The sequence below is a fragment of the Anopheles bellator genome, chromosome 1 (genome assembly GCF_943735745.2).
Source record: "Anopheles bellator chromosome 1, idAnoBellAS_SP24_06.2, whole genome shotgun sequence".
Taxonomy (NCBI): Eukaryota; Metazoa; Arthropoda; class Insecta; order Diptera; family Culicidae; genus Anopheles; species Anopheles bellator.
In genome coordinates, this window is record NC_071285.1 from 12883403 (window position 1) to 12951328 (window position 67926).

General features: G+C 51.9%; 9 protein-coding genes across 10 annotated transcripts in view; 3 read left to right on the top strand and 6 right to left on the bottom strand.

Moving 5' to 3' along the window:
- Positions 1 to 2283, bottom strand: part of LOC131206151 (hemicentin-1) — an 18737-nt gene extending 16454 nt beyond the window's left edge. The window contains exon 1 of the mRNA XM_058198582.1: positions 2268 to 2283. The gene's annotated coding sequence lies outside the window, so the exon portion shown is untranslated. The remainder of the gene's footprint in view (positions 1 to 2267) is intronic.
- Positions 2284 to 3907: 1624 nt separating this feature from the next.
- Positions 3908 to 5527, bottom strand: LOC131215430 (enhancer of split mbeta protein-like). Its single transcript, XM_058209822.1, has one exon. The coding sequence runs from the start codon at positions 5285 to 5287 to the stop codon at positions 4463 to 4465; it is 825 nt and encodes a 274-aa protein (XP_058065805.1). The 5' UTR covers positions 5288 to 5527; the 3' UTR covers positions 3908 to 4462.
- Positions 5528 to 12994: 7467 nt separating this feature from the next.
- On the bottom strand, positions 12995 to 13546 carry LOC131205226 (enhancer of split malpha protein-like). The gene has a single exon (XM_058197240.1). It carries the CDS (start codon positions 13544 to 13546, stop codon positions 12995 to 12997), a length of 552 nt encoding a protein of 183 aa, XP_058053223.1.
- Positions 13547 to 28882: 15336 nt separating this feature from the next.
- Positions 28883 to 34337, bottom strand: LOC131215051 (RING finger protein 17). Its single transcript, XM_058209427.1, has 3 exons — positions 33616 to 34337; positions 31726 to 33060; positions 28883 to 31663 (listed from the first exon to the last, which is right to left on the bottom strand). The coding sequence occupies exons 1-3, from the start codon at positions 34335 to 34337 to the stop codon at positions 28972 to 28974; spliced, it is 4749 nt and encodes a 1582-aa protein (XP_058065410.1). The 3' UTR covers positions 28883 to 28971.
- Positions 34338 to 34808: 471 nt separating this feature from the next.
- Positions 34809 to 36811, top strand: LOC131208754 (mitochondrial import receptor subunit TOM20 homolog). Its single transcript, XM_058201621.1, has 4 exons — positions 34809 to 35039; positions 35296 to 35377; positions 35724 to 35844; positions 35908 to 36811. The coding sequence occupies exons 1-4, from the start codon at positions 34916 to 34918 to the stop codon at positions 36031 to 36033; spliced, it is 453 nt and encodes a 150-aa protein (XP_058057604.1). The 5' UTR covers positions 34809 to 34915; the 3' UTR covers positions 36034 to 36811.
- Positions 36812 to 38295: 1484 nt separating this feature from the next.
- Positions 38296 to 40552, top strand: LOC131215052 (uncharacterized). The gene is made up of 5 exons (XM_058209428.1): positions 38296 to 38665; positions 38734 to 38973; positions 39039 to 39213; positions 39278 to 40071; positions 40199 to 40552. Exons 1-5 carry the CDS (start codon positions 38296 to 38298, stop codon positions 40360 to 40362), a joined length of 1743 nt encoding a protein of 580 aa, XP_058065411.1. The 3' UTR covers positions 40363 to 40552.
- On the bottom strand, positions 40463 to 43114 carry LOC131205704 (N-acetylglucosamine-1-phosphotransferase subunits alpha/beta). 2 transcript variants are annotated; one of them, XM_058197931.1, is made up of 5 exons: positions 42835 to 43114; positions 41460 to 42757; positions 41192 to 41393; positions 41056 to 41127; positions 40463 to 40974 (listed from the first exon to the last, which is right to left on the bottom strand). In XM_058197931.1, exons 1-5 carry the CDS (start codon positions 42991 to 42993, stop codon positions 40603 to 40605), a joined length of 2103 nt encoding a protein of 700 aa, XP_058053914.1. In that variant the 5' UTR covers positions 42994 to 43114; the 3' UTR covers positions 40463 to 40602. The 2 variants fall into 2 exon arrangements, with proteins under 2 accessions (XP_058053914.1, XP_058053905.1); XM_058197922.1 differs by having other exon boundaries at positions 40463 to 41127.
- A 1630-nt stretch (positions 43115 to 44744) lies between these two features.
- On the top strand, positions 44745 to 52084 carry LOC131215053 (mediator of RNA polymerase II transcription subunit 1). Its single transcript, XM_058209429.1, has 5 exons — positions 44745 to 45050; positions 45136 to 45269; positions 45333 to 47238; positions 47299 to 49360; positions 49432 to 52084. Exons 1-5 carry the CDS (start codon positions 44745 to 44747, stop codon positions 51336 to 51338), a joined length of 6315 nt encoding a protein of 2104 aa, XP_058065412.1. The 3' UTR covers positions 51339 to 52084.
- Positions 52085 to 52347: 263 nt separating this feature from the next.
- On the bottom strand, positions 52348 to 59129 carry LOC131216102 (uncharacterized). The gene is made up of 3 exons (XM_058210513.1): positions 58778 to 59129; positions 53048 to 53380; positions 52348 to 52982 (listed from the first exon to the last, which is right to left on the bottom strand). The coding sequence occupies exons 1-3, from the start codon at positions 58911 to 58913 to the stop codon at positions 52768 to 52770; spliced, it is 684 nt and encodes a 227-aa protein (XP_058066496.1). The 5' UTR covers positions 58914 to 59129; the 3' UTR covers positions 52348 to 52767.
- Between the last annotated feature and the right edge of the window lie 8797 nt (positions 59130 to 67926).

Genomic DNA, 67926 nt, shown 5'->3' on the forward strand with positions numbered 1-67926 from the left:
ACAACCGCGCTCCTCGCATTCCAATTCCAATCTGTCTCTCGCTCACTCACTCACGCACAGACGAGAGAGAGGGAGACCGACCGAGGGGTCCTCAGCAGGACATCGGATAGCACTCGCCGAAAAATTAGCCCTCACTCTCTCGCTCTCGTTAAAGCTGGGTCTCTCCCGTTCCGTAGGACACCGTCTTCCCGCAGGATGGCTACGCAGACTACGCGAACTGACTGGGTGCGCTTACGCAAAGCCACGCAAAGAATGCTGCTCAGCACGTGGCCGAGGTCCCCCCCCCCCCCCACGCCATTATTTGTTTTTTTTTTCGGCTCAACCTTTTTGACATCTTGCCCATCATCAACGTCGCTGCCGTGCGTTTGACATACTAACGCGACACGCACCTCTCTCTCTCTCTCTCTCTCTGTGGTGTCCGTGTTCGGTGCACACGAAAATGTCATCGTCACGCACGACCCAACGGCGGCGGGGATGGCCAACCACAAAAAAACAAGGGAAAAAAGCGAAAGAAACCAGCACCATCCAAGGCAAAAATATAGTCCTCCCGTCACGCACTTCACGCGAAGATGGAACCGTGGAGCTAAATTTGTCAAACATTTTTCCCGACAAATGAAGCGACAAATCTGTCTCGAGGTGGAAGAAAAAGGCACCCGAAAGGTGGTGGGCCGTTCAGGCGTGACTTGGGAAGGTGACCCGGTTCCGATCGGTCCCTTCCGGGACCGATAATCCCTGCGACCCAGAGGATACCGGATCCAGAGTCTGTGGGCGGGGGGGGTTCGAGAAAGCGGGAAGAAAATCGGATCGCGGTCTAAATATAAAAAAACACGCATCCACCAACCGCGGCCCAATCCATCTCGCTCACTCGCTGCGTGTGCGCTCTCTCTCTCTCTCTCGGACCACGGGGGAGGCCAGCGGATCTCACCGGCGACGGTGGCGGCGACGTCGGGGTCGGTTGCGCGAAAAACCGAAATTCTATTTTTAAGGTATGTCGCCACGGCCTTCGCCGCCCGCCGGTCCTTCCCCTTTCGCCGTCAGCCCTCCCGCGGATCGTGAGGGGCCCGATCGGTTGATGAGGTTGCGATTCGGTATTTGTTGAATCGCTGCTGCTGTCCTCCCCCTTCGCATTGTGTTGTTGATCGGCCATTTTCCGCACGGCAGAGGCCTTTCCACGGTCCGCAGAGGGTCCCAGAGCAGCTCTCGTTCTCGCGCTGGCGTTTGGCGCAAGAGTTCCTTCGAGTTGCTTCGACTTCCTAATTACTCCCTCGTGTCCATCTCTCGCGCAATCTCTCACCGCCAAACGCGGAGTTGCTCTTCCCAACGGCCAAGAAGTAATCCGCCGCTGCCACCACCACCGCCGACCCCACCAGAAACACACAAAGGGCACTTCAATTTCCGAAACATCCGCCCCGGCTCGGTTCCGTTTCCACATCGAATTTCCATTCCACTTTCGACACACACACACATACACACATCCGGACCCCGGGCTCCCGGGCTTTCCGATTTCCGCAGCCCAACGACACGTTACCCAACGCGGGGCGGGGAGCGGGGCGGAGGCACTGGAGATGGCCGCGCGGTGAGAGAAAATTTGCGTCGACTTTTCCCCCAAAGCCCCAGACAGGGACAGGCCGGAGTTTCTCTCGCGCTCTCTCTCTCTCTCTCTCTCTCTCGCACTTGGAACACGCTTTTCTCACGCTCTCGCTCTCTGGCTCGCTCCGAGGACCGAGTCCTTGCCGCTGGGCGTGGGGGCTGGCCAGGCGGGCGCTGGTCCTGCGAGCTGGCTGCGAGATAAAATCAATTTTCCACTCGCGCTATCTCCAGATCTCCGTGCTCGGTATTGATTTTACGAGCATCAAAAATTCACATCCACCGCAACCGCAGGTCCTCGGCCGACGGACCGACCGCTCCGCACATTTTCCGACCCGTCCCCAGCCCGGGGTTTGGCGTAACTATTTTCCTGCGGGGAGCTGGGGAGCTAATGAATAATCCAATTTTCACGGGCTGGAACAGGGGAACGGGTTGTGGGTTGTGGTTGTGCGCCATTCTCTGGCACCGATTCCCGGCACGGGCACGGCACACAGGATTTTGTCACACACGAAGGCACGCATGCTTTGGACATGCATTTTCGTTCGATTTTCACTCGGAAAAGGCACCCGGACCACGCACGATGGGTCGGCAACTCAGCAACGGAGTAGAAGCGATGGGAGGACAACAGGACAGGGGTAAGAGCCAGCAAAAGCAAAGGGGAACGGAAGGTGCATTATTACTTTCGACTGTTTCGACTGTTGAAAATAAACTGAAAACTGAAAACGCAGCAAACAGCAAACGACCCCATCGAGTTCAGGCCCCACACGCCGAGAGCGGCGATCAGAACGCGAGAGCGAGGGAGAGCGAGAGAGCGAGAGCGAACGAGAAAGAGTGGTGAGCGTGAGAAAATGACCGAGCGCGTCACGGTTCGGTGAGAAAAGTGAGCGAGTTCGCGGCCTGCGTGCCTGTGTTTGTGTGCGTATTTACAGGTGTCCGCAGACAGCTGGTCGCGCGCAGCGATCCCCCCCACGGTCCTTACGGGGTGTCCTGGCAGAGCGCGAGGCCATAACCGTCAGGCGTCTCGTCCTTTCTAATGGTCGACGGTGTCTGGAGTCGGTCAGGAGTTCAATGGTCCACAGGACACACACTGCCCTCGACCTGCGCCCGGTCAGTAACGGTGGGCGGGCGATTCGTCCTGGATTGCGGGCCATTGACACGGCCCTCAGCAGCGTTCGGAGTTGTTCGGAGTAAACAGAAATCTCGCTCATTAAAACGAGACAATTCCCGGAGCGCCTGCTGTTACTCATCTATTTTCCGAAATTATTTGACCAAGAAAAGAACGAAAGGGAACGCAACACACGAACGGCGTTTATTATCGCGTGGGAAGATTCGGATCGCGCGGACCGGATCCTGCCAACCGGAACCGTGACACTCGGGTGGGCAGTGGAACTCCCCCTTCGGTGTAATTCAAAGGCGCCGCGACAAGCGAACGACCAAAAACAAAACGGAAAACGACAAAACAATGGAAGCGCGCGCCTTTTTTCCTAGCCCCGAGGTGAGTTTGGTGAGTTTGGTGAGTTGGAGCAGTGAGAAGCTTTCCGAAAGCTTCACGAAGCAAAAGCTTTGACAGGCGGCGAGCGAAAAGCTTCATGCATTTCAAACGAGGCAGCTTTCGCCCGGCAATGACCGTTGGTTCGCTTTTCGCTCTCTTCTCGCAGGACTTTCTCCTTTTGCGCAGCTGGAACGGCTTTTTTTTGCTGTCTAGACGCGAAGAATGCGACCGTTGCGATTGGGTGCAAAGGATCGCCGGGTACCGTGGGAACGGTGATGATTCATCCTGAATCATCCGGGGCGAGTGAGACAGCGTGATGGGATCGCACTCACACCGCACCCTGGTGTTAAGTATCATCATTTGACCGTTAATCGCGGCTTTTTTGCCCTTTTCTTCCATTTGTGTTCGGGCTCGGGCTGATGAAGATGCTCAAAACGGAAAACCGGAAAACCGGAAGCCGGTTAACCGGCGCGAAAAGACGCAATGCCGTGGCATGTGGGCTGACGGTGGAACCACGGCACAGAGGAAGGAGAAGAGATATCAATTTGCTCGCGGTTGGCGCAATTTTGATGTTTGTTTTTGCGAAAGGACGTTTGACTGTAACTGTCAACCGAATCGGTCGACTTGCGAGTTTATCTAAAGACGCGCAATCAAATCATGATCGGATTTGGATAGGACAGTTCTAGTAACAACCTGCCATCAGTCCTTGGCAACCTTGAGGTTCCCATCTCTTTTTATCCCAAACCCCCCCCAAAAGCGAATAATTCAAACAACGAAATATGTAAGTTTTGTAATAGCGATTTTGAGCTATATTTTTTCATCGTTTTCCACTCCATTGCTTCTCTCTTTCTTTTGATTTATGTGTCTGTTGTGTACTGAACAATATGAAATCACAAGGAGTGCCACCTCCTCTATTACTAACAACAACACCTCCTCCTCGGAAGTTCGCAACTAAAATGCACTGGCTTTGAACTGAATATTTGGGCTTCTCCCGCTCGTCTGCTTCTGAGAACTGTTTCTAAATGCAGATTTCTTAACAACTCTTCGCTCGCGCTCCGGTCCTACTTTAACTACTTAGTATATCACAATGATCCTCTCCACCTTCAAAACAAAACAGTCTCAACACCGCCCGGCAAGTCTTGTACTCGAGAACTCCTAGAGCAACTAGTCACTGGGCAAAAACGTTAACTCGTCGGTGGCGGCGGGGCACCTTAAGGACTAACACGAAACTAACACTATTAAAGCTGCAAACCTTTCTCTCCCTGTCTCTGTCTCAAAAAATCCTGCACCTCGCTCTCTCTCTCTCTCGCTGTCTGTCTTTCGTAAAATGAGATCTATTGGATTTGGAAGAATTTGGTGTCCTTTTGATGGGGCCGCGGCTGCCTACCACGGTCGCCACACGGACTCGACGGCGGATTGCTGGAGCTTTAGCAGTCCTGCCTCGGCCGAGCCGGTGGCCGAGACGCCGGTCATCGGATGGTCCTCGCATTCGCTCGGATTCGGCGAAGGACTCGTCGACGGGGCCATCAGGAGCGTGGTGGATTCTTCGCTGCGGTACGACTGTGGGGTCAGTGGCATCGGATAGCCGACCATCGGTGATGAGCGGCCGGTCGAGTAGCACGGTGAGCAGGGGGGAGAACTGGCTCCACTCGACGACGAGGACGATGGGGCTGATGGGGCCCCCGAGGAGTTTTGGAGGCCACCGCTGCCAACACCGGAGTCCGAGGAGTCGGCGCCGCCAGTGCCAATGTGGACCGTCAGTGGGGACACTTTGTCGAGATCGTTGAGCCGGTGGCCGAGGTGCGTCATCAGCTTCGTGCCGAGCTTGATGTCGACGCCGGGCGTCGAGGCCAGACAGCGGGACACCTCGTTGGCGGCGTGCGTGAACCCGGCCCGGAAGCGGTCGGCGTCGATGACGGGGTTCGCGGCGAGCCGCTGCTGGCGGCGCAACTTGTGCAGGTGGCGCACCGTCAGCTCCAGGATGTCGGCCTTCTCCAGCTTGGCCACGTTCTCGCCCTCCGACTGGAGCGCCGACACCATCAGCTCCTTCAGCTCGTCCAGGCACCGGTTGATCCGGGCCCGGCGCTTCCGCTCCAGCATCGGCTTCATCACCTTCCGGTACTGGTAGGTGCGGGACACGGGCTCCAGCGCCGACAGCTTGCTGCCAATGCCCGCCGACTCGTGGGCCACCAGATTTGCGTAATCCATTCTGTTTGTGTGCTTTTGTTTATGCTCCGATTTTCGCCGTTCACTTGCACTCGGCGCCGCCAGAGTTGCACCCGAGTTTTGCGTCACAAACCAACACACACACTTGCGTAAGGATGCACCGAACACCGAATAATATGTTGCGCGCACACCGCACCGGGCACCGTTTGTGGTCGAGAGAAATGCGGCGGAAAATATATGTTGCGCTGCGTGGTGAGGCGAGTTGATCCTCACCGCTCGATGGTGCTTCGTCGAATGATACCGTCATTTCCCACCGCCGGTCGCTTATATAGGGGTGGCCAGGGCCCGACCCGTCCCAGTCCGACCCGCCGCCGCCGGCTGCAACCCGGCCGCCGGTGGTGAGAAGAGTGCGCTCGGCCGTGCGAGCGAGATGGGCGGCCCCGGGACCCGAGACCCGGGTTTCGGATCCGTGGGAAACTCGCTCCGACCATCGTTCCCACACAGCGGACGCACCACCTGCAAATGTGTATATATGATCGTAACCATCTGTCGCTTTTATGTTTTGCTCCCTCTCCCATTCTACGCTCGTTCGTTCGCACGGGTCTCACTCAGGGAACCCGAGGGGGTGGTGCCGAGGGGTGCCGAGGGGTTGGGCCCGTGCTGCCCGTCAGCCGGGCCGGGCGGAAGGGTCCGAACCGGGCGGGCAGCGCGAGCAGTCTCACTCACGCTCACTCACGCCACGCTCGGCTCCTGCTCACTCCTGCGGGCCGGAGGCCGCGCACGGGCCCCGGATTCCGGCTACCGCGCGCGTGTTTGTGTTGTGGCCATCGCCGCCGCCGCCATCGTCTTCGTCTTCTTCTTCTTTCGCCGGCCGCCGGTGGCCGACCGTGGGAGCGCGAAAAAGGCTTCGATCCCGGGGCCCCGGAATAATAATGGCGCATGCGCGGCCCAAAGTGATGCTCGTGCGCCGCGCGCGCGTTACCCCGCTTCCCCTCCCCACCCCTCCCCACGGTTCGGTTACGATCTTCCGGCGCGCCGCAGTATCGTCGATTCCGCTTATCCGTCCATCCGTCCGATTGGGACGGGGAAACGGATTCCGTGGCACGGGATCAGGTCCACGAGTTTGCCACGAGCTCACGGCCGGGTTCCGTGGGCCGTGGTTTATCCGCTCCGCCGCCGGAAGCCCCGGAAGCGTGAAGGTGAGCGTCAGAGGTCACCACACCAAACCAGGGGGTGGTTTATGGTCCTCGGTGGCGGCTGACCGGCGGCCACCCGGGGTCTCTCTCGCTCTCTCGCTATCGATCCCGTGCCAGTGTGACTCATGCCGGGTGCGCACGAGATCGTCACGATCGTCGGGGGGGTGGCACGCGTTTCACGCACGCCCCACGCACCAAACCGCCCTCTGGGTGGTGTGGGAGTTGGCTTTCGGGCTTCGAATGTTTTTTTTTCGGGTCGCTCGGTATGCAACGGTCGCGCACGTGCCACGTGGATAAGCGGCCTGCGTTCGATCGAGGACCTCCACGCGGGCTTTGCGCAGATCGGAGAGTCTGTGGTGCAATGTTTCGCTTTCGAAGCGCGATTTTGTGCCACGTCGGGCGGGTGAGGCCACGTGCCAGTAGCCCAGTCGGTGGTGTACCGGGGACCAACGGCTTTTTTTTCGAGTGAAGGATTTTAGGTTCCGATGCACCTTTCTCGCTGTCGGGATATTGGAACGTTGCTATCGGCGTATTGCGATACGCTTCTGGATGCACTTTCTACTTCAATTCTCATCGATTGAGGACATTCCTTTACACCATTATCAACTCATACCTTCTAGACATTTGAGGAGTAATTTTGTCTTTCCAAGCGGATAAGAACTTTGATGATTTCTCGACGTAAATCTTTATAGTGTCCTCAATACAGTCAGTATTTGTCCACTTGAAGTGACACACTCGGGTTGGTGGAACCGTGCAGCGTACACGGATGTCCTTCGGATCAAAGGATTGGTTCGTGATGCCAACGATAGAAACAGAACAAAAGTTTTTTATTACACTTTATTAGATTATCTGCGGTTCGGAGAGAAATCGGCGGTTCGGAGAGAAAGCGGTTCGTCTTTCGCGTAGAATCAGATGATTCGGTGCCGAGCGTAGACGGATAATCTACGGATGAATCACGGACATGTAAGTAGTTTGTTTTGATAAAATTTGTGTGTTTTTTTTACAGAATGTATATTTTTGTTTGTAGTTCCTATTTATTTATACATTTATTTATTTATTTATGTAATCCGAAACAGTCAACGGGCAACTTAGCCTAATAGACAATAAAAACTTTGCCTAGCACTTAGAACTAAAACTAATCAAACTGACGAAACGCAACGACTAAGCTGGTAACCGATATTTAACGGAAAACACAGGCGAAAGTAACAAGGACGAAACATTTAGCATGAAGACATGGAAGCAAAAACATCGCGACACTAATCGAGGGACATATTAAAGGCAAGAAGAGACGAGTAATTGTTATAAGTACAACATAGAGACAGCATTGGGTCATTATGCCCGGTGAGGGATGATTGCTGATCAATCCTGAGTTCAATGTTAGGCCATCGTCTCAAACATCGGACAGGAGCAGAAATTGCTCGATCCCTAGAAACTTTAATAAACTTTAATAAAATCACTTGTGAATGGTACACAAGAAAATTAATCATTAGGTCCAGTGGTTCTGCTGTATTTGCTAAACGGTTAAACAAAAGATAAACTCAGTAATAAATAGCAAAGTACGAGGGCTGTTCAAACATTTTTGCGACATTTGCATTTCCGCGGGCTACGTGTATCCGATTAATGGCGTTAGGTTGCTACTCATGCCATTGACTTATGGAGAAAAGTTCGACCATTTTGAGTAATCAGTTAATTTTTGAAAGCTATTTAGGTTGGGCGTGTTTTGGCCCATCGTCGATTTTTTGTAAGCTGTGCCTATCCATATGACGTTCACCACATGGCCGGCAACATAGCCGATCGTCAATCGCTTCGTTTGCTTCCGGATCGGCCAAAATTCCACCTCACAGCGATAAGCTTCAGTTTCTCCATAAATCGATTCATTGCCTTGCAAATTCAACTAACTTTTGAAAAACCCTGCTCTAACCTAAAATTAGGATTCAGTTTTCGTTCGTTCCAAGCGGGTTCCGTTGCATACCACAAGAAAAACGGGGACGCAGGCGCCTCAAGCTGCCTCAAGGCAGCGACGTCTTCAAGGCATCGGCATCCTTCCACAATATGCGCATCCAAACTAGGGACGAACCCGTGTGTCAAGGTGTTCGGTTGCGGACGGGAAGAATTACGCATTGCGCGCAGAGAGCTAGGAGTTCCCCTTGAACGGGCTGCATCCTAATTTCCTGACCCCCGGTGTTGTTTCCCAGACCTCGGACCCTCGCTTCTCGGGTGATAACCCCCATTGCCAGGAGCGCGCGCGAGCGCACGCACGCTGTGCGCATGCCAGCGCAACGGTGCGCAAGGAGTTTTCCTTGCGCACCGGTGGTTGACGCGTGAGGATTTCCGTTAACCTCCCGGTTCGGGAAACGGAATGACCCTTCCGAAAAAGTCAAGACCGTGGCACGCATGTGCCACACCGCATGCGCAAGAAAAGGGAATGTTAAGGAGAACCACCATCGGGACGAAAGTGTGTCGCAGCGCACAAGACCGCCGGGCATAGGGGTTCGTGGCACGAGATAGAGAGCCTCGACTTCCCTAGTGCGCCCTAGTATTTAGCTGGATGGTTTTCCGACCAGGTGCACCAGCTGCATGAAGGACTGTTGATGGAAAACTGTTGGCCAAATGCAAGCAAAATGGCCGAAGACACCCGAATGCTCGCAGGAATTCTAATGAGCCACGGGATTCGTTGTTTCATTCTCGGTGATCAATTTCTTCACGATTGATGGCCCCGACAACGAACACGTTTCAATTATGGGGACCCCGCTTACCATTAACCAGCAAAAAAAGTTGCTCAATCTTTCTGCGCCGAAAAAAAGAAAGGATTGTGGCCACTTTTTATGTCGCAAACGCGCGCCAAACGTTGATGGCTTTTGTCGAACAATTTTAATTAAAATAATTGCCACACTAATTGTAATCAGAAAAAAATCGTCCCCACGTTCGAGGCAGCAGCGGACATAAATCTGAGGACAAAACCGACCGGCGAACGGACACGCAAAACGGGACAATTTAAATATTTGTATCCTGGCGCCGCGCGTTCGCTGCGCGCGTGCAAATGTGACTCGGCCCTCGGATCCATTCTCTCTCTCTCTCTCTTTGTGATCGCTCTCCTCGTTCCCCGTGACTTTCTTCTGACCGCGCGATCGCGGCTCGTCGCCGGCGGCGCGCGTGAACCGCATCAATTCATCAATGAAACGAGTCAATGCTGTGGCGGCGGCGACTCACAAGCCGCCCAGCATAAGGCCGCGGCGCGCGTGTTTATTATGATTCACGATCCCGGGAACGCGGGAGACACTCCACTGCCACTGCCCCTTGTTTGGCTCCCCGGCCCGAAGATCAGTCACCCAACCCCCTCGGCCGGGACCGGTATCATGGCGACCATTACAGAAAAAAAAAAAAAACGCGGCACGGAACGTGTTCGAACATGCGCCGCCGGCCAGCAACAACAACAGCATGGGCCGAGCAAAACAAAACACGCAGCCAGCCCCACAAACAAAGTGTGCTGTGCGGAACAAACAGAGAGAGCGAGAGAGCGAGAGAAAAGGAAAAAATGGGAATGAAAATTACGTGGAAAAGCAGCGCCAACTCGCGCCGGACCGTGGGATGCGCGAGATGATGATGACGTTCCGTCGTCCCCGTGCGCGGCGGCGAAACCGAATCCGTGGGAATCGGCAGCAGGTGCTCGGTGCGGCAAAAGTGATTTCGCTCACGCGGTCGCCCCGTTGTCGCCCGTCGTCGAGAATTGGTCCGGTCTCACGGTCTCGCACCAACTGTCGGTGCGAGCGAGACCGAGAGCCGGGTGCGAGCGAGACCGAGCGCAAACAGACCGGCTCCTTCTCCCCCGAAGTCCTGTGGCGTATGTTCACTTCACCTCCTTCTCTCTCTCTCTCTCTCTCTCTCTCTCTCTCTCTCTCTCTCTCTCTCGCGAGCCACTTTTAATTGGTTCTCTGATAGACCACCACCGCGCGGGCAGAGGGTTGCGATGGTAACGGGGTAACCAATCCTTTGACCAAAAACGAAGCGAAACGAAACGAAACGAAAAAAGAGTGAACGAAATACGAAGGCACGTAAAAAGTTGCTTACAGTTAAATGGCCATTAGACACAGCGCCGGAAGTGGCGCGTTTCCAGTGGCGCGCGCGCGCACACGCTGCCTGCTGCTGGCCGCCGGGTCCGAGTCCGAGTCCCCGAGCACGTGGTCGGTTCGTGGGGGGGGGGGGTTTTGGGTGGCAAAGCGATTAGCCCACCCGACCGCCATTACGACGAGCCAGCTCGGGAAACACGCAAATTAGAGCGCACTTTGTTTGCGCAGACCGTCGCTTATCCTTTTTTGCGTAATGCGTCAGGTAATTGGTGGTCGGTGGTCGGTGGTTCCTTACGGCAAGCGATTGCGGTCAGCAAGCGCCAGGGTTCGTTTGTGTAACTGTCGATGAAAAATTATATATTTATCATACATTTAATAATATATATTGCGGTATTTGCATAAACTCATGGCTGGCGTTTGTGTTTACCGTAGGCCATTGACCGGTGTTTGGATTCGAAGCCATAGCGGTCCTGTGTTACAACTCATCTTATATGAAAAATTCAAGGACCCAGCCCACGGAGTTAACTCTTGGCCCAATGTTCAGTAAGTTTGAGAATATAAAATGAACAGATTAAGGTCTTAGAAGAACGGACGAAGCCATATTTATTAATATGTTAGATTCCCAATTGGTGGGAAAGGATTGTTTAAGTAAGGATCGTTCTATTGATTCCAGCTTTGAAAGTCCTAAGGAAGAATAATTGGCCTAACCCGGTAATCTGCGGCAGAAAACGAAAGAGCGATAGCAAACCAAAACTCGACAACAACATCATCCGATACACCCGATCGACCATTAGCATCTGATAAACGAGTTAACCCGGTTTAAGGATATCCAGTGGTGAAGGCAATGCCACAATCAAATTACAAACAAAATCATGTTCAGTTAGATTGTGGTAAATTTTTTTTGTGAATAAATTAGATGCTTTATTAGAAATAAATGCTTGATTACATAAGAGCACAGAAATATTCCTAACGATTCAAAATATCCTAACGACTTAAATCTCTTTAAATTATGTGTTATGCCACGTGGCATTGAGTGGTAAATTGATTCAATACGGTCCATTTCTCTTGGATTGAACAAGAATAAACAAATAATTGGGAAACTGAAATGAAAACGTCGTCAGCTTTCTAGCCGCAGCAATGAGTGCAATTTGTGCATAGTTAAAGTAAGGTACATAATGAACTAGATATAACTTCAAACAACTTGAAATTTGAATACTGTTATTTGAGACTTCCTTCAGCGCTCTCCCTTAAGACCGCTTAAGTATAATTGCAACCAATTAATAAAACAGTAATGGAGTGTGAAATGGAGAACGAGAACAATTAAGCGTCTTCAAATCGATTGAAAGTGTGTACCGAAAATTGCCTCTCGCAAACTCACTGTTGCCACACTAATTGACTCCGGCTGTTCGGATTTAATATTTTCCCGTCGTCTGCAAAGACCCTACAGAGACACAAGGGACGCACATTTCACATTTCGGCGGAATGGTGACAAATCATCAATTCGTTCCACCGCCAAGCCAGCCGAGCCGGCGATACAACCTGCTACTTTACCACCACTGGATAGGTCCATTATCCAGCGGCAGCGTCCTCCGATATCCGTAGCCCACCGGCGAGCGTATTGGTTCCTTTTTCCCGGAAGGATTCATTCACCCATTGCAGCCCGGATAAGTTCCCGGTACTTCTCCGTCGCCTGGCTGGCCGACCGGGTTTAGTGTTTCCCGCACGCAAGATCATAAATGCCGCCAGCAATGTTACGAAGGCCCCCCGAAGGCCTGTTGGGCCAAAACACGAAACGTGCAAAGGAATGCGAGAAACGGCGATGAAAGTGACGCTAGGTTGGGTGCGTCCAGGACACCCAGAAAAAATTCCAAGAACCAAGGACCACGCGGAGCCACGGTTGGTGAGATTGAGTCCTGGAGTTCCTATAAGAAAGTTCGATCCAATTGGAATCCCAGGTTGACTGGTTGGAACGGGCTTCTGATCAGTGAAAGTAATCGTTATCCTTATTAGCGAATTTTACAAACGTGCGAACTGCGAAACACATGCGACCGAGACAACCTGTTCCGAACGAACCGAGAAACCGGAACAGCCGAAGAGCATCCGTAAACAACCTGTTTTTTTTTCGGACCAACAAGGCACTTGTTGCGCCAACCCAACCCGAGGAGGACCCATCAGAAGCAGAACCAGAAACAAGAAGACCAAGTGGTTGTTTGTTGTTTTTCGCGTGTTGCGATGTTTGTATTCGTATCATAAGCTTATCAGATTTTGCTGGGACACACAAAGTTGGAAGACACTGTTGTTCCGGGCTGATCACAATCGATTGAAAGAAGTTGGGAAGACGTGTACTCCGGCCACTACTACGCTACTATCACAAGAGGCTGCTGCCCTGTCCTAATCCTAGTTAAAGCTGAACCATCGTCGTGATTGGAAGAGATCATGGATTGTCGTTGCTGCCCCGGCGTCTCGGGACGTGGCGGTGGGGTCCTTTAGGCCTGGGCCCACCGGTCGGCGTAGGATGGCTGGGCGTACTGTTCCTCGGTGTAGCAGTGGGCCGGCTGGATGAGGTCCTCGTCGACGGCGCGGCCAACGCTGGCGGCCGGCATCGTCGTCCAGAAGAAGGTGCCGGCTTCGGTGCGGGCAAAGTGTACCGGTACGTACTGTTCGTCCTCCGGTTCGATCGGGAGCACCTGAAGCTGCTGGTCCTCGTAAACTAGGATGGCGGCCGCGTGCTGGTGGCACTGCTCGAGTTCGCTGATCAGTTGCTGCTCGAGACGCTCGTTGGCCGAGTTGTCGTAGTCGCAGTCGAACTCGTCGATGTAGCTGGTGATCCGGGGCATGGCGCGCTTGGCCGTGGCCGCCGCCGAGCTGTGCTTGCTCTTGCTCTTGAGCAGCGTCACGATCGGTTTCAGGATCTTCTTCAGCTTGTAGACGGCCGATGCCTTGGCCAGCTTCTCGCTGTTGTAGCGATTCTCGTTGATGCTGTTGTTGCTGCTGCAGGCGGCCTGGCCGGCCTGGTTGACGGTGCTGTGCGAATGCATTGTGTTGCTGTGTTGCGGTGTTGTTGTTTTGATCACTTTTCGAACTGTCACTCGGGGACTCGGGTTGCTGCGTGAGTTTCGTGAAAACTTGCTCGTGCTGTGAGATTCGAACTGTCTCTCTCTCTGTGTATCGTGGCTTACTGTGAAGCTGCTCGAGTGCGTTTGATGCAGGATTTCACCCGGCCGCCTGCTTTTATACCCGAGGGTGCCGCTTCCACCCGTCCCCGTCCGCCACTTGTCCGTCGAACCCACACGCCCGCACGCAACCCACACTCGCAGTGCGCGCACGCACACTTGCGCGGGCCGCCGAACGGACGAATCAGGACACAGTATTCCGAGCAGGTGTTCCTTGCTCGGCGATTCCTTCTTCGCTCGGTGCTTCGGTGGGAACGAAAGTCGGGCGAACGAGGAACCGGGAAAAAATCCCTGTGACCCAACTGTGAAGAAGCGTATCAGTTTGCTTTTTTTACTGTGCTTCCTCGTCTCGCCCTGCTGCCCTTGTCCTTGTCTCGTTCGGGCCCGAGGTGCGGGCGCAAGAAAAGGACACCGGCGAGGAAGGACCTGCGCGAGTAATTCAATAATAAACATACACTCCGGCAGCACAGATGAGTTCGGCCCCGGGGCAGGTTGGCGGGGGGGGGGACGGTGCAGGGGCGGGCTGGCCAGGACTCTCCGGAGGCTGCGGCCTGGTGCGTGGTTTTTTTTTTTTTGTGTCTCTCCGTTCGGACCGTTTCGATTTTCGTGAAATCGTGGGAACTCAAATCTTTAACAGTTTCCCACAGAATTTCCGTACGGCCGAGCCGAGTGGCAGCAGCAGCAGCAGCAGCAGATGGCCAGCGAGGGTGATTATATTTTTAGGTTATGTTGTTGTCTTTTGGGCACCGGATTTTTTCCGTTTTTCTTTCGCCGTTGCTGTATGCTGCCACTGCTTCTTCGCTGTTCAGCTGAGGTTGGTCCTTTCGCCTTGCGGCTCGCGGATAAGGATCGCGCCGATGGTAAAATAAGGATCACACGGTTTTGGGTTGTGTGTGTTGTTGTGCAAAACAGCAGCGGCGATGGGGCGCGCGGGGGAAGCAGAGCGATGGAATGACCGAAATCACTATTCGGAGCCTGGGAAACTACTCCGTTTTCGGTGCCGTGGCGCAAAGGATGCGTGTTAAGCCTACGCAGTTGCCGTAGGACGTGCTCGAACACGTGCACTTTGGGATGTTTTTTTTTCTTAACCGTCCCGTATCGCTTCTTTCGCTTCGTGGCCGGGTTTTCTTGAGTTGCCCTTTCTGGTGTCCTTCTTGAGAAGCGACAGCGTGAGTCAGTGTGAGCGTGGTTCATTCATGATCAATTAGAGGCACTTTTTGGCACAAAACGATCATTCGATCATGCGTGTTGCCGTCTGGTGTCCTTCCTTCGTTCCGATCCTTGTGCCCGCGGGGAGGTTAATTTCCGTACCATGGTCGCGGTAGTTGGTGAGAACCGTTTTCGGGAACTTAAGATTTCCCATCCAAACCGGGCTACCGGTTTGGGCCGGCCGACGCAATGTGTTACAATCTGTCCCGTGTCCCGGGTGCCGCTTATCTGTAGCACCTTTACTCCGTTCTCACGGCCTGGGCTAAGAAATTATCCTTCGCTCCTCGTTTTGGCCTCCTCCGCGTCTTCGGGGCTGCTGATGCAATCGATTATCGTTCACGTGCGCAGCTCAATTGCCCTCCGAGACAGAGAGAGAGAGAGAGAGCAGGGCCAGGGCGGACGTTTAGTGCGTTGTGCGTTTGTTGTTTAACAACAATAACAATAAATATACGTTTGTGGGATGGCTGTGGGCACCACCACCGGTTCCCAGGACTTCCCGGAGCAAGTGTTTGGCCCGGGGAAGGACTCCGCTCCGCGTACATTGTAACCGGGGGCCGTTTCTGGGTGCGTCTTTGGTAGTTCAATTTTTTACTTCAAACCTTAGAATAAGGACGAAGCAGAAGAACGCAAACAATCACAACGGGACGATTAGTCCTCTGGTCCCCCTCGATGGGAATCAAATCCCGAAGGTCCTGGGCGACAAGTGTCCTAGTTTTTTTGTCTCATCAGCGTGGGAAACCTCGGTACAGGTTGATTGAATCGGACCAAAAGCGTTTCATTATCCTTCGCTCCTTCACTTTCGGCGTGATATCCTTCGGCGAGAAATCCCGACACGGCGTGACAGTCACGTGTTCGCTGGCCCGTCACGTGACCGTGCGAGCATAAATAAATAAACTCCCTTTCTCCAGCGTTCGGTGGGGAGAAAAAATATGTGCCACGCAATCCCGGTGCGCATTCCGTTCGCCGCAACAGGTTTTTTTCCGGCGTTCGGTTCGGTTGTTTAGGTCTTGCTTGGGCCCCGGTTGGGTTGTTGTTGTTCGTGTGGGGTGCGGAATAAGGAAGAGGGATCAATCTCGGCGTGTGATGCCGCCCAGGGGATGGAAGAACATTACCAATTATTAGGTGACGGGAGCGTGGCGCAAGAATGTATGCACTCGCTAGGATCAATTTGGAAATGGTGTGCAACAATTTGTACAGTTTTTATAAATACCATTTATTTATTTTTTGAAATACTGTAAAACCCACTCGAGGATTGGGTTGAGCATGTTTTTATGCTACGAATTTGATTTACCATTTGTTTGTTCTACGCTGCGTTAGCAGTGTCGGATTGATTCACCTGCATTGCATTGATTCACCTGATCGATCCTCTTCTATAGAGATCCCTTCGGGCTAAAAAACCTCAGACACTGGCAGGGCGTGGCAAGGTCATGCGCCCTGAGAAACCTGTTTAGACCTACGTAATGAATGGTACGCCAGTTTAGTAGTTCCGGAACAGCCTATGACTTTCACCTCTTTAATCTTTTTAAGGATTCTCTACGTCTTACGGTTTAAAGGGCGCTCCCGTGAGGGCAGGTTTATTGCTTGGCCTGTCTCACGCAATATTAGATGTTTTCCTTCCCGTTGATCATTCTCGCTAGTCTAAATAAATGTTGCTTGTATCATAATCAATTGACTTCGCACCAATCGCAAAATAGACCTCAAACAAACGGGAATCATCTTTCATGTAATCTCTAGACAAGTAAGGGAAATTACTTATAAGAGTGCTGGTTCAACGCTAAACATACTTTAGACCACGTAGGAGACGAATAACAATAAATTTTAAAACTTTAATAATTAAATTTTATTTCATTCTATTTTACTTTAGTCTATTTTATTATTCCCAGCACACCATCGGTCTGGATTGAATATTATTCTGCTAGTATTACCAAACATTAAGCGCCGAAAAATTGATCCCTAATGAAACGGTACGATCGAAGGAAAAGATAACTGTTTGGAATCGAAAACCTCGAGCCGCGGAAAATCGAGCAATATTTATTTAAATTAAAAGGAGTAGCTAGAAGTCTCCGGCAGATAAATTATTACTTTCAAACCAAACAAATTTCAATAAATCAGTTTAAATCGGTAGTCAGCGGTCCCAAACCGTAACTTCTTTGGCTTGTTTATGGCAATCGTTACAAACAAGACTTGTACAGAACACTTGATCACAAGAGCACCCAGGGCTCCAGAACCATTTATTTATGTGAGCCAGTGAAACACCCGGCGCAATACATCCATCGGGCAACTGGGAAACACTGGTCGGGTCGGAGTCCAGAAAACGCAGAGTGGGCAATTATTTTCGAGCCTCGAACTAAAAATCACCATCAACGGGACTGCAACCCCATTGGCGCAGGAGGTGCGCCAGGCATCGAATTTCACCCAGACGCCCCGTTCCGATAAGGCACACCCGGGAAAAATGGAAAATGGACAAGGGTAAGTGAGCCTGCAGCTCCGCAGACGGCATATGCGTAATGAGTTGATGCCATGTCACGATCGTTCCGAGGTACGTGACAACGCTAGAAAGCGATAAATTATCACAAACCTCACGCTAAAGTGCGTGCGATGCTCGGCTGCCCGGCGTGCCACTTGCACCGATTAACCACCCGTTAGGACCCCTTGCTGAGTGATCGCGAGACGTGATCGTGGGCCAGGGTTGGACCGTCCAACCATCACAGCCGCCCGAAAATGACAAAAAACACACATCGATTGGATCTGCGTCATGCTCAGTTGTGTTCCGATCCCACCGTAACGACGCTGGCCGTGTCAAGTGAAACACTCGTCCCGCCAACGCCAACATAAACCATACACACATCCCTCACATGTGTGTCCCTCGCAGGCGATCCTATGCTTCATTTGTCGGGTGAAATTAAACACCAACGAGGGGACAAATAGCTGTCGGCGTCGGGGTCGGGCGGGAAAATCGGTTTACAAACAGAGGACGAGCACGGCCGGCGACGATAAGGCACTGACTGTGTCGGGGAAGTGGCTGGGCAAACCCCCTGGTCACCCCCGGGCCCACGGTCCCGCAGGTCCCGACGGCGACCATAAAAACAAGTTGACAATGTAATGGTGCCCCGGACCCGGGGGTCCGCCTTCTTCAGAGTCCTTCGCGCCCATCGTGCCTTCACTTGGCTCAATCCGTCGTCGTCTCGGATATTCTAATCTTTCTCCCTCGGCCACGGCAGGTTCAGCCGGTGCCGGGGCTCGAGGGGCCGGCGCGGAGGAGGATAGACCCGACCCTGTTTGTAAGCCGAGAACTCTATGCGTCCCGGTTGCGGACCGGGAAAGGACCCCGGGACCCCGGGACCGGTTTTCCCCCTGAGTAAACTTTACACCGTCACTAATTCGGGCAACTTTCCCAGGACCCAGAAACAAGTGTTGCGCCCGCTTTATGATCCTTTTCCTGGTTCGCTCTCTCTCGCTCTCACTCTCCCGGTCCGCCGTTGGGTCGGTCAAGGATTCCGATTGCCTCGCCCGTCACACTCAGCCACTCAACGCGGCCCGCAGTCAGTCACGTCCTCATCTATCACGGCCGAGGGTCCCTTGGTCCCTTTTTTTGTTGCTTCCCTCTCTTCCTTGAGGTCCCAGTGTTGATCGTTGTTGGCCCATCGCTCCGCCAGGACCGGGACCGTTTGGCCGTTATCCTTCTTCACATATTTGTCAGTATGGGGTAATTCGAGACGAGATCTCTTCCTCCTTCGCCGCGAGCCGTCGTCCGTTAATCGTGCTCAATCACCGGGCCGCTGTGGGTTCTACGGGTTCTCTTGTTGCTGTTGTTTTTTTTTATGACCCCGCTCCTCGGCCAACGCAACGTGATCGTTTCGGGACGAAAACCACCGGCAAACGGAGCGCTCATCATAAGGAGACGGCAAAGAGGAAGGATAAATAATAAAACATAAGTGACCCGAGCCCCCGGGGTGGCGGGACCCCGGCCAGGATGGTTTCACGAACCATTTTCCCACACTTTCATTGAACACGTGCACGCCGCTGGGCCCCGGCGAAAGGAAGCAGAATAAGGAGGGCCAATAAGGAGCGGCGGCAGCAGCAGCGTGACGGCGGTCGCAGGCCTTGAGGAACGGAGGATCGGAGACGATCACCGCCCGATGGACGGTGGTGGTGGTCCGTTCCGTGGCGGTGGTGATGGTAATGTTCCCCGGTCCCTCCCCCGTCCGCTCGGTGCAAGGACCGTTCCGCACAGGGTGTTTCCGACTGCGGCAACGATCGGCTTAGGACCTGTGCTTTTATGGCGCCCGTGCCCGCAAGTGAATGCTGTAGGGTCTTTAATGCCACCTTCAGTGAACTAAATTTGAATTGCTAATTTTCATAATGAGGTTGGAAGTTGGGAGTTTCCTCAGGGCGGCCAATAAATGTACAGAATCAGCCCTTTAACGAACGAAACACGATCGATTCGTTGCAGAGATCGTATTATAAGTTGCCTTTAATTTCATTTAATTTGTACCTTTTTGAAATTTGTTTTCGTTTTTATTTATTTTTTTGTTTTTATTTTATGTTATCATTGTTCTTGATCATCTTCCATTACCTTGCTTGTTTTTAACGGACCTCTCAACATCACTTTTCCAGAATTGTATCGGAAATACAAGTTAGAAAGTTACACTTAAATTTGAAAAAAGGGATTCAAAGGGAGCGAGCGCCTCCAACTGATCACCCTGTGGCGGGTGATCTGTTTTCTTTCATCTGTGTCGCCCGTTCGTCGATCTTCGATGTCGCTGTCGCCAACGGGCAACCCGCTCAAGGATCTCGACTTACGCCCGGGACATGCATAAACTTGAAACGCATCATCGTCCCACCGCCACCACCGCCACCACCACCGCTCGAATCTGATTCTGATCAAGCACGAACCAACCTCGCCTCCAACCCGGGACCTCCCTTTCGCCGGACACCTCCCTGTGGCTTGGTGTGTTTTATTTTCTCGTTCACGTTTTAACGGGCTGCACGTGTTCAAATTGAAAACAGTGAGTGCACGGCGGGCGGCCGGTTGCAGTGGAAGGGTCGGTGGTGGCCGTGTAGGAAGCACCTCCAATTGGAAACCGGTCCAGAGGAAACGCAGCGGACGGGACGGGTTTCTTGGGCTGTGCCTTCAATCTTATCGCCCCGAAGCGAGATGCCCGTTTTCGGGCATCCTTTTCGGACTCCTTTCGACCCCGTTCTTGGCCGACCGTTGGCCGTTTCTTATGTGCTTCTGTGCTTCTGTGGCACGTACTAAAAATGGTGCTGATCGCCGCTGGTGTGGTGATCACTGATTGTGATTTTATGTTTCTGATGTCGTTCCGTTCTCCGGCCTTTTCTTTGTGTGTTTCATTCTCCCTTTTTTCACCGTTTTTTTGTTACTTGCTCCTTGCCTTTGCTGCTGCTGCTGTTTTTTTTCGGTTCGCTTCAATCTGGGTGTTTTGTTTCGTTCTCTTCCCTTTCATAGTTCCCTTTCAATAGGATTCTACTCCTTTGTTGTAGTTTGGTAATTTTCGTATCTTTTCTCGAGTCGATCCTTTTTTCGCTTTTCCCTTTTTCCCGGTTTTTTTTTTTTTTGGTTCTGTTCGGTTCTCTCTCCCACGAAACGCTGTGGCACTTACCGATCCCTTTTCACGTTACGCCGAATTAGAAGTCAATCTTGCCGGGGTCCCATGGGTCAATAGGGCGCAAGAAAGGCAAGGACTCACCAGAGTAGCGTGTAGGTGATTACCGCAGAAGGTAGGCAGCAGCGGCAGCGGAACGGAGAAAAAATGCTTTCAAACCAAGAAAAAACACGTTCTTTAGAAAATTATGACTCGACGTGTTCGATCCTGTCCAGGGTCCGTGGCCTGTTGTCCGACACACGGAAACCCGTGCGGGATCCTTTTTCAGGACTGCGACTGGTCTGCACAGTTTCGGCCCTCGATTGAGCCCTCTTTAGAGAGTGTAATTTCTCAGCTCAACCTCCGGGTTTTTGTAAATTGGTCCCCCGAAGTAACAAAAACCAGTCCGGGCATTGTGTCCGGGAGAGGTTTGTTTCGAAATGTTTCTGTTACTGTGTCCTTTCCACAGTGAGGTTCTCTTTTGAGGTTGGCATTTTTCCATTCTTTAGCACGATTGAAAGGAAAATTGGAAATTCTCAACTCCCTTCCTTGACCGTTCTCTCTCTCTCTCTCTCTCTCTCTCTCTCTCTCTCTCTCGGGGGTTTTGTGTTGTTTTCAAACCGTTTCTTTTTGTTACCCCATTGTTTCTTTTCATTTCAATCTTCCACCTCAGTAACGACCCCCTGAAAGGTCCTAATTTAAGCTCATTGAGCAACGATGGGAACGCGGGTGTTGTGTCCCGCAGCAAATCAACGCGTAACGCAACTAAACACGTTTGCACGTTGGTGAATTGAAGCGAGAACGACTTCGATTCCGGGCCAAGGATTCCAAGACGGTGGTGGTCAAAAGGATGACCGAATGGCCGTTGGAACGACAAAAAATACGACTCCCATCTCGAAGATAAACTCACAGATTGCGTCAACGGAAAACAAACGGGAAAGGAAGAAAAGATGACCAAAGCAAGAGCCGAAAGTTTACCGAAATCCTCCAGACTAATCAATCGACCCACAAAAGGACCCTAACGCGGGAAGGTGAAGATAAATAGATAAAAAATAATATCGAAACGATAAAAGGGACCCCAAAACGATGCCGCAAGCTGGGAGTCGTCGGTGGTTTAGTGTAAAATTGTTACATCAAAAACCGTCCAGCCGAAGAGAATCGAAATGTGAAGCGATCCGATCGGAGGATCGATCCGATTAGTTTTGTTTTCGAATCATAATTCGAAACACGTCCTTTTTTAATAAAAAAAAAGAAACACTCCTAGGCTGCTCGTGAGAAAGTAGAGCCCAAGATTCCCTGTTTCGGGCGGCCTTTCTTCGCGTAAACCGCCGTCCTATTAAGCCACAAACGAGGGCGATGCGCCCCGTGAAAGCAAAGCTCGGGAAGGGTCAATCCACAGGGACAGGTGTTAATCCAACGCCACCAACTACCCTTCCGAGAAGCCATAATTGTCGATAAACAGAAACCCGTTCGCTGCTACCGCAGATTGTCGCCAGAAGCGAGGATTAAATCAGTGCAAAGAAAGGGTTTTTTACTATCATTTTATCGGGGTTTCGGGGTCCCAGTTCCGGTGGCGGCGAAAGCGACAGTGGGCTGGTTAAAATTGGCGTCTCTTTAATTGAAGGAGAAAAAAGATTAAGCAAAGCCGACGAAAGGTAGCCGTTCCGTTCACTAAGTCCAGACCTTTTTCGTTTTAAATATTGTTAGCTTATTTTGCCAGAATCTATCGAAGTTAGAAACGGCGAAATGAGTTAAATTAAATTTAAGTTATTATGCATTGTTATTATTTAATATTAGGACGAACAGAACCGTATTAAGCACCAACGTCAAGAAGAAGAATTACAATGTTACTTCAATAAATTTAATTATAAAAAGCTTTCTTTATTTTTTGTTGCATTATAGACGGGAGTTCCTCTAGTTATCCTGTTTGGCTTAAATTCCTTCGAACGGGACCTTTTTTAATTCTTCCGAGGTGGAGCCACCCGATCGCGACCCGCCAGGTTAAGGCAATACGAGTAAGGCATTCAAGTCACTCTGAGCTTCACTTCTCCCCGTCCTACTCCCCCCCTGTTCGAGCAATCCGTCGACAGTATAGACATCATAATCCGCCTCGATCACTGGATCGGTCGATCGCATCGGATTGAGTTGAGCCTCATTTCGTCGGGGTTCGTCTTGCTCCGGGGCCTTTTCTTCCCTTTTCCCGGATAAGCCACAGCTCGTGCAACCATTGATCATCATCAGCAGCAGCACCTTACCGCAGAAACCAATATACGCAGCGAATCCGAGACCGAATCGGTTCCTTTTTACCTTGCCCGAGCGCGGGTGGCTGGCGGGGCGCATCATCTTCTTCGCAGGGCAACACCTCAGCGGGCGGCCGGCGCGAAACATAAGTAGCATCAAGGTGTTGGCGGTCCGGTTTATATTTTTCGTTTCGTTGCTTTTTATCCTTGCCGTGTTTCGCGATTCGCCCGCCCCGGAGTGGCGCAATTTCGATTTCGATTTTTCCGTCCGCGCCGAGCAGGAGCAGGTGCTCCGGGATCGGCCGCTTTTTTGCGTATTTTATTTTCCGTATTTCGTTATCACTGTTATTATTTATTTTGTGAGAACCGTGCGCTGGCGCAGTTTCCCACGCTCCGGAAAGATTCCGCGGGCCGGGGTCTTGTTTTTTTTCCCCTCCAAGCTGGTGCCATTCCGCTGCCTGGTTTTGGGGAATCTCTTCTCGCGCCACCGCGGCCAAAAAAGGAACGCGCGAAGGAACGAAATGGCAAAGCCCACGGGGGTCCCAAGGCTGCGCCTGCCCCAGCGGAGGAGCCGGAGAGAGAAAGAGAAGAAAATCGATGCACCTGGCATGTGGCAAATAATTTTCGGCGAATCCTTTCCCAAGCCGGGTCGGCGATAAGGACGAACGAAAACAAAGTGGCCATCATCAAAATTGATGCAAATGCAGCAGCCTTTTGGGTGACGTGTCGAGAACACGACGACGGGGGGACAGGGGTCGGAGCGCACCCAGAATCTCGTCATCTTCAGCGCCGGGGACTTCGTTGTGATTAAAACTGGTAGCCAAGTTGATGATGACGGCGGCCAGTTCCGCCAGTTTCGGGTGCAAATTATTATTCTAATTTTAATGAGGGTTCCTTCCTTCGGTTTGTTTCTTTTTCGCGCCTCGATGTCTATGCGTGTATGTGTTTAAAGACGAGGGGCATGCAAATTTGTTGCACCCTGGGAACGGGGCCATTTTGGTCTCATTTTAGCACCGTTTCCTTTTAATTGGGCCATCCGAATCAGGCAGTAAATTATCATCTCAAGTCTTCCAAAGGAACGCCCGAACTTCACCTTGCCACCTTTTTTATTGGTTCAGTTTTATTGAAGAGCAGATCAGACACTCTTCCATATTAATCCTATCCGATCGCGGCAATTAATTGGTTACTTTAGCCCCAACGAAAAGACGCTGAAGATTTAAAAACTCAAGATTAGTCTCAAAAGTTGAACAAACCCCCGGAACCCTGCGATAAGCGTTAATGGGGGCCCTTCAGAACCGAGTCGACAATTCGTTCCAATCAAATAAACAAATGTGACAACGAAATAGTCATCGTCGATCGTCGCCTGATCCTTTTGAGATCTTCTTTTCGGTGATCCTTCGGTTCGGCTGCCGGGAGAGTAAAACATCTCCAGATAATGAAGCACACATTATCCCTGCACACTGATAATTGCCTGGTAGAGCGAGGGACGGCGACCGAATTCTGGACCCACAAAAGGGAACGGCGAGAAGGTCCCGACACATTTTGACTCCGTCGTCGTCGGCGTCGGCACCGAAGCACGGTAATTTATGTGTTTGGGAAACATACCTCTGCAGGAGCGCAGAGGTCTCTAGGGTTCTAGCTAGCCAGTGCTGTGTCAAGTGCTTTGAATTTTCGCCCCCTGAAGTGCCACATTCTGGTTGGAGTGGAGGTCCTTGCGCGTAGGCTGCTGGGAATCCTGTTGGAATGCGCACCGAAGGAGCAGGGAAGCGCAACGGTCCGTTAATGCCCGAATGCTGTACCTAATTTATTGTGGCTTTTTCCCGACCCACAAAACCCAGATTGTGGCCCGGGCGTAGGAGGGTCGTGTAGTGGGTCCACTTACCTTGTCAACCAGAACCAGAATTGTGTATAATTATTTGTCGTCCTTTGGTTCGCGCGAAGGATCGGTTCTCGGTGTCAACGAAAGCATCGGGGAAAATGAGGCAAGATAATTGAATACAATTTTTTTAACCAATAAACCCACTGTCGCTGGCTAAATGGCTCCATTTTGGGATGTGTTTGCCGAGGTAACGCGTTATTTGGGTGTTTTGTTGGGCGCAAAACACACATTCTTCGGTTGAATGCTCAATCGTAACGTTATGATTTTCTAATTATTATTATTATAGGGAAAAAGTAAGGTCGCAGCCTCAACACTATTTGATATGATTAGAGCGTTGATGTTGAAATCAAACTTTCATTAATTGTGTGCTTGCCTCTTAGACGTGAGTCTTTCTTTTGGGCTTTTTACTTTAGCAGGTCCCTTTACATTCCTTTGTGTCAATTCTCAAAGAAAAGCAAATCATACAAATTAAACAGAAACATGAGTTATAAAAATATAACACCAACAATAATTAATTGATTCATTGATCATTGATAACTGAGCTTGATAAAGCACATTTTTAAAGGCATTTCATGAAATATCAGTTTTTTTATCAAACTTGGAATTTTATTTCACATAAATGCTTGACTACATAAGAGTACATAGATACAACCACTTTGAGATTGCAGCTATTTAATAAGTGTAAGGAATCGAAATGATTGAGATGAAAATGTTTCAAATTAAAACTATTTAAATTATATGTTATGCCACTTGGCATTAAGTCACTTTATCCCTCTTATAACTAATAACTAATAATATCTTACAAATAGTTAACTCACGGATAAAATTATTGCATCTATTGATTAGAACTTCCATAAAATCGGTAAAATTCGGGTCATTGAAAAGATTTAGGATGTTTGTCACAGAAAAACTGTGGGCTGCGTTTCGGATGGCTGCGGCAACTAGTATTTGTTTGTGTAATTTTAGAAAACGTTGAACGGTGGCTTCTAAAATCCTAAATTTTTGTTTACTTTCTTATGATGCCTTTAATTAAAAATTAAAAACAAAAAGGACTATCGCTCGAACCACATCCAAAAAGTATGCTTCCAATAAACCCAATTTAGCACTTTTATTCTCACAATAACATTTTCCCCAATAGCTGCCCTTTTCGGACTTAATGTTACTGCCCCTTAAAGCAACAACAAGACACCCAGCCCGTGAAATCATGCTCGATAATTAATTGAAGTCCTTCCCTAATGCCTGCGCGACACCACAACCGAACCGATTGACAAACTCGGCTCCGGCCGGCGGCCGCCTTATCGTTCGTGGTATTTTATCGGAATATAAATCACAACCGGCAGCCGGCGATAGCACCACCCGGACAGGAGCCCCGCGGGTTGCGGCCCCACATAATCGGTCGGTTCTCCGTTTCACGCACGTTCATGTCGCAACACGTCGTTATGACGCTCGGCCGCCGTTCGGTGGGCTGAAAGGGGGGGTGCACAACAACAGCAACAACAAAAAAAAACCAGTGTCCACAAAAACCGAACGGGGAGCATCAATCCGCCTAACCGGACACAAATGGTCCGGGGTGGGCCGTTTCCTTTTGCGCCTTATCCCGTCCGCGCCGGACGGGACATTTTATGCGGCTCCCGGATCGTGTGTGCATTTTTTATGCTTCCTCTTCGGTGGGGCGCCCCGTTTTTTTTGTTATCGCCCTCTCACACAATTGCGCGCCTGTGGCCACTTTTTTATGCTGTGAAACCGTTCTGCACGTTCCGTTCCTTTTCGCTCGCGATAAGCCGGACTGTGCGCCACGGGCTCCATTACGCGCCGGGAACGGGCCAGAGCGAGAGGGCACACACGGAGGGGAGAGCTAAAAGAAATCCATTAATCGTGCTACCGACGGCGGCGACGGCGAAGTCACTCGCGTCGAAACTCGTTCGGCGTTAAGCCCCCGAACAGCGCCAAAGGGCTGCGCCGGGACCCTAACAAGCCACGGGGCCCGCACGAAAGACAGAGAGGGAACGAGTGCGCGAAGTGTTGTGGGAAAAGCAAAGATTGGCTCGGCTTGTGCGCGGCCACCCTGCCCCGCTCTCCCTGCCTCCCCCCGGGACAACACATTATAGTTTTATTAAGCTAAATTGGCTCGAGCTCAACACGTGATACGCGCGCGGCAAGAACCGCTCCTAGCCTCACAAACCTCAACCCTAGCCAAGGGAACACACGCGGCACGGGGAGGGCAGAGCGGGGAAAGCGCCCCTTCACACTCCGCACCCTGTTCGGTCGCGCATGCGCAGCAGACATGGCTGCCGGCGGCGGCCACATTTCACGCAACTCCAACTCCTTCTCACTCGACCAAGAGCGAGACAGCGAACGGCCAAAGGATAAGAGCAAAGTAAGCCTTGGCCATGTTTTTTTTCCCCTATTTCGGCTCGTGCAGTGAGCGTGAGCAAGACAGGAGCCCGGGCCCGTCGCTGCCCCTCTGAAACGCATGTAAAACCCGTGCAGCACGGGCCCAACCGGTTGCCGCTGTTGTTGCTGCTGCTGTTGGTGCCGTTGGTCCGGGACGGCGCGACCGACTCGTGGGAAAATGTCTTTCGGAGCGCAACGGTTCCCACGTATCTCGCTCTACTTGCGCACGTACGCTGCGCGCGCAGAATGCAGAGCGAAGAAGAAAGCCACCGAGCGTGTGCGCGAGCGAGAAAGAGCACGAAGGGAGCGTTGCTATGCTGGCCTCTATTGTGCGCTGTTATGCTGATGCGCGTCGATCGTCTTTATGCTGCCTTGCTCACTCATGCCGGGCGCATGCCTGAACTTCATAATTATTTTATGTTTTGATATTTAAAACCAACTGACAACTCGCGTCCGCGGCCCCCGTGGGGGGTGGTGTTGGGTGAACCCCTTTCACGACCAGAGAGCTTCCGAGGGCCTCTCTTTCTGTCGGTCGCCCTGCCCTGTCTGATCGAAGAGTGCTTTGGTATTCAAAATTTATCACGTCTCGCGGTCGCGGTCCTCGGGGTGTTTCGCACGTTCCCGTCGGCACATGGACCGCTTGAAGGGGAGCCTCCGGGCCTTCCACTTGGCGGACACAAAGAGGCCGAGAGAGAGAGAGCGATATGGACAGGCTAAAAGCGTGTTTGGCGCATGCTTTGGCTCGATCATCACGCTGGGAATCGGTTTGGTTAGTTGGGCCATTCTCGCGTTCGGCACGAGCGCGCACCGTAGCACGAGGCAATTGACTTCCCGCGACCCGCCGTGGGCGGGTGGTGCGGCTGGACTTAACAATGTGGCCACCTCATCCCACCCACCGCCCTCTCCCGATAGAGATCTCGCGAGGCGGACGCACGCGCGCGCGCGCGCGACAGTCACGGATTTCATTCAATACGCTTGCCTGTGTCGCTGTGTGTATGTGTGTTTGGGTATAATAAATGGAACCGCCACCGTCGCTGTTGGGGTGGCGCGATTGACCCCACCGGTTACCACCCGGTCATCACCGGGAATTGATGGTGTTCAAAAGGCGATCAGCATCATCATCAGCAGAAAGTGGACCGGAATTTTGGGTGATTTATTTAATTCCTTTTTTGTGAGCACCTCGTGCACTTCGATATTTTGTACGGCCACTTCCCCATTGCCTTGGAAGTGTTCTAAAAGGAAACAAACAAATGTGTAATTTTTTCGGTTTACCTTTCTTCATTTGCACCCCCTCAGAGGATGGATCTTGAATGTGTTAAGCGAGGGTCTAAGCTCATTAAAGACCGACTTCCGTTCCATCCTTATCGAACATCACTCCTCTTTGACGGTTCCTTGCTGTTCCGGGTCCCAGCCACAAAAGATCGTGGACACAAACCAACCACACCTTCGGACCGGGAAATGGGAACGTTTGTTTGCTTACGACACTTTCTATGGCATTTACACACTTAAAGGCCTAAGTTTATGTTTCACTGTGGCCGATAAAAAGGCGGTGAAACTTCCGTCATTGCCAACAGTCCACTTGCCGCAGCAAGTGAAATGGGGAGACCGCAGCGTAACCGCACTCGGCAGGAATGTGTGTCAACAAGTGTATGCAGCTTATCAGCTCAGCTAACGGCACGGCCGTACAGGACGCATGTGTTTATTAATGGCGGTGTTGCGTTGTTTTAAGAATGGTTCCACTTTTAGCACCCGCCAGAACGATGGCAAATCGCACGATGGGGACATGATAAAGGAACACAATGAAGACGAAGTTAAGTGAGATCGCTTGTTGCCAAAAACAATAGCTGTTTATTATTCATACAAAACAGTTGGCAAATCAATTCTTCTCCCCAGGTATTCAATTCACCTGTCGGTATAGAGCAGAGGAAATTTGGGCAGACGTCGACGTACATTAGCCGTGCATCATTTGGTTGTGCCGAGGGGATCTGCCAGGAAGAATTTCTCGTCAATCAGCGGTTGGTAAACGAGCGTGCGGAAGTCCTCGCTGGTGTACAGCTCCACCAGCGGTATCGGTACGCCCCCATCTGTCCTCTGGTAGGTTTGGTGCAGGAGGCGAACGTAGAACGATTTCTGCAGGCGCATAACCAGCTGGCACGCCACGTCGTCCTCTCGGTTGCGTGGGTTGGGTCGAACGCCCGCCAATCGTACGGTAACATTGTGCAGCGGAATGCTTTGCATCACCGTCGGACACTTGCGGATGCCCGTATCGATCGGAACCGTAGCACGGTTCAGGTAGTCGACGAATAGGACGCGGGCTTCTCGCGTCTCGTGGTCGCACCCCTCGACCACGGCCCGATAGAATTGCCCGTCCTCAGCAAACAGGGCCAGACAGGGGGCTTGCGGTTCAAGCAGTGACGCTTGCCACTTGTGGAACTTGTTGCCTGACGTGGCATACGTCTGGATGGCCTGCGCCATTTGACCCATTCGAAAGGTGTGACCCTCGATTTGGGGATACACGTGAAGGGTCAGTGGATCGGTGTAGTTGGTGTACGCGGCATAGAACCCTCGCTGATACTGATCGAACTGAAGTATCGGAAACCCGGTGAAAGCGCCGCATCCACCCGACTTCCGATGGATCGACTCCCCCAACATGCGCTCCATCGACGACCGCAAGGACGAGGTTTCAAACTCGTTCGAGTTAAACGATGCCGGCGAAGGAAGCGGAGTATCGACCATCGGCGGTTCACCGAAGTCGCGCGCAGCCCTATCGATAGGATCCCACAAGGAATCGTCCGAGGAATGAGTCGCCCGGTCACTGTTACTCGCGTTATCATCGTTAACACCGTCGTAAGCATACGGGTCATCTGTGCCTTCGATACCTTCGTCGTCGCACACTATTTCATTCATTATATCCATGATACTGCGGAACGACGCAACGGAGGGCGCATCAATGCACTGTTCGATTGGCTGACTGTCACGCTTCTTCTTCTGCCTCTTGTCTTCGCCCCGGACAAACAGTTGCAAGCCGCAGAGAACCTCGGCGACGTCCACATTGGCATCGATGATTTGCAGCCTACAAAGTGGATCTGGATCGGCCCGTGACCGTTTGCCGATAACACGCACCGTGCACCGTTTCATCACGATCAGCGAGTGCAGCGCATCCAATGCTGCCTCGGACCATTGACCACCGGCTACACTTTCGCGTGGTTCCAGCTCATGCAGGCGGAAGCAATTCACTAGTACCGGCATCTGGCAGCAGATCGTGTCGCAGCGCAGATCATCGATCGTGCACTGTTCTATGTTGCCATAATCAACAAACTGCACACTGTAAGTCCTGTTCTTCCCAACCGCCGTCACCCGGGCACGGTAGTAGTTTTGGTCCAAATAGAAGCGTGCGAGACACACGTCGCCGACGGCAAGCAGTCGGCTTTTGATACGCCCGTCGCCCATCTCGGCCGTTGTGGTTACGTAGTGCTGAATTTCGGTTTTCATTTGCGTGACCACCGATTGGTAGGACTCGTCCTGCAAGTAGATCGTTCCATCCGTTCCTACGTGCGTCGGAGTACCGACAAAGATGGACTTTTCGACTGGCAGTGCGTCGGGCCAATCGGCGATCTCCAACACCTGCCGGTCGATCAGTGATCGCATCGTTTCTTCCCACTCCACGTCGTCCCGGCCGGTTGACTTCACATGTTTTGAAGACGACGCCGTTTGGCTGGTGGCGTCGTCGATGACTCGAAAAAACTGCTGCAATTGTATGTACTCCGTTTCAAACTGACTGGTGACCGCTTTCTCAAACGTTTGCACTTCATCCTCGGCAGTTCGTGGGCTAGCGAGTTCGCTGCCACCGAGCGACTCAAATGGCGCAATCCGATGCGCATACCCGCTATCCACTAGCGACAGATTGAGGTTGGTGTAAACGGTACGCCGCGGAGTCAGGGCACCCGTTTCCTCCACTCGGACGCCCCACAGCACCACCGGGAGTTCCCGGGTGGTCTCGTGGTTGCGCTCGAGCAACACGGCATGTGAGGGAAACGAGGAAGCGACACTTTTGAAGTTATCGATCGACGATTGGTGCCACTGATCGCTGCCACCGACCGGCTTCACGTTGGCCAGCTTGCATCGGATTGCAGCAGGCTGTATTTGGGCGAAGCGTAGCGGAAGGCGTGCTATATTGGCACGATGAACCTGCACGCTGATGGCCTGATCGATCAGGAACATCTCGTACTGGCTGTCGTCACCTTCGAGAGTGGCGATGACCTGCGCACGGTACCACTCACAGGAAGTACTCCGTGGCGCACGAGTGAACGCTACGCAAACGTCACCGATCGCCCGCAGTTCCTGATCCGCCTCTGCTTCCTCCTCTTCGATACGATCGTCCATATACTCTTGGATCTCGTTGTGTAGCTGGTCCATGCCGACTATGCATGACTTGCGCTGGACGTAAAATTCGGCTGGTGACTGGACACACAGAATTTTAACTGGAACGCGCGGATCGCTGAGGGTATGCGATGGCTTTAAGCCACATGCCTTTCGCCCCGGCATCTTTTTCTCTTGTGTGCTTTCCGATTCGGCAATTATTTCTTTGACACGATCGGCGATCAGATCTCTGCCCTGGCTGAGACATTCGGCGTACCCGTTCTGGACCAGCAGGCTAAAACGATAACATATGATCGGTCAATCCCTTTAATAATGTTTAATTCAATAGCTACGAACCCATTGACACACGTGTCGCGTGTCTTCCGGTTGAGCAGGTAAAGCAGTACGCCGTAGGGAACGTTATCCTCGGACTTTGTCTCGATCGTCACTTCGAAGTGCATCGTGCGACTTGCGAGAATCTGATTAAACTCTTGTATCGCCTCACAAGACCAGCTGTCGTCTTTGTCGTTGTTCGCCGACTTCGGGCGAATGTACGCTAGTTGACAGTTGACGACCACGGAAGGCTCCCATAGCTTCCAGGATTCTGCGTCCATCAACCGGATGTTATCCCAAGCGATGTTTGCATACAGTTTGCCACTGTCTATCGCCAACAACTCACACTGGCGGACACCAACGTGCGTGACCTGACCACGCATCCAGTGCACTGTGCCACCGCCTTGTGTTTCACGTTGATCGGTGAAGGCACAAAACTGTCCTACGTAAGGAGCGTACACTTTGGCGCGCTCCGAGGCGCACTGATCGAGCTCCTGTTGTATCGGTTCCAGAATGTTTACGCCCCATTTGGTGGGCATCAGCTGGAAATTGTCCGGTGCCGTACTGTGCCGGATCGTGCACGGAAAGCTGTCGTGTTGGGCGAGCTTGTGTGCCGACGTTATAGCGCCCCTATGGTTGCTCCTACACTTCTGCAACCAGCGGTTAAGCCGATGCACCGTTCTCAACTGTTGTCGATCACCGGAAACCGTCTGGCACAGATCGAAATAGATCAGCGCTTCGCGCAGTGATTGTACCGGAATGCGAATACCTTTTGGGAGATGCAACAGATCTACCATGTGCGTACCGTTCATTTCCTTCGTCAGTTCGACCATCGCCATTTGTCGATTGCTGATGAAATCGATCATCAGCTGACGGCACTCCTCTGCCCATTCGTCGTTGGTTCCCGACCCACGCACCTTGGGTGTCACATCGTACAGTGAAACTCTCTGCGCACCGAAAACGAACCCATTGAGTTCGGGTGAAATCGGCCGAATCTGATCCTCGCGCACCTTTTCCAGATGCCCGAAGTCGACGTACTGGACGAGGTACTGGTTCGGTGGATATTTGCGGGTCACTCGCGCTCTGTACCACTTGGCGGGCCAGGAAAACGAAGACTCGACGACGGGTCGCACGAGATACAAGGATCCCTCCGTGATCGTAAGCTGGCTGTGACACTCAGATGCAACGTGATATTTCTGGGCATCAAAATTACACAGTTCTGCCAGGGCGGGTGCAGTTTTCGCAAACAATTCATTCTGCACGTACAGCTGGTGCGGGGATACGATGTGCGTCACGAGCACCCGGAGCATGTTGCTGGCTCCGTTCCGCTTTGGTCGAATAGTTGAACTCAGGTCGGTGCTAGAATCCGACAGATTGTGCAGAATGGTTTCTGTGGCTTTTGGCATTATTGCGGAACTGGTGTCGCTTATCTGAAACGATGATTCAAATGTTTGTTTCTTTGATTGTTTTGAAGATTCGCTTCTGTCGCTATCGGTACGACTAATCTTCTTCTTTGAAGATTTGGATTCCGATGAAACAGAATCGGCATGACGGGAGGTATTTGGCATGCTGCCTTTCGCTTCCTGACCACTGCACAATAACTCTACAGTATCCTTTTTCTCCGAAGAGCTACCGATATCTTGCTTCTGTTTCGTTTTTGATTCCAACTTGGTAGTAAATGGTACCAAATATGCCAGCTGTTTGTCCGTCAACGCTGCCGACACCAGCCGACCGTAACCCAGACGTAACATAGGCGCCAAGGTCCCGTCACCGCCGCTAAAGTGGAATGGGGTCTGCTGTTTGAGGAAGTTACCCCGAAGCATCAACGGTTCGTTTTCGAGAAACGTTTTTACTTCCTGAACAAAATCCAACCAGCATCGGCTAGTTCTTTGTTTCTTATCTTTGTCGTCAAACCATTTTATCGTTTGCATAAACTTGGTGAGTTGACCGTGCACCGACTGAAGCTGAGACTGGTCGTCCTCCTGCTGGCGCCGAATCTTGGCATACTTGTTGCGAATTCTCTGTAGCACCCCGAGCTGTTGCTGTTGTAATGTGTTGTGCAGTTGCAGAAAGTGGTCATTGACTTTCCCGATGACCGAGCCAACGTTGATCTGTTGCTCGCGGTCACACTTTTCTAGTTGGTGTTTGGAACGTTCGTACGAATGGTACGCATCTCCTAGAAGCGCCTGAACTTGTTTTACGCTGTCTAGCTGGGAAACGAGTAACTCAGCGCCGGGCGACACCGTTTCTCGGGAAGTTTCCTGACGCTCTGCTGTAGAGGAGACCCGTTGTGTGTCACGGTAAGATTCCAGATTCTCCAGCTCGTACTGCGCTTGCCTGATGCTACCGAGTAGATAGTAGCTAGGATTCAGGAACGAGGTAGGATTACCACAATCCTTCGGCAGCGATGTCTCACGTTGGCACTGTTCGCAGTGTATGGTGTCACGGCCGTAGAACTCGCGGACACAAGGGCCACACAGCACGTGATTGCAGCTGAGCAGCAACGGAAGCCTCTGCACCAGATCCTCCGGTCCATTGTTCGAGTACGGTAGCGTACAACGCGCGCAGGATGGTGACTGGAGCCAGGTTAAAAACCGGTCGGTGTTAATCAAATTCTCAATGTTAATGGTCCCCATGGCTTCGCAACATCTAAAAATGGGTTTTACAATCGTTTAGTTTGTGGACTTTGTTTGCGCGGCAAACGCGTTCGCGGCGATTGGATTAGGAGAGTCCGCAGAACTATTTGTGAACAATTTGTTTTTCCAACACTCGCTTTCGAACTTAGTTGTCAAAACTTTGACACCCCGAAACTGGTCGATTTTGCTGAAAGAGTTCGAACTCGACCTCGAATCCCATCGAGCTCGAACATGAATCTAGGCCAACAATTAATCGAACAAGTAGTTAAATAAAATTCTTGGGTTTTGTTTTCTTCGAAAACTTTTGAACTTAACCTAAGACACTGAACTTACTGACGAACTTAAGACACTGAAAAGAATATGACTAACTTTAACTTGCGAAGGTTCGAGCAGTCACTCATCAGCCAGGCTCTCACGCGCTTGTGTCAAAAATCGAAGCAACTCAGTGAAGTGTGTACGTGGGCCAGTGTGTGTGCAGGTCGAACGGTTCCGTCGGACCTTGGCTGCGAGGAACACGGACATTTGTTTTTTGCTTTAGCTTCCCGTGCGCGGTCCGCATTTGCTCCGGTAACCAGGAGATGGAGATCAGCAAAACGATTGGCATTGCGGCCGGAGTGGCCGGTACACTGTTCCTCGGCTACTGCATATACTTTGATCACAAGCGGCGAAAGGATCCGAGCTTCAAGAAAAAATTGCGCGAAAGTAAGTATCGCACCACCGCTGCCGCCGCCGTGGCGACAACGCGGCCAACGGAGCGATCGAACTTTCACGGGCTTTCCGGGGGGTAGCCGCTCCCCATTGGTGGTCAGTAACATCACGTTTCACCGTTCGTTGATGGCCGCCTGTGTTTACTAGATCTCTCTTTCGCGACTACGTTCGCGCATAAGTCGGTTTTGTGTGGTTGCGGTTCAAGTTCTAATAAGTCGTCGCCTCCTTTTTCCGCTTGTTTCATTCGCAGGACGGAAGAACAAGAAATCGGCCGCATCGGCTGGTCCAAGGACAACAATTCCGAATCTGACAGATCACGAGGAAGTGCAAAGGTAAGGAGCCGGCACGGGCGGCAGTGTTTTCCCACGATGTTGTATCGATTTTCCGTCCCTCGGCCCTGGCGGCCCTTGTTGTCATTTTCCATTGCTGCTGGCGGTTACTTTTTGCACCCCCCTCCCTACTTCGGCTTCCGAGCCACCGAGCGCACGGTTTTGGAGTGATGAGCATAACGTTTATGTAATCGCAAGCCGTGAGACGCAGCCAAAGAAAAAATGACAACACAACGAAGAAAGCACGTGGAAATCGATGCAAGCAGTGACGCGCGATGGAAAAGACCCTTTTGATTGCGAAATGCTGAAATTGACATTTTCGATTCTCTTTTTCGGTCCCCAATGCTAGATTCTTCCTTCAGGAGATACAAACCGGCGAGTCGCTTATCGCGGCCGGTGACATCGAGAACGGTGTGGAGCATTTGGCCAATGCGGTGATCGTGTGCGGTCAACCGACACAGCTGCTACAGGTAGGAACGAACGAACACTTGGCCAAGGCAAGTGATCCTGATGTCCTTCTGCTTCCGTTGTAGATCCTCCAGCAAACGCTGCCAGCCCAGGTGTTCGCCCTGCTGATCACACGTATGCGACAGTACGGCAACCAGGCGAGTGAAAACGACAAAATTAAGTTGCAGGACATGAACGACGATTTGGAGTAGAGGTAGCGCAGAGAGAGAGAGGTTCGTCAGCCGTCGTCTTGTGAGGTTCTACCTCTGGTGACGATGGTTGCATTTGCAGAACGGAGCGACAGAAAACACAAAAGCAATGATACGGCCAATTCCGGAATTCACCAAATCGATACCGGTGATTCCCGCGGCGACAGAGCAGGAAGCGCCATTCGTTCGTGCACTTCCGTCAGGAGGTTATACCATTCTTCGTTCGCGTGTGGTCGCTACTCGCTACTGCAATTGCACAAAAACTCGTCCCATTCGTAGTGAAGCCAAATCCGTTTAGTAATTCCAAACCAACTGAAAAGCCCGTAACACACACTCGCACACACATACCACCCTTTTGTTGCTGGAAGTAAAGGACAAGGATTGTTCGTCGGGTTGATCCTCTCCGGGAGTTTCTTTCGGGTTTCTCTTCTCCAGTAGGATGCTCCAGTATCCTTTGCTGTGCAAAAACTAAAACACCAACAAACGAGGGCGTACTAGCGAGAGAAAGAGTGGCCATCCGAAACAACCTGACAAGAGCGCTGTAGTGTGTTTATGTGCAAACTAATACAGGAGAAGGAACGACCACGAACCTTTACTAAATCGATTCACACAAATTAAATAAAAAGCAAATGAAAGAAGAAACTGAAACGGAGTTCCTCGTTGAACCATCACACAGACCGCAAGCACGGGACGCTTTAGGGACGAAACCCAACAAACAATCTATATGAATAGAAAATAGCTTTTCGGAGAATAAACGATATCCAGTGTTATTTCATGAAAATCATGATGTTAGTGCGAAAGTGAGGCGATGCGCGTATACGTTATTTTTAAATGCTCCGAAAATATTGTTTATTTAGCCTCTGCATGCCTATTGCACCCATTAATGTGTCACGTCTGTCCTCACAACGGTATTTCATGGAACGTCCGAGAGCGGAGGGTTTAACGGCATGGTTTAAAATTTCCTGTTGGCACCGATCCAAACGATCAATTTTGTCTTTTCAGTGGTACGATCGAACAAGTCAGACCGCCCCAAGAACAATACGGTAGCGGTGGCGAGCGCTGCAGGGATAAATAATTTGAACAGATGTGTGGTCTCGGAGCATATTTGAAATTTGGACAAAACGGCTTGTGATATTCATCGTCTACGGTACTATTTATAAACACAGGTCACTAAACAATTCCTTCGTTTTAAGCCGGATGCGATCTGCGACGGTAGCCATTGGAAAGGATCGCACAAACTGCGTCGGCGTGGCTACAATATTCTACTGCGACTGCACTTCAGTTTGTCGTGGGAACGGTTTATCTGTGATGAATTGTCCTTTTTAAAAACTCCAGATAACATGTGACGTTATCGACATTTTTGGGTTTACTTTCTCCCTCCAGTGAGCGGTCGGACTCTTTTCATTTTAGATTCAAATGCTTCTTGGCTTTGTCTTACGATGACCGTTATCGGATCGATTGTTGATAGGCCATCTCTCTACATTGGAATAATCGTATACCAATCTGTGCGGCTTATCCGCGCGCCACTCGCTGTTTGCCCTAACCCTTTGAGAGCAATCACCTGCAACTTCCGCCAATGTATAGTAGAAACTTCTCACATAATTTTTTGTACAAATTTGAACACCAGGTTCGAAGTAAAATTGGTTTGTATCACAACCACACACGATCACCGCATTTAAATTCGAGAAGTTTGCCAATTTAAAATCAAAATTTCAAACATAAAACGTGGCGGCCCAATCACGTTCCTTGATCGTGGAGACTGAAGGGTTAACACATCGTAACTCCCGGCACATCTCTAGGTCATCCCCATATTGCTAAAATATTTCCAGACCACAGCGGCAGCAACGACGGCGGCAATGTATTAACGGGCAGCACATTGCAACCGTTTCGGTGGTCCAACTTATTGCTCGCATCCGTGCGGGAACCGTTCAGTTCCTCGTGAGACATGGTCCAGATCAAATCGTCAGGTCGCGTGTGCGAGAAATAGGGACCGATCCTTCTGACACACTTGTTGAAAATTCGGAACAGTCTCGGTACAAAAATAACGAACTTTTTACTGTGCCGTCGGTATTCGTCGTAGACGCAGCGCGTATACGCCCACATTGGCCGAGGCCAAAATCTGTAGCATACTCGGCTGATATCTCATTCGCTGGCAGTACGCCGTGTTCGCTTATCTGGTGTCTTTGTTGGAGCTAATCTGAAGAAAACTGGAGCAGTGGAATCGTTGGAACTATCGAATAAAGTGGTCAATTTTGCAACGCAGAGATGGCTAGTGACCGTCCGATCTTGTACAGCTTTCTCGTTGGAGTATTTCTCGATCTGGCGATCGGCACTTCGGTGTTTCCCGCATCGCAACTGACCATAATGGAAGGGGCCGGATTTTTGACTTTTCTTGATGCTATCCCAGCCACTCGGTGGATTCACTGTTCGGTGACGATCAACGGGCAACACTACAGTCTGGACAGTGATCAGATCCACAAGATCGGTGATCTCACGACGTTGGAACGGTACGACGAGGAGCGGTGCGGGGTGCGCGTGAAAAATTTGCAAAAATCTCTCGAGACCACCTGGGAACTGTACGGTACGAACCAAGATGGAAACGACGAACACGGCTCACTGAAGATCACCGTGCAGTGTGAGTAACCGTGCAGAGTGCAACAGTGCCCAAAGAGCGGGAGTTATATGTGGGTGTCTCCTTTGCAGCGATAAAATTTGTTGAACAGTTGAACATCACTGCAACTGGCACATCACCGTCCGTTACGATCAGCTGTCCGGATGGAGGCAATCCACGCCATTGCCGAATCATCGACGCGGAGCAGAATATCTACGAATCGTGTTCCAAATACGTGGAGATCAACGAAAAGCACAGCGTTTTCTGGTGCCACTCACTGTTCTGGGGAGACATGACGGAAAGGATCACACAAATCAACGTCCACGTGAAAGGTCTGATCGAAGGGGGCATCATTCTGGAATCTGGCTCACGAAGCCCTTTTTTTTCTTCCTCGCAGAGGACGATAGCAGAGTGCAGACAACACTGGAAGAAACGGATAACCACGTGGTGCTGAGCTGTCGGTACGCGTCCGGAGCGTTGTCGCTATGTCGTGCTCACTCGGAAACGGACAATCGACAGCTGATGCTGATGGATGGCAATCTTGCCGATCGCTACTCTTCCTACGACACCAAGTGAGTGATCGACCCAGGATGGTATTAGTCTTTTCATAGCTTTCACACAAAATCATTCCCACAGAACGAACGCTGGAATATGTTCGCTGGAGATCAAAAAACCACTCGCACCGGGAGACATCGGATTGTGGCGCATCTATCAGCATCTCAATCTCAACGATCACACCGGATGTGTGTTCGATTTAAGAACAACTCGCCGAACCAAATCAGATTCCGTTTATATTCGGACACGCAAACCGCAACCTGTTGCCCGTCAGCAGCAGGTAACGGCCACCAGCATCGAGATATTCCATGACCCTCGCTCGTCGGACACAACCCGTACGCAGCTGACGTGCGAAGTACCGTATGCCCTGCAGTACTGCTACCTATCCGGGCCGACGATTGGCGATTACACGCCGCAGAAGTTTGATTATCTCCGTTCTCTCGGCCATTGTCGGTTCGAGGTGACAAACATTACCAGCGGTATGTGGGCCTGCGGTATCAACGATGAGCACGGGGCCGAAGACCACCTTACATACTACGACGTTAAGGTTTACCAGCAGCCGGCTCGGTCCGTGACGGGGCCGTCGATCACGGCAAGCAGTGGCGATCGGGAGCAGCGATTGCTGTGCAAAACGATCCTCGAGTTGCCGGTTGGACTATGCCGCTTTCAGGATCCGGCCGGTGAAGTACACGGTCTATCGGACATGATGAAACCGTCGAATGCGTCACGGTTCCGGTACCATGGGGCTGGTCTGCGGGAAGGCGACTGTGGCCTGGAGATTGCCGAGCTGAAGGAGCAGGACTTTGGCCGATGGAAGTGTCTGCTAAAGGTGAAAAATCGAGAGTACGAGATCCCGATCGACATCATTGAGGAAGGTGAGGTAATGGCTTTACATCGAACTCGTTCCATTTTGGTTTTGGTTCACGAACCTTCCTCATCAGCGCGCACCAACTATCGTAATAATTGAATTTTGTGTTAACTGATCATCGTCTTTACATACAGCTATGAGCGTCGGTGCGATATTGGCGATCGCCATCAGCGTTACAATAGTGCTCGCAGTGATCGGGTTCTTTATCTACCGGCGGATAAATCGTCGTCACCGTGGACCGGCCTACACTGTCTCGTCCAGCATGACGAATATCTCCAATGGCTCCCATCACTCGTAAACAAGTGATCAACTCTGAACCAGAACCAGGGTCCCAGCGAAGCCGAGTCCTTTGAAACCACCGAAAACGTTGGCTGTTGGAGTTAATATTTGTTGTTTGTTGATCGTGTTCTTACTTTATTGCGTTCTTTTCAAGTTTTACAGTTTTTTGGCCTTTCCGCTTGTTTTGACGGTTAAATAAAAGTCAATGAGTGTTCACCGTTTGAGCATTACATTATTTGTTGTGCTTCGCCTTGCTTCGCTACGAAATATTGGTATAATCGTTCGATCGTGCCGTCCCGAGGAGCAACAATGTACGGGCGAACTTTCCCTTGTGCCGACAGCAGAGCATACGGACACACACGAGAAACACCACACCGCACACGAGATAGACCGCATTCCGGAACAGAATCTTTCGTCGCAGCCACGACCGGTAATCATCGTAGTACTGGAACCGGTTCCGGTAAATACTCTCCAGCTCGAAACTGCTGCGCGCAGGAAATAGACTCAGATAGAAGTCCTCCAGAAGGGCCGCCACGAGTTGGTTGTCTTCCGGCCTTCCGTCGCTCAAGTTGTCGTTGATGCAGTTAAATTTTTTAGGTGACTTGCGCAGCTCATCGAGCGCATCAACAACCTGCGTGATGTTGGAGGTGAGCATTTTGAAGTTGCTGTAGATACCCGTTTTGGGGCTGACATGGAAGCGGTACCGTGGAACCTTGCCAAAGTTGGCTCGCATCATGTCGGCCAGCTCCCGGCACGCCATCACCAACGACCGAGTGACGGTGGGCTGAAAAAGAATCTTGGGATAAGCCACTGGACTGAAGCGCATGTCGTTTGGGAGTCTTCCTTACGATCGTTGAATCCTCGTATCGTTCGTACACCAACGTCGGGTAAATCTTGCGCTGCTCCTGCTGGTGCTCGAGGGGAAGAAAGTTATTCTGCTGCAGTGAACAGTTTGTGACAACTTCCTCGAAAAAACGGACGGCTGACCAGTCGAGGGGCAGATTGTAGACCTTCGCCAATAATGTGCGAATTTCACGATCAGACCACGTTCTGTGAATCAGGGAAAAGAAAAAAGCACTCAAATGGACCTTCAGAACCATACGTGTCCGCACTTACCCAGAAGAATCGGTATCGAAATCATCGAATATTTCGCCCACCGTTTTGTTTCTTGACTCGCTCATCAGAAAGTGGTAGTAGCTGAAGGCGTACTGCATGTCACTGTCGGCTCGAAACCGGTGTTGCTTGGTGATGCGGAACTCCTCCCGAAACCGTTCCATCATCCGGCCGATGATGCTGATATCGAGCAGAAAGCCAACGTGAGCCAGAACCTTACGGTTGTGAAACCCGTAGGCCCGATTAAACACCCGATTGGTGTGTATGAGCGAGTGAGCGAAGATATCCTGTGAGCTGATGGTCTCGTTTTCCGGAACCGGGTCTGAGTTTGCGACGCGCGCACCGTTATCTTCGTGCACCGTTCCGTTGGCGGCGCCCCGAACTACCGGTATTCGATGGCGCTTCCGTGTGCGGCTCTTCGCGTTGAGCAGTTTAGAGTTTTTCATCTTTTCCCGATTGAACCGCTCGACCAGCTGACGGGTAGAAAAGGCGGTCTCGTTGCCTCGCTTTCGGAAAACTTCGTAAATGTACCGTATATTCTCTGATCTTATGTTGGCACCGCCACCAATCTTCGGAAACATCTTCGGCACATCGATAAACATCATATCTTCGTCCGCGTCCTGTTGATCGTCTTCCTGCGGTTCGATCGGTTCCGGTGCGGACACATCACTATAGTTCGTCTCGTCGTGCTGGTGGTGATGCTGGCCGGTGCCACCTTCATAATCGGGGTGATCACAGTCTCCGCCATCAAACTGGCACGCCTCCAAGTAACAGTCGTGGTCGCAGGATCCATCGCCGACGAACATCCACGGACAGTCAGGCGCACAGTCCGGTACGATCCAGGCGGTGAACACCTTTACGCCGTCGGCCAACGTCTGCAGATCGTCCGGGTAAAGGGGTGCTCCGAGAAAAATGTCATCGTTCAGGTAGAGGAACTGTCTCGACAATCCCGGTATCCGGTGGATGAAGGATTCAATACTAGCACTCGAAAACGTTGGCAGCAGCGTCTCCTCGTCAGCGATGTCGGCATGCGTTACGAGCCGCACACGCGGATTCTCCAGGTTGAGCCAACCCGGAATCTGCCCGTTCGTTACAACGTACACGTTGCGCACCCACGGGGCATACTTTTCCAGCGAACGAAGCGAATAGCGCAGTTCGTTCTTATCATCGTAGCGCGCTTTATCGTGCGTCGCTGAGAAACGGGCGAGTTGGTCGAGAAATCGTGGATCACTTCCGTTCACCCACGTATATACTACATCTATCACTGCGTAGCAATTCTGGCAGCCTTTTCTGGACGTATGCTGTAAAGAGAGTGCAATCGATTGGCGACTATTCGAACGGAAGTGCCACACCAACACTAGCCAATCCACCGACTTACCGTTACAAGTAAATGTAAGATAACATAGGACACGGAGAGCAGCGCCAGGACGGTCACGATGCAGCAAACTCGGACCCGAAATTTTCCTGTCCGCAGTCCGGAAGCGCAGGACCAGCGAGCCAGCCGTTTCACGCCACGTGGTACTCGCGCGCAGTCCATGTTGTGTGGTAACTGTTGCCAAATACCGTGTACTGCCGCTGACGGCCACGACCGATCATCGTGATTAGCAAGAACGGTACGCGTTTTGTCCCGCGACGCCCGCGTTCCGATCGTTGCGGTATCTTCCGCCGCCAAACGAACTGCAAAACATAAATTTAAATGTAAACAAAACAACTGCAGATACGTCAACAATCAGATATGCAGAGAGCTTTTTCACCAGGTTTCTTACAGTACCCACAAATACAGTTTAATTTTTTAACAATTCACGAATGAAAACTGTACAATGCTCAACTGCACTGAAATGCAATACATTCAAGTGAAAGTTAATTACTCGATACATAGCACGAAATGTGCAAAGAGCAAAGAAAAAGAAAGCATTCTGAAAACAACACCACCATCACACCCATCGGTTCGTTCCGTTCACCGTTTGCAGGCACATAGGATTAGTGTTTTAGAAAAGGGATTAAAATTAAAATCAAATTTGCTCTTGAAAAATTCGGATTATTTTTGCATAAAGTACAATTTTTCACGGATAAACATTCGAAATGCGAACACAACGTCGGCGCTGCCAACATACCGGCGACAAGCGAAACCGGACCAGCGATCGATGCACCATTTTCGCCGGGGTGCGTAGGAAAAAGTGTCATGAACGAGCGAAACGGTGGAACGCGAAAGAAGAAATCTCCGCTGCTTGTTTGTCGCGCCGCGTAGCAGTCCGTTTCTCTTTCATTTTTCTGCACCATACCAGCAGCAGAATAAGCCAGATTTTTGCATTGCGAATGTGAACAGTGCCAAACTGTCCGTGTGCCTCCGATCGGAACCGTGCGGACCGTGCGTTGCTGCCAGCTCCCAACGATCCCAGCGAGCAGCAGCAAGGAGGTGATCGATTGCCTGTCGCACAGCAACCGTTGCTGAATATCGTGGCGAATCACCGCACCATTGTCGTGGCGTGGAAAAGTGGTTGCCGCGGGTGCTTCGTGATTTCCTCAGCTCACGCCAGCAAAGTCGTGGCTGGCGAGCTGTGTGTGCGTGCGTGCACGGTGATATCGTGCGTGAGCGAAAGTGTGTTCCCCTCAAAGCGGTTGTCACCGACGGACGGCCGCCTAACGGTGTTGGGTGAATGCAGTAATGTGCGGAAATCGGTCAGCCAGAGGAATTCACCGTTTCGTCCGAGGTGTCTGGCCCTGAGTATCGTCAGAAAGTTCCGACCGAACGTGCGGTCGTGCTCCGGTGAGATGAGATGTGTGCGCGTGTGTGCGTAAGTAAAGTGTCTGACCCCAAAGGAAAAGCGAAAAAGGGGGAGAAAATTACTTGCATGCCATTTTCGCTGCCCACCGTCCTTCGCGACCCCTTTAACCGAACGGCGGAGCAGCAGCAGAGCATCGGATCAATTAAATGAACGGTTCGGTTGGTGGCTACTAGATTGCTGCTGCACACACTTCACTCTACAGAGTGTGCGCGCGTGTGTTTCTGTGCACGTGAAAATGTGTCCAACCAAAGTAGACTGTTGCTGTACATCACGACGGCGAGTGACTAAACACTTTGGGAACGACAGCCTTTGGGCGGCGGCATAGCTCTCAAAGTAACACGCACCCTGCGGCCGTGCGTGCGTGCGTGTGACCGTTAGTGACCGGGGGTGGTAGGGAACAGGGAACAAGAAGCCTGCTCACAGTAGCAGGAGTCACGAATAGCAACGACGGGTACGGCCACACGGCGACTACCACAAAGAAAACAGGCGCAAACAGGTCACAATGGCGTCCTCCGGAGGTACTACGGCCACGGCAGCGGTAGGCGGCAGTCTTCCGGCCTTACTCCTGGCGAACGGTTCCCTCGGTGGTGGCGGAAAAGGCATTGGCAAACCGGACATTAAACCGATCATCACTGGCGGGCTCGCCGGTGGCAGTGGTTCCGGTACCCCGAGCAAAGTGCTACTCGGTGGCGATAAACACGAAACATGGCAGATGGAGTTGCTGATGGAGCGACTCCGGACGAAGGCGAAATCGGCACAATACAAATCGTTTCCGGAGATGTCGAAATCCGTCCGGATGTCGCTCTTGGTAAGTTCTCCGTCGGACGGTTCCCTTCCGTTTCGGTGCGCACACCAGCTAACCCGCCAGCTTTTCTTCCCTCTATGTTACGCAGGAAAAACGGTACGCACTCGATGCGGTAGAAAAATCGAACCTACAGAAAACGCTCGACAGCATGCAGTATTGTATCAAAGTGACCACCCGGCAGGGGCTGGTCGAGCGCCTCGACTGTCTGACCCGTCAACTGGGGTAAGTGCTTTAGGTGGATGGCGAGAGTGAATTGATTTTAACCATCCGTCGCCTCCTTTGCAGGCTCAAGCTGAGCGAAGACACGTCCGGGTTGTTCATCTCGTCGGATATGTTCTACCTCGAGATCCTCCTCGACCCGGCCGGCACGGTGCAGGACGTGAAGGTGCACCACGAGTGCAAAATGAAGCAGCAAAGCTGCAGCGAGCTGGTTGCCTGCCTGCAGCGGGGCGACTTTGCCGACTTTACTACCCAGCTCGAGGGACTTGCCTCCATCTATCAGCTGAACGCGGAGAAGAAGATCAAGGTGAACGCGTTCGTGGCCCTGCAAGCACTCGAAACGGATCTGCACACGCTGTACACGCTCTCGATGCAGCGCTACCCGGAGGTGCGCTCGCTGCTGCTGCAGTCGCCCCTGGGTGTGGTGCAGAAACGGCGCGGCGGCCATCCGATGCGCCTCACGTACTTTGTGGCTCCGTACGAGTTGCTAGATCTTGGGACGCGCACGATGAATGGCCTTACGGCGGAACTGATTGCCCGTGACAAGATCGGCTGCAGTGTGACCGTCGTGCTAGAAGCGTCCAGTGCCAACAAGTTGCAGATCCAACCGCTGCTAGTGGTAGGACCCGGTGGCGGCGGATTGCAAAGCCCATCGACCACCTACAGCGCGATCGAAAAACATAACTCTACCTCACTGCCGGCCACGTTCGTGCTGCGTCTCAGTAAGCCGATGCCCGTGGACGGGGCGATGATGACCGCGATTCGTGCCGTCGTTGGACGTGAAGACCGTCCTCCGGACGGTGATTCGGTAGCCAACGGCGGCATCAGCAGCAGCAGTACTTCAACGTTGATGGCCTTGATCGCGCAGCACGCATCCGGTGGTGCCGTGACCGATCTGTCACGTGGTCTCCCGGTGGTTCTGCCCGACCAGTCTCACTGTTACTATCTCACCGACAATCCTGCCTTACGAGGGGTGATGGTAGGAAGCATCCCATTCACCGAACCACAGCACGTCCCGAAGCTGCTCGTCTATCTGCGCCGAGCGGCCGTCTTCAATCAGCTTCTTGCCAGCTGCATCCGCACGACTCCGGGCGGTTCAGGAACTGTGGAGTCTACCACCGTCGGTGCGTTGGTGTTCGAAGTGACGGCACTCTCGTGCGACTACATCACCGTGTCGGTAATGCACCCGTTCGATGATTCGCTGGCGACGGTCGAGTTTGATCTGCAGAATATTGCCGCGATCGCGGTCCGCGTGTACTGTGGCGGCGGACTGGAGGAAGCGGAAAGTGATGAACAGCAGCAACAGACGTCTACCCACATTTCGGCCGTCCTACAGCGTTGTATGTCGATTCCGGTTACGCTGCGAGCGCTCGTCCGTCATTGGGAGGAGCGTAATGAGCAAAAGTTCAAAATCAAGCCGAGCGTGGGACCGGGTGGCGGTTCCGGACAGTCTGCCACCGGTGGTCCTTCTTCCTCCGGTGGACCCGAATCCGGCGGTGGCGGAGGATCAACAGCATCGGACGAGAGCAACGGATTTCCAAGCCTTTCACTAGGTCCACCATCGGTGGAGAGTGCAAGCAACGGTACGACGGCAGCAAACGGAATGAATGGTACATCGAACGGCACGATCGGTCTGTCCCTTCACCAGCAGCAACGACCCTCCGCGGCCATGATGGTAAATGGCGCCTCGAATGGATTCGGTGCCGGGTCTTGCCTCCCCAGCGGTGCAATGGACGGGTTTTGTGACATGCTGGCAGCGGTCCGAAATGGTCGCCCTGGTGGACCGCGAGAACCTCCGGAAATGTTGGCCGGGGCTATGGCGAAGAAACGACGAATGAACGAGGATTTTTGTAAGAGCCCAAAGAGCGATAGCAACCGTGACGATGGTGCTGGAATTGGTGATGATGGTGGCGAGGTCACGGCCACCTCGTCGTCCATCAATGCGACCACCGGCAGCCAACTAGGCAGCATTGTGGCTGGTGGTGTTGCAACCGTGGCGGCGGTGGCCGCGGCCGCAGCCGCCGCCTTTCAGGATGAGCAGCAGCGACCAGCACGGTACGGCGGAACGGAGGAGGACGCCGGCCGGCAGGCGGTCCCGCTGCTGCTACACGACGAATCGGCCAATGCGAACGGGGTCGATTCGGGCAGCTCTTTGGGTGAACGAACAAACGAACCTCAACCGTCAAAAAACATCAACAACAACAGTGATCCTCCTCCGAGCGCCGGCACCCTGTCCTCTAGCTTCTCTTCCGGCCTCTCCAATCTGGACGATGAGAAGGGTCGCCGTTCAGCAGGCACGCTCCTGCTTGAAAGTCTCGACTTTTCCAGCCTCGACCCGACGGCCGCGGCTGCCAGCGCTGACCAGCTACTCCTGGGGTTGCGTGGCACTGCTGCCGATGGCCGTCGAGGAAAGAGGAAACGGAGCACCAGCAGCACGAGTAGCAGCTCGTCGAGTAGCAGCAGTACCTCGAGTTCCAGCAGTTCGAGTAGTTCTTCGGATGTGGAAGAAACGGTCGATTTGGTCGAGGCCGAAATGAGTAGTTTTTTTGCCGAAGGAACAACAACCACGGCCACCACTACACCGGTGGCAGTCACTAGTGGTGGGTTGCCCAAACATGCCACGGGTCCTTCCGGTAAACCCGTCTCTTCCGTCGGTCTGGTTAGTCTGCCAACGGCCGGAAAAGTGGTTTCACCTTCTTCGCAAGCTGTCGACAGTGGCGGCGAAAAACGAGCCGCCCTTGGGACAACAGATGGACTGGAGATGCTTATGCCGCTCGGCACGGCGGCCTCCCCGCTGACGATCACACCGATACCGGGAACGTCGTCAACTGGCAGCTCATCAACGTCATCGTCATCTTCGGTCAAAAAACCCTCGGCCTCCACCGCCGGCCATCGGAAGAGTGGCGACTTGGAGCACGGCGGTAACACTGACGGCAGCAAAAAGCCGGATAAGAAAAAGAAACGCAAGGCGGACGATACGGCGGGGTTAGCGATGGGGCCACCGAATAAGATACCGTTTAAGAGTGGAGAGTCGTCGCCTAGCCATCGAGGTAACGGGGGCGGCGGTGGAGGGGGGTCGAATAAATCCAGCCCGAAGCACTCCTCCAGTCCCGTCCACCACAGCAGCCCCAAGCACGGTGGCAGCAACAGTTTGGGGTTTAACAGTCCCAAGCATGGCACGTCGTCCCCGAAACATCAACCCACCGGTGGGATCGGTAGTGGCAGTCTGGGGGCCGTTGGTGGTGGCGGCGGTAAACCGAGCATGTCGGCCCTCAAATCGGCCGCCGCCACCGGAAGCTCACCGGGTTCGAAATCGTCGTCCAGTGGTGATCCGATTGCTTCGAGTCTCGCGGGCGCTGCTTCCAGTAGTTCATCCAAGGAACGGGAAAAGAAAGCAACGGCAGCCCTTCAGTTTTCTTCCCTGGCTACCTCTTCGTCGTTTGGGTCCACCACCGGCACCACCACAGCTGGTGGGAATTCCGGGCGATCGAAGAGTGCCGCGTTGAAGCAGTTGAAGCAACTCGATCTTTCGATCTCGATGGCCAGCCCCGGGGCAGACGGCATTCTGGGTGGTGGTTCGCCGGCCACAACTCCGACCATCGATCTCACCGGAAGTCCTACGAATGCACCCGGCGGAGGGTTGGCCGCCAGTCTCGGGCTCGGGACGGGATCGATTGCAGCGGCCAGTATGCTGCAAGCAATACAGGCGGCCAAACATCGTAGCAAACTGTTTCAACAACAACAGCAACAGCAGCAGCAGCAACACGGTGGTGGCACGTTGAGTGCCGTGATCGACAAGCTAAAGTCGGCCCAGTCCACCGACGACGACGGAGCGGCCGTGCTCGTGCTGCCCGAGATGACCATTACACAGCAGACGCAACCAACGTCATCACTGGCGGGTGGCATCGGCGGAGGTGGCACTGGCACCGGTGGAAGCACGAGCGTCAATATTGGAAGTTTCGGAGCGCTCAGTGGTCCCGGCGGTGGAGCAATCACATTGAAGGACGCCTCGAAGGCAAGTGGATTCCTCTCGGCGTCGTCCTCGTCATCGTCGGCCTCCCTTACCAACTGTGCCTCTCTTGGGATTAGTTCTGGTGAGTTTAGGGTTGTTCAACATCGGCCTCTGAAATCATAGCATAAAATGGTTTCGCTCGCTCCGTTTTAGCCTCACAATCAACTTCCATGACCCACGGCGGCGCATCGCTGGCGTCCGCTGGGCAGTCGGCGGGAAAAGCGTCCTCCGAGTACATGGTGAAGCCGAGCTCGGACGGCATCAAGCTGACGATCCAGAACAAGAAGGGCTCGAAAAGTTCCAGCTCGGGTGGTTCCAGCAAAAGTGGCGGCACCAGTGGTGGCAGCAGCGGCGGTAGCAGTAAATCCGGACTCAAGCCCGGCGTTTCCAGTGGCCCAATTTCGTCGAAACAGCAGCAGCAATCGTTGCAGAACCACAGCACTACCTCCTTCAGCGGGGCCTTCTCGGCTTCCACGAAAGGCGGACACGGCAGTAGCCCTCACTACGCCAGTTCTTCGTCGAAGGCACCGTTTCAGAAGTCCAACTCTTTCGGTTCGCTCAGTGGCTCTTCCGGTGCGCTGAAGGCCTCGTCGAAGGTTAGCTCCCCAAAGTCGTCCTCCAACCCGGGCAACTCTTCATCGTCGTACTCATCCACGGGAAAAGAGAAAACCTCCGTCGGTCGGCTGGGCTCGAGCAAATCCTCGACCGCCCTCGCTTCCTCGCTCGGATCGCTCGCTGCGTCCGCCGGCCACGGTGCTACCCCCGGTGCGCTGGTGAACCCGATATCAATCATGAAAATGCTCGGTTACCAAACGAGCGGCACCGGTTCGATGGGCAGTCTCGATGGGTTCGCCAAATCACTCGACACCAAGTTCCAGATCCCGAAGCTGTCCGCCCGAGCAAACGCCACACAGTCCGATGGAGCAAACGATGAGCGAGGGGGCGTGAAGGGAACGAAGGACACGGTGCCGTCGTCCGGAAACCGGCAGAAGCAGAAGCAGCAACCAACGCTGGTACCTTCTCCGGGTAGCGCTGGTACTGTCGGTGGTCCGTTGCGGCACTTTTCGCCCTCACCTTCCGGTGGCAGTAACGACGGCGGAAATGGTTGCCAACCTCTCGGTTCAAGCGTGGCGAGCGCCCGGTTACTGTCCGATTTACTGGGCGCATCAAAAGCGCCCGCAAAATCTGGCACCGCCGATGGCGGTGGCGGCAGCGGCAATGGGTCTCCGCTCCATCCCCTACTGCCAAACATTGTACAGAAAATGTTTGGTAATGACACGACGGGAAGCAATACCATCGGTAACAGCGTGCTAACGAACGCTGGCAGCGGGCCGCTCTGCTCGATGAGCCACAAATCGAACAGCTCCGACGGAAGCATGTTCCCGGCCGACCGTGCTTCGCCCGGAATGCTGGCCGGTGTACGTTCGGGGTCGGCACCGGGTACCCCCACGACCGCGACGGCGCCCGGCTCGATGGTGGTGCTACCGCCATTTCCATCGCCCGTCTCGGGGGGTGGATCGAACGATGGAACCGGTGATCTGCTTGGTACCCTGATGCGGCCACCTTCGCGCCCCAGCAGCACCATCTCGAACCACTCGCACTCATCGCAGGACGGTGGCGGCGCGGCTGACGGTATCCCCACGGGAATGATGATGATCGGCCCGGGAGGAGGTCACTCGCCGGTGGCAAGCATCTCGCTCGATGGTGCCAGCACCACCCAGCAGCTGATGGCCGCCCTGAAAAGTGGCGTTGGGGCTGTGAATCACCTGAATCATCTCTCGAATCACCACCACGCAAACCATGCGTTTGGTGTGGCCACCAGCGGCGGTGGTAGTGGTGGTGGGAGCGGCGGGACATCGCCGGCTCTGAAAAGTCATCCCTCTCCCGCATCCGTATCCGTGCACATAAAGTCCCCGGCACCGTCACCGTTACCACCGTTTGCGTCACCCCACTCAAACTCCTCCGCGGCGCTCCCCGGTGGAGGTGGTGGCGGGGGCGGCGGCGTTGGCATCGATGATGACCTCATGGACGAGGCACTGATCGGCATCGGCAGCAAATGACAGACAGACAGCACCGTGCGAGGATCGCAACGTGGATGATTGCTTGAAACGGCGCCGGTGGTCACTGCGGTGTCTTAGGCCCGAGGTAGGAGGGCAACCCTGTAGTTAACCTGGTATTCAACATGACACACACACCAACACGCACACACGCTAATGTGTGATCCAATGATCGTGTGCGACAAATTAACGGTTTCGTACATCCCTTCCCGAACACGGAGACCAAAATGCAGTACAGTTGATAGTGGAACTTCCGGCGTGGCGCGTCACGGCATAGCGGCAGCGCGAAGGTCTCGATCATTCACCGAAACCCCCAAACTGGTTCGATGTGGCGGAACGAGATATTTGTAAATATATCCCGTAAAAGGGACGCTGAACAGCCCTTAAGGCCTCCCGTCCCCCAGAATCGCGGCTGCAGATCATTATTATTATTTTTTTATTTCTTTACTGTTTCCACGAAATACATACGTTAAGAGCGGAACTGTGGAAACGTGTTCCGCTTTGGTTTGAATCATTTCTTTGCTCGCTGTTTTCTTGCCCTTATCCAATTGGGTTCGTGCGTTTGTTTAGTGCGAGGGCTTAAGAAAAGACTTCCCGCTACTGTGGTCGCTGCTGGTCTGTCCAGTGGTTCGTGCCGAATGCTAAAGAACCTCCGTTGCTGCCGTGCGCCGCGTGCCGTTTGTTTGTTGGAGTGGCCGAAAAGTAGGACATAGTTTTTAGTACCGATAGTGCGTGAACAGTTTAGGCAAATGGGGGCGAAACGTGACAAGTTACAAATAAAGTGGACGGCGCAGTGGATTGAAGAACGGCACTGGGCAAACTGAAATCAGTCGAAACCATTTATTTTGGGACAGAACAGCAAATGGAAAGAACGGTGCAGTGTGCCAAAGCCGACGCAAACAAAATAGTGCACATTCCCATCGATCTTCGAGCTTCAGAAACATCGTGTTGGCAATTTGGTTTATTCAATATTTTCGTTTTAATTTCAATAAAGTTGCATTTTCTTTGCATTTGTGCTATAGTGCAAATTCGACGCCCAACGCTACCGTCCACTCCGCACGTTCCGTATCCCTCGCGTATCACTCCTGGGTCGCTGGGTATCTTGGGGTTTTGGGGTTCTAAGTTTAAGTTTAAGTCAGAGACTAACGTTGTAATGTTACATACACAAACACACACAAGAAGTCTTTAATCTGAAACACACGTACTACACACGTACACGGAAAGCTGCCCCGCCATAGATAGCCGAAACGCCGATCGTCGCCCCGCGGTCAGCCAACCAGTTACAAACCCGCTAGACGATCCAGTCCGATCCGTTCCTGTTCCCACCACCGTGGTACGCGCCGTGCCTTCGGGTAGTGTTTGTTTGGATAGTGCTGCTGCTGCTGGCAATTGATTGCGCTGACGTGCGGCCCACCGTGGCGCAGAGGGTCACTTACTGCAAATACTCGTTGATCACGGCCATATCCTCCGAGAGGTCGTGCTTGAGGCTGTTGCCGCCGCTGCCGACAGCTCTCAGCTCGTTCACCTCCGGGAAGAAGCGCTTGTTGAACGCGAACCGCCCGAACCGGTCGATCTCGTCAAAGTTCCGCTTGCCAATGATGCCCACCTCGTCTCCATGCAAACGGAAATCGAATCCTGGGTAGGAGCCTTTCGTGTACACGGTGAGTACAGGACATGGTGGTGATCCTGGCTAGGGCCTAGGGAACACTCACCGTTATACCGATCGATGTCGTCAAAGTTGCGCTTGCTCATCCGCCCATAGTACCCGTGGTCACCAGTGCCCACGTACGACGGTTCGTAGTCCAGGTTGCGCTTGCCGTTGAAGCGTGCGAAGCGGTCAATCTCGTCAAAGTTTCGCTTATCGTACATCGGGGCCAGTCCGCGCGAGTAGTAGTTGTAGAGTAGCGTCCGGCGATCCGAGTTGTTGAGCGAGCGTTTCGTCTTGTAGCTAGTTACCACCGAAGGCGCCACTGTCCGTTGACCGGTCCGCTGTTCCAGACCGCCCACCGCGCTCACCTTTTCTTCATTGGGCTTCGTGGTCGAACCTGTCGCTCGGTGAATGGAGGTTAACGAAAATTTAGTACACAGGGACGGACCTGCCAGCCAGATCTTCGGATTCGGAAACACCTCGGAATGGAAGGTAGATGCTTTGCTTTACATTTTGCTCTGCCGAGACTTTTGCTATCAGGTTTTACTTTATTGTACATTGTTTGTGATATACGTTTTTCTTTTTCGTTGCCTTCCGTTGACTTTCTCCGTGCTCATCGTGGGACTTTGCGGGCAAGACGCCATGACCATGCTAATAGATGTTGAATCAAATATAAGAGCCCCGATTGCACACGCTGCAAGTTCGCGGTCCTAACATCACAAGACACCGCGCACAGAGGTAAGTAATTTTTAGCAGGGAAAGGATGAAACGCCGAAGCTAAAGTACCTACAATGGGGAAGCTGTTGGTTTTACGTTACGTTGCAATAAGTATGAAATGCTGTTGAACATGTTGTGCGCTACTTTTACTCCGTCCCACACATTCGCCAATGCTTTCTAATTCCCGCACGGATCTTCGATCAGCTTACGGCCCTAGGCACTGTCCTACCGCACGTTGCTCGACACTCTCCTGCCGTCCATCGATGCCGTCGTCAGCTTATTTCTTCAGCAGATTCCCGCCACCGATCGAGTCCAGGGAGCGTTTCAGGAGGTTGCCGCCGCCGATCGAGTCCAGGGAACGCTGGTTGCGGCCGAACGAGCCGCCACCGCCGATGCGCGGCATCCCGGAGAACGACCCATCGTACGCTCCGGCCACGGCCTGGTTCAGCAGGATACGGTTATAGTACAGGTACTCTAACCGGCGCGGCGCGGTGGCGGGTGGCCAGAAAGGGAGCAACAACATTTTCGCCATTAGCCACCGTCCGTCCGAAATTAATTTGGTCTCAAAAAATTATTATCCCATTACGCACGGTTCACAATTGACGAGTCACAACGATGACGCCGACAGGGACGTGGACTTGTAGCTTCCGACGGACACAGGGGGGACACAGACAACACACGGGAACACACAGAGACACAAACACAGGTAACAACACAGTTAACACCTTCTCACGGTCTGGCTGATTGATTAAGGTTTGATCTAATTAACGCGCGGTCGCCGCTGGGCTCTCTCTTTCCCTTCGGTGGCCACTTGGTGGCTAATAATAGCCAACAGCCTGATGCATAATTGAGCATCATGTGGCCGCCACCGCCGCCGACCGGCGCATCATCGTTTCGAGAGGATCCGGCAGTTGCGATTCTTTTCGCACTATGCACCGCTACTGTGATGTACTTTGAGCTTTTTTACTGCGGTGACGACAGACCCTGGACGAAAGTCATAAACGATCTACGGCGCTGGCGCTGATGGGAAACACGAAACGGTGGATCCTGGCCACCTAGGTAGTTAGCAGTAAAAAAAGTTTCGTCTATTTTACGCCATCGTAAACGTGTTCATGCTGCGTGATGTGCGAAATTCGGGCTCCCTTCTCATCGACTTATCGTCAATGGTGGATGTGTCCACTTCTTGGCATTTTGTTTAAAATAATAGTACAACGTTTTGGTACGTTTTGGCTTAAAAACCAATTTTATGAAAAAAAACATCGACTTTGTGAGTAAATATTAAAGTAAATCCATTATCAATCATCATCAAAAATACGGCCCAGTCCGTTCCTAAATATATTAAAAAAATAAAAATCAATCATCATCCAAAATATAGATGAGTTTAACGAATTTAAGATAAACATTTAATCTGAGCAATCATAGCATTAAGAAAGAAACCCCAGCCCTAGGGAACTGTGTCATCATACAGTTGCTATGGCGATACGACAATCAAATCATATTTTCAACCATTCACAGTAGGCTAAGGTCCAAAGTGTCGTAGGTTTTTATACAGTTTTGTTCCTCTCAAAAATCTTCCGCTCTACTGTTTCAATGTCTGGTGAGTACGGCGAGTCATTTTTAATCAATTAAAATTTAAAATGTTGAAGATAATGTGTGTTTGTCTCACAAGGCAGACACAATCAATCATGGAGAGTGTGCTTCACAATCTATCACATTGCAAAAATGTTCTCATCAAATATTCAACATATTCGTGCTTTGCTGGGAAGCATTGTGCCATTGAATAATTCGCCAGAAAAAGCATTAGCCCGATGTATAAAGTGTTTTCTTACTCGCGGTTGTTGAAATGGGCGCTTAAATTAATTACATTTTTCGGTTCTGACGGAATACACCCACCTCTGAGGGGCTGACGAAACCGAATTACACCGGTGATCATAATGGCATTATGCTTGGAACGAATTTGATCTCCATCGTTTCCACCGAGACCAACCAAGTCTCTCTGCCGTCTAACAAGGTGCTCTAACTTGCTTCTTATTGCGACCGGTAAAGAAACATAAATTCCGCCGATCTGGAACTTTGCACTTTTTCAGTTATGAATCGAAAAGTTTCTCCGTTTTACGGCGCGAACTGTGAATTGTGATAAACTTTCTAACAAACCCGTTGGCCCGTACACCCCGCGTAGCCCGGGTTGAAGTTCCGCAAAAGGATAACACCGATAGATGCACTTGCTCGCCCGCCGTGCATTGGGCAAAATGTTGCAACTGCACCGCGCAGTGTTAATGGAAATTCGTGACGAAGAAGCTCCACTAATTGGCCTCAATAGTGGCCCGAATTGCGAGTGGCAGCGCTCGGTGGAAATTCGATTTGCACCGAAAAGGATATTGCCTGATCGGAGTAGAGTCGGCCGGTGAAGCAGTGTTTTTGTTTTGCGTCCCAGTTTTTCGCTCCTCGAATAATGGGACGCTTTCGATGGGCCTTCCGATGAAGGTTCTGACCAACGCACACACGCGTGCACCTGCCACTGGGTCGGTCCTACGAATTGACACACATTTCCACCGCCAAAGTGTGACCACTCGAGAGCGGGAGGTGCCTTCAGTTGGCACGTATGCAGAGCTCTCCAAGCGAGTTCAACGGCAAACAGTGCCCCGAGGCCACTGCCGGCGGCTGTGGTAGGGCAGTTCCACCCGAAGAGCCGCACGACCAGGCGCCAGGACGATTGTTGTCGCATTGTTCCGGCCCACTAGCGTGTGTGCGACCGAACCAGCACATCCCGCTGCGTGCCTTGATGATGTTTTCATGTAATTTTAAGTTTGCCATTCCGATTCCGGAGCTGCCGGAGCAAAAATCGAACGCCGGCGCAACATGCCGCAACCGGAAGTGGCGGACCGAGCACGTGGTGCTGACATCGTTTAGCAGCAGCCCGCAGCATTCTTCTGCGCGGGACCTTCACCTTCCGTGAGCGCCAGCAACTGCTCCACTTTAATGGATTTTTCAATTGCAGGACCAAAAAAAAACAGGCAAACCGCAAAATCCCAAGGGCAAAAACAATGGAAAAATGGATAGCGTGAGATTTTAGCGTGCACCGCAAATCTCGGCCATATCATTTCGACCCTTTTCGCTTCGAAAAGCTCAGCGCGGAGCAATTACATTGCTCGACAAATATTTGGCCGGCAACCGATGACCGTACCGTTTGCTGTTTGATTTGTGACGGTGGCTGCCACACAGTTTCGATTCTCGCGCTGGCGTCAACCGGAGAACGGCGAACTAGGGGGAGAAAAAAGTCAGTTATCTTTTCCGTTGAGCCGCCGACGAAAGCAAACAATGGGAAATGTGCTTCCGAATCGAATCCCCACCAGCGGAAGTGCTACCAACCGGAGCGGGAAATTGCGAATGAAAAGTCAATGCTACCGATGGCGTCGGTCGGGAGGGGGACCGCACCGCGCCGAGTGATTAGACACCGGATGATTTTTGAGCCCCACCAGGCGCCTCCATCCGGCCGACGCGGTTTATCTTGTGCATCTTAACGGTGCCGCGGTGCGATGGCTGCCGGGCGTCCACGTGCTGGTGGTGGCTGCGAAGACAATTCACTGTATCCTTTGCATAATTACGTTAAGGCCCCCGGTGGGTAAGACTGTCTTCTGAGGCGGCCCACCGGAAGTGGGACACGGCGGAACCGATGCCGTGCGGTAACCGCCAATTTACTAAAGTGCGAAGGAAAAGGGTGCCAGCGGAATTAGATTTAGCAATAATATTAAAGAATAATGGAAAATTGAAATGCCAACCGGCCGTAAGCAGTGCCGTAGGCAGAGCCGTTCACTGAAATGACCACCTTCGAACGGTTGCATTTAAATTTGCTAAAGTTTGCTGTTCAGAAAACAAATGTTTGATCTCGTTTCGTTTTCGTTGTTTTCGAAAAGCATTTATTTATCGTTGCGATGCCACGACATTAGTACGGTTTGTCCGCATAAACCAGTGGCCATTGGTTCGGTTCATGCAAAAGCAACGGGAAAATAGATTTATCTCGGCACTGCGCCGCCATCAAATTATGCTCTCACGAGGCGGCAAAGCGTCAGCGTGGTTTCATGAGAATAATTTAAATATCTAATGCTTCATCACGTTACGGTTAAGTGTTTATCATTTCCACGTGTCCTTCGCGCGAATCGAGACCGGCCCGGTTTCGTGCCCCAGTTATGAGCGTCCTAATGGCGAGTGAGTCGAGGAATTTGTTTCAAATTTAATTAAAATGTGGCCGGTGGCCGACGGCGATCCGAACGGCAGAGGTCGGCATTCCGCGCACCCACCGGATGGGTCCGTTATCAACAATCTCCGTTATCACCCGTGGTTGTTTGTAAGGTCATTTGGTACGAGCAGTTTGTTTTCTAACGAAACATCCCAGCTCCGGCCATCGCCTGGGTTTGTGCCGCACGCACTGCGACGTGTTGCATCTCAAGAGCGTTTGGCCCGTCGGCGTCGGCCACCAGGCGCCTCCATGATGGATTAGGAAGCCGTGGTCCGCACAACGTGCTGATCCCCGCAGGAGGAACTGTGCTCGCTGACCGGCACAGGTTGCGGACAGGTTGCTGATGTATGATTGTGCCATTTTGATTAAAAAAGGGCCCTTTTCTCTGCTTGTATGCAACCGCAATGGGCCGTGAATGGAGTTACGGAAATTACTTCGGGGAACGACGAGACAGCCAACCCGTTGCCAATTACTCCAGCGTAACGCCGTAGGAATAATGGTCTAAGCAGCACACAGGATGTCCCAATTTAAAATCCCACCTTTACAAAGTTATTTTTGATGCGTAAATCATCCCCTTTTTTCTTAGGCGATTTTGGTAAAAGGACAAGAGAAGGTAAACATTTCAGGACACAAAACGGGTCACACGTAGAAAACAGTTCACAAACACGCGGTTCCAGTAAACGGTCACAGTACACGAACACTTATTTTGACAGAAACACATGGCGAGATAAAGGGAAAGTTACAAATAATTCTGGAAGGACTTTAACAATCGCACAGGACATGTGTCTACAGAGACATTTTATAAAAGTTACATAGTGAAGAGTCATAATAATCTGTTACCATCGTTTAGCCGCTTCAGTTCCTGTAGCTTCGAGAGCACCTCTTCCAGCTCCTGATCCTTGACCGGCTGTCCGTGGGCCCAGCTGAGGAACGCGAACAGGAACACGCCACAGACGAGATGCAACTTGACGACCATGCTGACCTCACCACACAGGCACTACCAAGTTGTCGGAGGATACCGGGGATTCTTTCGAAATCCCGAAAGGACTTTGCTGAAGGCGAGGGTCGAGATGAACCAAAACACACAATTCACGCTTGGCGCCGACCAACGCTTGGCACGAGTTTTCGAACGATCACCGAGTATCCTTCAACCAACAACACTGTCGCTGTCGCTGATGCTCAACGGATGCTGCTTGGCGTACGATTGTTGCGCTCCTCGGTGCGTGGCCTGTGCTTATATACTACATCCGGCGGCAGCCCGTGAGTCGTGAGCACAGCAACAGTTGCTGCACACGCGTGACTAGTCGGCAAATCGGTGCGTTCCGTTGTGGATTCCACCACCCCGCGGCGCCCTTTTCGCGCCATCACAATCTCCCAGCGGAAGCAGCAAGCAACAGATGGAACTCCCGATTGTGCGGTCGGCCCACAATCGGGCCTTGGCTGTCGGTTGGACATCGTGAGCGTAGCACGGCTCACTTCTCACGAAGCGCTGAGCTCACCGCAGCTCACCATGGGGATCGAGCTTCGTTGGTGGACTTTTTTGCGGAGGACTCCATCATTCGGATCATTTCGGGTATTAATTTTTTGCGGGACCTACCATAATTTGGTAATCGCGCGGAGTGTTTAAGATCGTAAAATTTGCATTTTTCGTCTGCGGGCTGCAAATTGAACATAAAGCGTGTGGCCCGCATGTTCATGGCGTTAGCAATGGTTTAATCAAATAATTTAGTAGTAAGGAGATGAACTATTCTGCAGTGAAGTTATACTATTACTTGTGAATTAGATTAGTAGGAGGTAACTTTCGAAAACGTCACATTCAATGCTTTGATTAAACTAGAGGTTTTCATCAGAAAAGGATAAAACAATGGGCTCTTCAGTATCGTCGATGAATCGACAGCAAAAAATTACTTCAATTAAGTATTCCATTTTTCTTATGACAGTCATGTTGTGTGGTGTATACAAAAGCACACAGGACGCAAGGAGGTCGCTGGATCATTAGCGTTACCCTTGTTGGCGTGATCGGTCGGTTGGTTTGGCAACGCAATTGCATCCCACTGCGAGTGGTTGCAATTGTGACTGATGAAGCGCGTACGATGCACCGCTTCAGGCGCTTAAGGCTGGGGTTTTCTTTTCGGTTCTTGAACGGTACGGAAAAATTGCCTTCTTTATCCAATTAGGATCCGTGTGAAGCTTGAGAGACGGATTTCCATTTTAAAATTACCCAAACACTGGCAGTGGGACCAAGCCAGGATACTCTATCCTTGTCGAAGCGTTGGCTTTTATGCCAGTGGCATCACTACACGGGTAGATGATGAGCGCATTGGAAAGTGCTGGAGCGAAGATTGATCCGATAATTGGAAATAAAATAATGACAACCATAAAAAAGTGCCTGTTATGGCGCCTGACCCAAGCACAGGGTTTTAAAACTATTGTCGAGTCGATTGTTATTGTGGAGAAACTTTTAGTATATTATTACACATTGGAAAGAACTCATTCAGCAGACCAATGGGACGGTTAGTGCAGTTCCAACCAATTGGAAACTAAATTAGATTAAGCATTCGTTATTTGTTTGAGCAGTTTATGCCAATTTTGGCCTAAGCCCCTCATCATGTTCGCCTAATTGCGTAAGCCTTTTCCAAACGTCCAAAGATGTTGATTCTATTACACTCCGCCACTGCACTTCGCTTTGATGTTGACTGACGCTTCATGTTACGCTCCTTGAAACGATAGCACACGGGTGGATTAAGGCCACAAACAGCTATCGAGTCGCTGCTCGCGTATGTAAATTTAGCACCAAAAAAGAGTCCGGTTTTCCCGTGGCACCGGAACCAACATCGCCGGATGCAAAATTATCCAATCTGTCACAGTGCATTAAATTATCAATTAGCCATCGGGCTTCGGGGGCTTCGTAGGTGCTCGAAGTACTGTACGGGAAATCGAAACGGGGTCATAAAGCCTGGCAACGGGAAAGTGTTCCAATGGTGGCTCAAGTGGCTTCCCCGGACACCCTGCAAGTGAAGTGTCAATTGGCCAATCACTCGAGGCAGTGGAACATCCGGTGCGCGAATGTTTTTGCGATCGTTAAAAATGTGCCGTCCACCGCCCGGTTATTGTGGGGCCGACCCATTAATCCCGCTCTTCCGTGACGTGTGTTGGCGGCCGATGTAAAAGCATCCATAAAACCCGGACAAGAAGTCGCTAATGTCGCAAACATCGGTTGCGGTTTCCGTAGATTACGGCCCCATTTGTTGGTGGCGGCAAGGGAAAACGGTGCCACTAATTATTGGTGGCCCCAGAATGGGCCATTCGGTGGCCGGTCGGTAGTCAGGTCGACAGGGATGCAACGGTTCGGTCGTAAACTGGACACCCTTGTTGAGCGATTCGATTTCACACACGCGCTGGCGTTGGTCCATCATTTGCGCAAGGTCCCACTGTAATTGATTTTAAAATCCCACCGAACGGTGGTTTCAACACGTTTTCGCGTCGAAGGAAAGTCACCTGTCCGCGTGTTCCTTCCTTGTACCTTGATGGGACATCCGTAACCTTGGTCGGCGCTTTCTGCGTCTTAAGCATCCCGACATTCCTCAGACCTATTTTTGTTTGCGCTTCGAGCGCCGGCTTTCGTTTCCCGGGCGCCCTTTTTTGGGACAACATTTTTGGGCGCCCATCTAACATACCGCCAGCATTTTGCTTGTCCGATCACTCCCCGACAAGTATTCGAACCCAAATTATGATTTGTCGCTCCGAAATACGCCGTGCGTCGAACAAGGAAAGAACATGTGCTTCAACGCGGTTAATGGCTTCCAAGTGGCCACCGTAAAAAAAAATTGATTGCCTCGGCTTTCGGGCGAGGAAAGTCTGCCAAAAAAGTGAAACAAATCAGTTAATTTCCTTCCCCAAAAGTGGGTGTCACGAGTAATCGCATAACTAAGGGAGCCCATTAAACAGCGTGGTCTCTCGGCCAGCTCGACCGGAGGTGGCCAGTGTTAATTATTCCCGGGTTGGTGACATTGGCCCTGACAAGCTCCAAGCTCGGGATGTGGCGCAGAATTCGATTGGTTTGATTCCTATGGTAATAAATAGGCGGTGCGAGAAACAAAATGACTAAATCAATCGTTGGCCTCGTCTTGCCCGGTTTTATTGCTGTCGAAGGGGAAAATTATGATTAAATCAATTAACGGTGCAGTGCTATGACGATGAAATGAATATTTTCCGGCAATATTGTCTTAGTAACATATTAATCGCCACAATAATTAGGCGGAGGCCGAGAGTAATCTTATGGACAAGTTGAGTAAATTTAATGCTATTACTTCTGGAAAATCTTAACGCCCGATGATCCTGAAGTAACTCTCAAAGAATCTCTAATTCAAATTGTCCTCAAAATCCTTAACGCACGTTGCATCGGACCTTTCGCTCCGATTTTGTAGCTCTCCTTGTCGCACTCGCACCATATCGAAGCGATGAAACATTTCATTTCGTTCGTCGACCGAACTTGGATGCAAATCTGATGCGGTGATATATTTCACTGCTCGCGTTGAAATACATCACGGAAATATTCTCGCGATTTCGAAACTGAAGACAAATTTGAATCTACAAATATTCCGTTTCCGGAATCGAAAAAGGTAATGTGGAAACACAAACGACTAGCGTTCAAAAGGTCGATTTAATTAACTTTCGAATAGGTAAAGTGAAACTAATTTTAATGAGTAAATATTGGCAGTATTATCGCGATGCAAGGTATATTTTTGCAATTAATTGAATTAAACTAAAAACAGAAATTTCAACGACAAACTTTTACATTTCATCAGTAACAATTGTCACTAATTACTGTGTACATATACTCTCTCTTCAGCTACAGTTTATCGAGTACTGCATCCGCATAAGTATCTGCCATAAGCCCATCCATCACTAATCCGGACTTCCGGTAGTGACGTGTCCCGGTGTCGGCAACCTTGAATAACCCACCACCGCCGTCGAACGGGGGGCCAGATCGAGGGACACTTTTCGTGCGACGACGCGGTACCGCTGCAGGACCAGATCGTAGACCTTGTGCTATTGTGCTATATAATCATCGCACCGTCCGCCATGTGCCGTGCACATAAACGGAGGGTGCCACCCGAACCCCGACCCAGACTCCGGGAAAACTCAGCCCAGAAGTCGCGTGCAGAACGCTCCAGACGAACCGCAACCCACTTCCGGTTCCGGGCTCTGCGCTGCTGCAGTACTTTCGGTACGCCCGTCGCCAAATTTCCGTCGAAAAGAAAGCGAAATACGACGACCATTTCGTGTCGTGATTTTATTCAAATTTCAAAGCAAAGCAGAAGAACCGGAACTAGGAGCCCCCGAAACCGAAAATTCGTCGCCACTTCGAACTACCCAAACAATGGAAGATGCGAAACGCCTTCTGGGTAATAATTCGCAAACTCCAACTTCCAAAAATTAACCAAAGACCCACCGTTCGAAAGCAAACGCCAAAACAGCACTTTCCCTCCCGGTGGTCCCGGACCCGGAAGAATTAACGTGTCACGAGGGGTTGTTTTTCGTTCGCCCCCCGCCAACGACTATTTACCAGGCATCTCCACACAGCGACGGGCCCCATCCTTCCAGGTTTCCTGGCCGGGGAAAAACAAAAACCCACCACAGGCAGGACATCGCGGGCCACCAGTGTCTGGCACGGGGCCCAAAACGGCCCGGCCTGTCGCTGGCACCATCGATAGCTTTGACGGCTACATCGTCGGCCGGTCGGACATATTTCAGTTACCGAGCCCCCCGGGCAGGACGACGGCACGGGGCCAACTGCGACCAATCGCTATGGCAACCGATGGCGCGACGGATGAGCCGCCGCTTGGGCTGTGGGCTTATTTTAAACTCCGCCCGCGTGTGTGGGAGGGGGGTTGGGGGCGGGGGGACCTACACACACTCCAGACACATCCTCCAGACGGGGCCGAACCCTCCCCACAAGAGTCCCGAGGGTCGATAAAGTGTCTTCTACCGCCCGACCCGGCCCGACGTTCATGGTGTAGCCGCGGGCTCTGGCCAGGAGGCAAAGCATAAACAACGCAGGACGCGCCAGGACGCGAGTGCTCCACTTTGGCCGTCGCCGGGTGGCAGCCACCGCCACCGACCGAACGGTAAATAATTCCTGCACCTTCCACCGCGAGCCCGCCACTCGGAAAGACCCGGGAACAGGAAGCGTCGGCCGTCGGTCTGCTTCCTGTGTTACCCTGTCGTCGTCGGGTGTGTGTGTGCGAGTGCCAGTCATTTGCAGTGCACTCCCGGGATGGGAGTAAAAGTAGTGCAACAACCCGTCGCCCCGGTCCTCCCTTCGATTTCCGTTCCCACCCATCGACACACGGGGAACGCACCGGTCCGGTCCCCGGTCCCCGGGCCCGGGCTCGGTTGCGGTGCGCCGGCAGTGAATCTGGGCTACCGGGTACCCCGACCCAGACTCCTAGACGGTCCGGACTGCGCAGACGTCGTCGGCGCGGTCGGTTGCAAGGTCGGCGAACGCTAGTACATAGGGCGCGCGGGCCCTATGCTGTTTATGTTGCGGAAGCGTATGTACTGGCGCGACCCACTCTCGGCGCACTCGGCGCGGCACGACGCGTGGTCCCGATGTCCTCGTTTCGTCCCTGTGGTCGCGAGGCGAGACTTTCGTGGCACGGGCAGCGCTTCGCCGGGCCGTCGCCGGGCGGTGCAATTTCCCGTCGGCCGTCCGTCTGCGGCCCACTGCGCGCTGCGCTGGTCAATGGCTGGGGTTGCGCCACGGTTTTCCGCGGGGTGAGCCGTCTGCCTCCCCCCGGGGCGTAGTAGACCCACACATACACACGCACACCGAGAAGCTGAGCGGGCGGTGAACGACGAAACTGAGTTCCTGAATCGACGAAGCGGCGCGCTGGTGCTTTGACTGCACATAATTGGAGTCGCCCCGCCGCCGAATCCCTGGGCACGCGGTCCCCAGGACCGAAGCATAAATTATGTCCCGGTGCGATGGTGTATCGGAGGATGGGGGGACACGCGTAACGTGTCCCTCCCCGGGGGCAAAGGCCAATTAGGCGAAGGTACTATTTTATTCAAACCGATGGCGACGGCGCAATGATTATCCGAAAGTATGCGAAAACACAAAACAAACAGGAATGCAAACGAACGAAGAACGTATTTTCAGATGTGAATAAAACTAGGCAAACGCAGATAAATTTCTGCAAAGCATTGTAAATGCAAAAAAAAATAAGAATATCAAAGTGGTCAAAAATAAGCAAAAGATCTTAAAAATATTGTGCAGCAGAACTGATAACGACAAATAGAAGGAAGTAAAAGCTAAAGTAAACACAAAGTAAAGAGACATTCCAATCATAGTTGATTTTGTATCAGAAAATAGCGAATCAGAATCAAATATTGGGCAAAGTGTTCCAAAACATTCGAGACAAATGGAATGTTCCGGTCCGACTTTTGGCGTTCGATTCTCGCCGTGTGCTCCAGAAGCCCCCCTCTGGTTGGGGTTCGCTTTCCTACGGGAACCTAGTCACGGCCGTGTGAGTGTTGTGTTTTCCGGCTGTGTATGTGTGCGTCCCCGTGATATTCGGTGGCCATTAGAGCATGGGCAAAAGTAAAAGCTTTCGCATCGCCCGTAGCTCCGGGGACTGGCGGTAGCGTTAGTGCCGCAAGACTGGCAACTACGGCGCGGATTCTGGAAAGGAAAAAAAAGTCAGATCGTGAAGCTATTGCGTCCACGCCCGCGTAGCATAAAAGCCATGCTGTGGGTTTAATGTTGGGGAAGCAGTGCGCGTCTGCCGTGGAAATTCAATTTCAAACATCGTGTTAGTCGAATGAATTTCCGCCACTTTCAATTAAATCTATCCCATTTTGCGTGACCTTTTGGTTGACGTAGATTTAAAAATAACATTCAAAAATATCTATGAAAAATTATATTTTCCAGAATTTTCCTTCATTTACTCCAACCTGTATCAGCGCTAACGACTCAACTATTGAAGTCAATTGAAATGTTATTTCCCTTGTTTGGGTGGTGCCATCAAACCACGAAACTATTCCTGGGGGCCTGCAGTTCATCCGAGTTCCAAAATGGCGCTCGTCCTTACCACAGCCTTCACCACTACCCGCGAAACATACTGAGCCACATAATGATAGTATTCCCGTCCGTTCGGTTCGCTTCCAGGTTTTACACGCCGTGTGCTCCAGAAAGTGCACCTGGGCCGCAGACCGAGCACGGCACGTTGCTGCGGCTGCCAGACAGATTCACTTTCGGTCCTAGGTACGGCCTACGGCTCTGCCTCCCGTCCCTTCGACTTTTCCAATGCGATGCGGCCTATCATTTCCACTGGGAGCCGAGTGCTGATGATTTTCCTTTCCCTGCTTTTCGCTTTTCAACGGGGGCCACTCGGCTCGGCTGCTAGTGTGTGTCCGGGTTTGCACATTACATAGGCCTAGGGCGGCCCGTCTGCAGACTATTGGCTGCCCCCAACAATGCGCCATGTTCCGATTTGCTCCGATGGTTGGCAGACATTGGGACAGCGATACCGCGGGCCCTCACCCTCACCTCGCGGGCCGGGCCAAGTTGAAGGTCCGATTGTCTGCTGCAAGGGGAATTCGTCTGGGCTAGGGCTATGTCGTTATTGAATTTCGCAATCACGTTCTCGCAACGTTAGGGAGCCGGAGTTCTGTCAAAAATCAAAACTTGCCGCACGGGAAACGATGCCAATATACAGGCCAATAATTTTGTAGTTTCACAGGAAGGTATTTGAGTGTTATTTAGAACAACAAACGTGGCTTCAAATGCTGTGTGAAAATTTCAACCTGACCGGCTTTAGTTTGTTCTGAATTTTACTCTATTCTATTTATCTTTATTTATTTATCTCTGTTGTATTTGGCTATTTATCTTCTACTTATTTATTTATCTATCTTGCCGTAAGTCAACTGATCACCAAACCAAACTTAAGTTACGTAAGATAGTTCCTAAGTCGCCATAATATTTGGTGGGACCCGAGCTGATGGTCCTCGTTTGACTCTCTGGCCAAGAATTGCGATCCACAACCGGCAAACTGTTTGCGAGCCGACTTTATCGCCCATTTTCGGCAAACCCGTCGAATCCGTGATAGTTTTAATGATAATTGGGCTGATAAAAAGACCGCCATCAAGCTTCACCGTCCGAGCCATTGGTGTGAAAAGCATTCCTTCCGTCTCGCTATGATTATTCGCACCACAAAACGCCGATCATTCAGCGTATGGCCGGGACCTTGTCTGGGTCGCGAAAATTTGCATACATTTCCGGTGGCACCACTTTTTTAGTTTTTCATCAACCACCGCCGTGTTAATGTCTGCACTAATATAATGGGCCCGGAATGCCGGGCCGAACAGAAGCCGAGGGTAGCCGTTCACCGTTTCTAGGGTACTTGTCCCCTGCCAAGCTTAAACCTTAGCCGATGTCTGCAGAACGCACGGACCAACGACACGGACCGGATGGCGCAATGGTTCGAAAAAAAAATGTTTGCAAAAACCCAAGAAGGGGAAACCAAACTCTGCGAACGTTTGGGGTTGTCCGCGCAGGCAGCCAGCGATCGATAAAATCTCGGAACTGGAGCGGGAAAGCGTGACTTTTGGGATGTTTGGCTCGTTGCGCGCGTTACTACGCAAAACAAACCGGGCCACGTGTCGGTTCGATGTTGGTTTTATTCGAATTTTTTTGAATTTTTATTTTAAAATTTCGGCTTCATTACGTTGTACAATCTCCAATTATCGATATTGAGACCATTGATGTATTACATTCACAAGCCAGCAGCAATAACATGTAACATTCCTTCCCCATCGCTGCGTTTTGATCCAATTTGTGCAGCTCATTAATTATTGGCGGTTTTATTCACTCGCCAAGCCAGGTTAACCTATCACGAGATGCCCCGTGCTTCAGAAACGGCCCGGGTGCCATCTTCTCGTCCAGGGTTCGTTGTTTTTCATCGCCGGGTTTTTCAAAATAACCC

What these genes read in the sequence shown, in the direction of transcription:
- LOC131215430 (XM_058209822.1), bottom strand. Translation starts at nt 5,287, where the DNA reads ATGGATTACGCAAATCTGGTGGCCCACGAGTCGGCGGGCATTGGCAGC.
- LOC131205226 (XM_058197240.1), bottom strand. Translation starts at nt 13,546, where the DNA reads ATGCATTCGCACAGCACCGTCAACCAGGCCGGCCAGGCCGCCTGCAGC.
- LOC131215051 (XM_058209427.1), bottom strand. Translation starts at nt 34,337, where the DNA reads ATGGGGACCATTAACATTGAGAATTTGATTAACACCGACCGGTTTTTA. An exon ending in TTTATGCAAACGATAAAATG is followed by an intron (nt 33,061 to 33,615) that starts GTTTGACGACAA and finishes GTCGGATTCTAG; the next exon opens with CACCGACCTGAGTTCAACTA. An exon ending in CGCGACACGTGTGTCAATGG is followed by an intron (nt 31,664 to 31,725) that starts GTTCGTAGCTAT and finishes TTATCGTTTTAG; the next exon opens with CCTGCTGGTCCAGAACGGGT.
- LOC131208754 (XM_058201621.1), top strand. Translation starts at nt 34,916, where the DNA reads ATGGAGATCAGCAAAACGATTGGCATTGCGGCCGGAGTGGCCGGTACA. An exon ending in CAAGAAAAAATTGCGCGAAA is followed by an intron (nt 35,040 to 35,295) that starts GTAAGTATCGCA and finishes TTTCATTCGCAG; the next exon opens with GACGGAAGAACAAGAAATCG. An exon ending in AACCGACACAGCTGCTACAG is followed by an intron (nt 35,845 to 35,907) that starts GTAGGAACGAAC and finishes CTTCCGTTGTAG; the next exon opens with ATCCTCCAGCAAACGCTGCC.
- LOC131215052 (XM_058209428.1), top strand. Translation starts at nt 38,296, where the DNA reads ATGGCTAGTGACCGTCCGATCTTGTACAGCTTTCTCGTTGGAGTATTT. An exon ending in ACTGAAGATCACCGTGCAGT is followed by an intron (nt 38,666 to 38,733) that starts GTGAGTAACCGT and finishes TCTCCTTTGCAG; the next exon opens with CGATAAAATTTGTTGAACAG. An exon ending in GATCGACATCATTGAGGAAG is followed by an intron (nt 40,072 to 40,198) that starts GTGAGGTAATGG and finishes CTTTACATACAG; the next exon opens with CTATGAGCGTCGGTGCGATA.
- LOC131205704 (XM_058197922.1), bottom strand. Translation starts at nt 42,993, where the DNA reads ATGGACTGCGCGCGAGTACCACGTGGCGTGAAACGGCTGGCTCGCTGG. An exon ending in TTCGATACCGATTCTTCTGG is followed by an intron (nt 41,394 to 41,459) that starts GTAAGTGCGGAC and finishes CCTGATTCACAG; the next exon opens with AACGTGGTCTGATCGTGAAA. An exon ending in GATACGAGGATTCAACGATC is followed by an intron (nt 41,128 to 41,191) that starts GTAAGGAAGACT and finishes ATTCTTTTTCAG; the next exon opens with CCCACCGTCACTCGGTCGTT.
- LOC131215053 (XM_058209429.1), top strand. Translation starts at nt 44,745, where the DNA reads ATGGCGTCCTCCGGAGGTACTACGGCCACGGCAGCGGTAGGCGGCAGT. An exon ending in CCGTCCGGATGTCGCTCTTG is followed by an intron (nt 45,051 to 45,135) that starts GTAAGTTCTCCG and finishes TATGTTACGCAG; the next exon opens with GAAAAACGGTACGCACTCGA. An exon ending in GCAGCCAACTAGGCAGCATT is followed by an intron (nt 47,239 to 47,298) that starts GTGGCTGGTGGT and finishes GCCGCCTTTCAG; the next exon opens with GATGAGCAGCAGCGACCAGC.
- LOC131216102 (XM_058210513.1), bottom strand. Translation starts at nt 58,913, where the DNA reads ATGGTCGTCAAGTTGCATCTCGTCTGTGGCGTGTTCCTGTTCGCGTTC. An exon ending in ACTGAAGCGGCTAAACGATG is followed by an intron (nt 53,381 to 58,777) that starts GTAACAGATTAT and finishes ACCGAGCGACAG; the next exon opens with GTTCGACCACGAAGCCCAAT. An exon ending in CGACATCGATCGGTATAACG is followed by an intron (nt 52,983 to 53,047) that starts GTGAGTGTTCCC and finishes TGTACACGAAAG; the next exon opens with GCTCCTACCCAGGATTCGAT.